At 36.0% G+C, this 72,089-nt stretch overlaps 4 protein-coding genes and 1 pseudogene across 10 annotated transcripts; all 5 read right to left on the bottom strand.

The window, feature by feature from the left end:
• Positions 1-3,481: 3,481 nt before the first annotated feature.
• LOC113102178 (transcription factor Sp7-like) lies at positions 3,482-7,014 on the bottom strand. The gene is made up of 2 exons (XM_026265762.1): positions 6,837-7,014; positions 3,482-5,009 (listed from the first exon to the last, which is right to left on the bottom strand). Exons 1-2 carry the CDS (start codon positions 6,855-6,857, stop codon positions 3,708-3,710), a joined length of 1,323 nt encoding a protein of 440 aa, XP_026121547.1. The 5' UTR covers positions 6,858-7,014; the 3' UTR covers positions 3,482-3,707.
• Positions 7,015-20,523: 13,509 nt separating this feature from the next.
• LOC113102071 (helicase with zinc finger domain 2-like) lies at positions 20,524-34,932 on the bottom strand (annotated as a pseudogene).
• A 2,318-nt stretch (positions 34,933-37,250) lies between these two features.
• Positions 37,251-52,534, bottom strand: LOC113102079 (helicase with zinc finger domain 2-like). Of its 6 annotated transcripts, none has more exons than XM_026265742.1 (22): positions 52,357-52,515; positions 52,106-52,132; positions 50,358-50,767; positions 50,090-50,273; positions 49,743-49,853; positions 48,881-49,001; positions 48,362-48,752; positions 47,630-48,271; positions 45,865-46,654; positions 45,663-45,738; positions 42,085-45,544; positions 41,871-41,959; positions 41,582-41,725; positions 41,347-41,484; positions 41,065-41,209; positions 40,833-40,949; positions 40,514-40,706; positions 40,239-40,373; positions 39,764-39,973; positions 38,874-39,027; positions 38,418-38,585; positions 37,251-38,121 (listed from the first exon to the last, which is right to left on the bottom strand). In XM_026265742.1, exons 3-22 carry the CDS (start codon positions 50,561-50,563, stop codon positions 37,973-37,975), a joined length of 7,623 nt encoding a protein of 2,540 aa, XP_026121527.1. In that variant the 5' UTR covers positions 50,564-50,767; positions 52,106-52,132; positions 52,357-52,515; the 3' UTR covers positions 37,251-37,972. The 6 variants fall into 6 exon arrangements, with proteins under 6 accessions (XP_026121527.1, XP_026121541.1, XP_026121531.1 ...); XM_026265756.1 differs by having other exon boundaries at positions 50,358-50,661; XM_026265746.1 differs by lacking the exon at positions 52,106-52,132 and having other exon boundaries at positions 52,357-52,508.
• A 1,244-nt stretch (positions 52,535-53,778) lies between these two features.
• Positions 53,779-61,240, bottom strand: LOC113102162 (stathmin-3-like). Its single transcript, XM_026265761.1, has 5 exons — positions 60,510-61,240; positions 59,174-59,269; positions 58,892-59,070; positions 57,880-58,071; positions 53,779-55,312 (listed from the first exon to the last, which is right to left on the bottom strand). Exons 1-5 carry the CDS (start codon positions 60,526-60,528, stop codon positions 55,253-55,255), a joined length of 546 nt encoding a protein of 181 aa, XP_026121546.1. The 5' UTR covers positions 60,529-61,240; the 3' UTR covers positions 53,779-55,252.
• A 1,181-nt stretch (positions 61,241-62,421) lies between these two features.
• LOC113102135 (ADP-ribosylation factor-related protein 1-like) lies at positions 62,422-65,248 on the bottom strand. 2 transcript variants are annotated; one of them, XM_026265760.1, is made up of 7 exons: positions 64,910-65,248; positions 64,477-64,564; positions 64,311-64,393; positions 64,138-64,219; positions 63,874-63,944; positions 63,637-63,805; positions 62,422-62,786 (listed from the first exon to the last, which is right to left on the bottom strand). In XM_026265760.1, the coding sequence occupies exons 1-7, from the start codon at positions 65,000-65,002 to the stop codon at positions 62,776-62,778; spliced, it is 597 nt and encodes a 198-aa protein (XP_026121545.1). In that variant the 5' UTR covers positions 65,003-65,248; the 3' UTR covers positions 62,422-62,775. The 2 variants fall into 2 exon arrangements, with proteins under 2 accessions (XP_026121545.1, XP_026121544.1); XM_026265759.1 differs by having other exon boundaries at positions 63,637-63,737.
• Between the last annotated feature and the right edge of the window lie 6,841 nt (positions 65,249-72,089).

Here is a 72,089-nt window from a genome sequence, read left to right as displayed (position 1 = left end):
TGTACTTTCCACTCAGACATTGCTAGATTTCACAAAGAATTACAAAGAAAAGGAAAGTAACACATTGAATTAAACGTGAACTTTTGGGGTAGAAAAACTGAAAGAGAAATTAATGTGCACCAATAATCTGTTTTATTTGCAATGTTAAAATTTTCAATGAATATAAGTGTGACATTTTTAAACTTAACAAAAATGATGCTTAAATTTCATAGCAATATAATGCATAAGGCATGAATTTTTTTTAAATAATAATAATTATAAAAAAAGTTTTTCTAATTCCTCACAAGCGCGTTATAAAATAAAATAAATAAATAAAACCCTCAAAAAAAACAAAAAAAAACTCACTGTATAAGGAGTCTCTTTTTTCATAAAATAGCATAAAAAAGAAATGTAACAGTCACAATATACAGTATATGAGGTACATTTTTAACCTTCAAAGTTAAATAATAAATAATAAAAACCTAAAGGTTTATAAAAAACTAAATTATAAAAAAAAAAAAAAATAATGCACACATAAGCTGAATTAATTGCATAAAGAGTAAAAAGAGAAATGTCAAGTCCTTCCAAATAAAATAAATCAAACATAAAAAAGTTCTGTCATAAAGAGTCTGTTCTCCCATAAATATAAAAACATAATTTCAATGTGAATTCCATATTCAAACATTTTGGCACCTTTTTGTCATTTAATATTATGAATATAGAAGATGTAAGTGTGGGATTTTTAAAACATTATAAAACTAAATTTCTTAAAAAAAAAAATAAAATAAAAAAAAATAACTCTAAATAAAATGTAAAACCCTGACTGTATGAAGACCTGGTGATTTCCTCTCTTTAGTGGTCAGTCGTCTCCTGCCCCGCGCTGGCCGTCCTGAAGCGGTACGGGGGGTAATTGTCCGGCGGTGGGGCGGGTGGGGGGTAATTGGTCCTCACAGACAGCGGGGGAGGCTTTCTGAGAGACTCTTTGTGTGACTGAGAGCTCTGCTTAGTTTGTGCTGCTAAAACTAATTAAAGCATTTGTTGAGCTGTGAGACTGAACCAATATACGGCATGAGGAACACTTACTGTATCTGGCTTTATATTCTTTCCCTTCACGAAACATTCAAAGCAATGACACTTCATTTCTGGAGAAAAAAGGTTTTACTCACACTTTGTGGTCAACTTATTCTGAGCATCAAACGGTTGATTTATGACGTCTCTGGATTCAATACGCCGCTGTGATACTGAAACACAAGCGTTTTCAGACCAAACCTCACATCTGGCTGAACATAAAGATGTTTTCTTAAGATTAGTATTGTTTTAACACAAACTGTGAATATTTCAGTATTTTCTGTATCCGCAGCGTGCAGGTTTTTGGTCATTTTGATGGTTGCAGATATGTTTTTTAATATATTGAAAACAGATGCATCATGAATAAATGTGAAAGAACATCATGAAAACATCTGTAGGTTATTTCAACCCGAAATGACGAGAAACACAAACTTATATATTTGAACACAGAGTATTGAGATAATTTAAACTAATAAGGTTTATTGAGATTTTGCATCTTGATCCCCTTCAGTTCTTCATAACTGTAACGCTTCTGAAAATTGTTATTTTTAATTTTATATTTATTTTTGATTATTCTTAGTAAAAAAAAAAAAAAAAAAAAAAAAAAATATATATATATATATATATATATATATATATATATATATATATATATATATATATATATATATATATATATATAAATAAAACATGTTTAATTTGAAATAAATGATACCATCATGATGTATACATTCTGACTTTATTTTATTATTTTATTTCTATTTTTTCTATAACAGTAATGGCAATTTGAAGGGAAATGTGTTAAAAATTAAAATTATGGTCCTAATACTATTAGGTTAAGTTTTGGTTAGGTGTAATTTTTTTCTTTAGATTTTAGGATGATATAGGACTAAACATACTAAAATAAAAATAAACAAAAATAAAATAAAACTCTACTGCTTTTGCACGAATGGTTGTTTCACTGCTTAACTAAATTACTGTTTATGCTTTAAGTTTGATTTTTACTTTAATCAGTTTATAGAAATCTGCCTTTCCACAATTATTTAGGATTTTACTTCAAAAAAATTATATTTCATACATGTCTTTGTTGAAATTTAAATGCTGTTGTAAAAATCTGCTTACAATATTCAGAGTTGAAATAACTTTACATAAAAACCATCACATGAATGAGAAGACTTAATTTATTCATAAATGACACGCTTCATGGTCTACCTCCATTTCTGAAAAACCAGTGAAACACAACATTGTCTCATAATTTAAAACATAAATTAGGTTTGATGTAAATAGGGAATTAAATTAAACAATGACAAGCGACAGGACCAATAATGAAATAAAAGAAAACAATTCACTGTACACCAGATCAGTTCTATCAAAGTCATGAGTCCTCAAGAAAGTGTTCAGGATGAAACAAAATAAAAGAAATCAATTTGAATTAAATAAAAACAGGACAAAATATGCATCGATCGGAAGCCTGAATATCAGAAGCTCTGCTGACAGAAACATAACGCTGGGCTTCAAAAACACCGTCCCTAAAAGTTGTCAAAAAGAAGAAATCTAACACAAAGAAGAGGAAATAATTCAATAATAATTTGTAGACATAAAAACATTTTAAAATACTCCCCAAAATGTAGGCCTCTCCTGACAAACGTGTCTGAAGTTCTTTGTACACAGTATGATTTTTCATGTTTTTTTTAAATAAGTCTCTTCTGCTCACCAAGCCTGTTTTTATTTGATCTAAAGTACAGTAAAAAGAATAAAATTCTGAAATAGTTTTACTATTTAAAATAAATGTTTTCTGTGTGAATCTGTGTTAAAGTGTAATTTATTTCTGTGATGCTCCGCTGTATTTTCAGCATCATTCCTCCAGTCTTCAGTGAAACATCAGAATAATATGATGATTTACTGCTCAAGAAACATTTATTATTATTATGTTGAAAACAGATGCGTAAAAGTTCAGAAGAACAGCATTTTTCTGAAATAGAGATATTTTGTAACATTTTAAATGTCTTTATCAACTGATCAATTTAAAGCATCCTAAATATATATATATATACTGACTCAAAGCGTTAGAATGGAACAGTGTATAATGTTACAAAAGCTTTTTATTTCAGATAAATACTGATCTTTGGATCTTTCTATTTATTTAAAGATTCATGTTCTCAACTGTTTTAAATAGTGATAATTATAAATGTTTCTTGAACAGCAAATAAGTATATTAGAATGATTTCTGAAGATCATGTGACACTGAAAACTGCAATAAATGATGCTGAAAATACAGCTTTTATCACAGGCATAAATCACATTTTAACAGATTTTTACATAGAAAACCGCTGTTTGAAATACTAAAAATATGTTCAAATTTAATTGTTTTTACTGTACTTTGGATGAAATAAATGCAGGATTGCTGAGCAGAAGAGGCTTCTTTAAAAACATTAAATATCTTACTGTTCAAAAGCCCACTACTTTTGACTAGCAGTGTAATTAATTTCTCCCAGTCTAGAAAATGTTCATGATACGCTGCGCTCCGTGGAACATATTCGACTAGTTCCTAAAAACAGATTGCATAATAAAACACAGGAATCTTTTCATACGCAGCTTAGCACCAATGCAACAGTAGCTCCACTTATCAGAGTCTTCATCTGATTCCTCACACATCCCTTTTATATCTCCAGCAGCCCACTGCTGCCGTCCACACCGTTCCCTGTGCTGCTCTTTTCATCTCCACCAACTGTTGGGTCCTGCATGCCACCCACGGGCCCCTGAGGAGCCACTTTACTGGAATCCGCTGATTCCTCGGTTCCTCTGGGGTCTGTCTCCTCTTCCGGACCCTTCCCTTGAAGACTGGCTTCCGTGTGGGTTTTCTGATGTTTGCTGAGATGGTCGCTCCTCGTGAAACGCTTGTTGCACAGGAGACACGTGAACTTCTTTTCTCGCGTGTGCGTGCGGACGTGGCGCTCCAGCTCGTCGGAGCGAGTGAACCGCTTCCCGCAGAAGAGCCAGTTGCAGACGAACGGTCGTTCGCCCGTGTGCCAACGCAGGTGGGCTTTGAGGTGCGAAGCCTTGCCATAAACCTTCCCGCAGCCGGGAATGTGGCAGCTGTGGACGGGTTTCTTGCGCAGGGATGCGGCCGAGGCACCAAGCCTCTCCAACTCTTGGCAATTTGGACAATCGCAAGAAGACCTTCCGGTGGTAGATCCGCCGGTGTATCCGGGAGATCCCCGAGCCGGTTTGAGCCCCATGGAATTGTCCAGGATTCCAGAAGTTGGGATGGGTTTGGGCTTGTACATGTCCTGAGGGAGCATGTGCTGTGAGGACTGGAGCGAGCTCAAGCCTACGGACGGATATGGTGCAGGATTTAAAGATGTAAAATCAGGAGCGTAACTAGGCATCTGGGAATTGAGGGATGCTTGAGGTGCAACCGGTTGGAGGCTCTCGGATTGAGGTTGTCCTGCGCTTAGCCAGTTTGAGTTGGTGTGGACGTCCCACCAAGAAGATGTTGCGTTCGCAGGAGCAGCCGTGATTCCGGGATGGATGCCCTTGTACCAGGAGCCGTAGGGATGCGTCATGTCCAAGTAGGTGTTGACGCTGGTCAGGCAGTCCGCGGTGGCTTTGGTCCCCAGGAGCGAAGGGTCTTGAGAGGCACTAGAGGTTTGGAAACTGGAGAACGGGTTGTATTCGGAGCCGTACGCTCCCGTGGGAGCTGGAGGAGGGCTGCCGGTAGGGGTGAGCAAACCCCCGGCGGAGCTGAAGGAGCCGCTGTAAGAGTCCGCGATGCCCTCATTGCCTCGCACGTTATTCTTAGGGCTCTGGAGTTCAGAGGTCATGCTGTAGGCTTTCTTAACTGGTACCGTGCTTCCCGTTTTACCAGGTGTGGCGGAATCTCGGACTGGACTGGTGTTTCCAAACTTGTTGCAGGTTGCGGTTAGCATAGCCAAGGGACTGGATCCATAACGTGTTTCCTCCTGGGAAATCAATAAGAGATCAGAACGCAATCCATATTGCTTCAAGTACAGCCAAGCCAAATATTATTCAGACAACAGTGGGTGCGGGACACTACAGTTCATTAATGTAAGTGAGGATAGAGAAATAAAGTGAGTTATAATATACCCGAAAATACTTCATACAGTGGACTACCAGTACAAATTGGGAATAAAAATATTCATATACTTTGAGCTGACTATGTTTTGCTCAAGTGTTTTTCTTTAATTGCTAATGTGACCTTGGTAATTGGTTGAGCTGAATTGGTATTATCTACCAATTGTGTACTTAGATTTAACAGCAAAATCATTTCTGGTTGATTGTAATCCATTGCATACCTTTCTATCAAAGTGATCTGACATTATCAAGATTAATTTGTTCTGACACAGTTTAACTATGAGTTTCTGTTATAATTTATTACCATTTTCTAAACTATAGCCAATAAACTGTGAGAAATGTTGGCTTCTGACTAATGTTTTCGTGCATAAAAGAGGTTGTGCAAAGATCCTTCCTGCACTATTAGTCTAGACAAAAATATGTGCCAGCGTTGACAACACAATAATTAATGTCACCACACATGGAGTTCCTGTTTGACATGTTTGCATCTCTATAGAGACCATCTGTCTGTGAAAAACAGGCAACAATATGATATTGTTTGTAAGAACAAACATTGTTTGGTTTCGAATACTCTAATTGTGCTGTCAGTCTAAGTGTCAACTGAGCATTAGAACAAATGCACAAGAATAAAAAATGTAGAAATCAAAGATGGTCAATTATTTTCCATAAACTCACACTCACATTGACCCAAGTACGAAGTATTTATCATGCTTCATGCCAGTGCATGAACACATCCACAGAAAAACACGTGGTAAACATGTTTACAGTCAACAATGAGAAATTCAAGATTGAAGGACAAAAAGTTCTCAGTTTAGATGTTAAATTAAAAGGCAGATTGGCATTTTAGGATTCCTATAACCCTAACTTAAGATGCTGAGTTCAATCATCACTTTACAGTCACAGACTATGGTTGGATCTCGCTTCATTTGGAATAGCAGTGGTCTACCCTATTTTCCGTTGGGAAGTGATGATGAATGAATGAGTAAGGCGCAGTGTGTGTCATGATATTTCCTGCTGAGTGTGTGCGGTTCATCTTGGCAAAGGTTTTGCCCCCGTTTCCAGGTTAATTGCTCTCTTTTACTGCGTGGAGCTTAAATTTGATGCCTACATCCAAAACCATTGGCGCAAAAGTTTTATGTCTCCTAGTTTGGACTCCTAGTTTTATTTATTTATTACATTTCAGTGTCTAGGCTGAACTATCTGGTCATACATTTGAAAGCGTTTTGATTGTGTTGCAACAAAACCAAAACCCTTAACAATAAGGATTCCTTAGTGGTTTTTAGGTTTAGTCAAAAACTTTTTTTTTGCTCTACAATGTTATTCACATCAGTGTATTGGTGTCTAGATTCTTACACACCATTAAGGTTTCTAAAGAACTACAGAATAAAAAAGCTTTTTCAATGAATGAAAAACCCCTAGCTTCAACTGTGAATTTAAGTGCATGGTCTTTCCTGACAACATTGAATTGCAGTGTTTTTCTTTGGTTTTAATCACATTGTTCATGCAATTACTTCTAAAATGAGTTATTTTCATTCCACTTTAAATTTCATACACAAGCAATCTAATAACTTTTACTGAGTGACAAGAATCAGAAGAAATCCCGTGTAAACCAATAAGGCACAAATTCAAACCACCTCGTTTGATACTGAAAGCTGAAAACATACATCTCTAAGATCAGACTGTGTTCTCCATACCTCCAGAATCGACGCGGCCATCCCGGAGGAAGCAGTCCTGTGAAGATCAGTCCAAAGGCAGCAGGAGAAGCTCTCGGTCCAGAGTCTGACTGAAATAAACTCCGCCGGAGCTCAGCGACTCTTCTTTGAGGAGAACCGGATACCGGGAGACCCGCCTCCTACTGACCGGAGACCGGAGAGAGAGAGAGAGAGAGAGAGAGAGAGAGAGAGAGAGAGAGAGAGAGAGAGAGAGAGAGAGAGAGAGAGAGAGAGCGCCAAATGGATTTCCATGGATTTCTCTCTCAGATTAGATTTATGGGGGGGTTAGACCCACCCAATTAAAGTTTGACCCACAAAAATAAGTTAAATCAAGAGGCTGGGGTCGCAAATGGACGCTGTGTTTTAATATATAAATGTAGCTTATATAGAACTACTTTTCAACAGCGTTTTCAAACACCCGCGAAAGGTTATTTCGAGCGCAAAATATATTCGCGCGCGAACAAAAATAGCTTTATCGCTAGTAGTTGTAACCAGAGCCGTTGAAAAACATATTTAACGGCTCTGCCCTTACGAAAATTAACCATGGTTTTACTACAGATAAAACCAAAAAACCATGGTTACTGTAGTTAAACCATGGTAACCACAAATTAACCATGGTTTTGCTATATTAACCATAGTTTAACCATGGTATTTGTAGTAAATCTGTGGTTTTACAAATGGCAGTCAATACGCCAAATAACCATGGGTTACTACAGTTTTACTATAATAAAACCATGGTTATTTTTCGTAAGGGTGTTTGTAACCATAGAAACAGCTGCGCGATCACGAACTACTAATCACATTATTATAGGCTATATTTACACCTCGAATATGCCATTAAAAAAATCACGTTTTAATTAAAATGTAGAGTATTTACCATATTGATGATTTTAGCAGTCAACGGCGCAATAAAAACAAAAGGTTTACATAATGCGCAAATGCTCGTTTTCTCTTATATTGACTACTAGAATAATTCTTTGGTTGCATAAAATGCATTTATTACACATTGGCTAAAACTATCTATCTATCTATCTATCTATCTATCTATCTATCTATCTATCTATCTATCTATCTATCTATCTATCGCAAAAAAAAAAAATTGCATCCAAAGCCAGTACATTCCTTCGGTTCCTTATTGTCACATTGTAGAAAAAACAGGCTTGACTGGTGCTTATGATCAAATATTTTAATGATTTTCTTACGTGAGTATATGGAAGGGTGAAATGCATTTAAAACTTTAAATTAAAACCAATTGCTTAAATCAGTAAACGAGTTGATTCCCATCTTATATTAGACATGCAAATAAAGATTTTCCCCAAAAGCAGTTTTGAGAAACTAAATGTTTTCACACATTATATAAAACAATTTTGTAAAGTGATGCAAAAATGCCATTCCTGATCATGTTTTATCACAAGAGTGGAAGAATACGTTTCAATGTCAATCAAATCAAGTGAATCATACAGAGTCCTGTTATTAAAGTGGTGTTGGTGGTTTCAGAGACTGTAATGAAGAGTCTATGGCTGCAGAGCAGAAAGAATAAATACTGTTATCCTGCCAATTTAAAGGCTAAAACAAAATCGCAGCTAATCAGACTAAGAGAAACAACACAATGTGACTTTATGCAGTTTCTTATGAGAAATAACGGCAAAATGATTGTAAACTAAAAAGCATGCACATCCCTGGGAAAACTCCCCAACAGGATGCTCGACAAAAAATTGATCATGAAAATAGAAAAAAGTTTCTTATGTGATAGTCTGTTCTGTTATACATTTTTTTTTTCTTTTTGAGCCCAGGTGTGCCAAATTTTTTGATGTTCATAATCAATCCTTAAAAACAAATGCAAAATGATGTCTTCTGTGTTACGAAACTTCCAAACAACATTTTTTACCCAAGTGCATGAAAGATACCTTTATCTTGCCTATAAACTTCATTAGCAATTTGTTTATTTTCTTGACTTTGACTATTTCACTCAGACATACCCCTTTCTTTCCTAGTTTTTTCATATTTCAGTTCAGTGTTCATGCACCGCACAGAAGTTGTCAGCTGTTAAGAGCCTCGTTCTGTCTTACAGACATCCATCAAGTGAATAAACAGTTGGAACGGCCTTCCGACAGCCCATCTTGGTTTTGAGTGTCCTTGTGGGTGTTGCTTTTTTTTTCCAAAATGAGGGGAGAGAAGATTAAAATTGTTTTCAAAAATAAACATGTAATTTCATTCTTTATTTTCTCCCTCAATTACAAGGCATGGTCAGAGCAAGCTTGTAGTTTGTGAGAGTTTGGCCCTTACAGTAACACACAGACTATATTTAGCAGTCTGCTCTTCAACTGACCCTGCGTCTCTACCTTGCAGAGCACAAAATGAAACACACACATACACAATCATGCAACACATTAATTTCTGCAATCATAGTATTGAACTGCACTGGCTAATTAGATCGGTGCCACAGGGGGCACTGTTATTTCTAACGACATGAATCAAATTGCTGTCAGAAACATTGCTGTAAAGACCACACAGTGATTTATTGGCAGATTTTAATGTTAGATTAGGTCATCTTTACAGCTCTTAGCAGTCGTAATCCAGAATCCTTCTTTGGTGGGAGTAAATAAGGCAGTAAACTCTCACATGCTGGTACAGGAATACCATTTAAAGGCCCTATGAAATCAGTTTTGTGGCTTTTATACAAGACAGCTAAGTAAACAATAACATAATAAACATTTAGCAGGAATACACATTCAAAATGCACAGTTTCTCCCAGTAAATCATTTAAAAACACAGACAAACTTGATGAAATACTTCAACATAGCAAAGAAAATATACTCATCATGCGATTTTGGAGTCATTTTATCAATATACCACACATTATAGTTGGAGGAGGTCAAGTGAGTGTTGAAAGGTGAACAATCACTTTCCAAATATTAATGCACATGCAATTGCAAATTGCTGCGATGGCCTAATACATTTTCGCTCATGCATTTATCTCGAGTCTCGTCTGCTCATCTGATCTCTTGACTTTCCTTCTCAAATGAATGGAAACATATGCAAAGACATGAGTTACTAAAACTGTGATGCAACTGAAGGATAGAATGATTCATCAAAGAAGAAATGTTGAATTGTAATGCATCTGCATGGCTGGTCAAATTATTATAATTTTTTGCTTGATTTGTGTTTTATCATATTGCATTATAAATAAAGATATAATGAAAAGCTACAAGGAGAATGACAATATTACAAACTTTGATTTGAAGGGAAAAGTATATGAAAATTGCATAAAAAGACATTGCAAAAGACATAATCAGATTAAAAATGATGGAGAAATATTTATTCAAAGTTGTTTATTGTATCTCTTTAAATAATATAAAGTATAAGCACACATGCACACAAATTTGAACTATTTTGAAAGTGTAAGGAGACTTACGCATTTATGGTGGGCGGAGCTTTGCTCGCTGCAACTCTGTGATTGGTGGAATCCTCTCTACAGCATCATGGGTAATGTAGTTTTTCACTCACTTATTTTAAAAATAAGCTGAATTAAAGTGAACAGATGGGTAAAAAAATGGTTTCAATGGGTGTGCCTTTACAAAATTTACTGAACACGCAAAGATATAAACTGAGGAGCGCAGTGCCACATGTGGAGGCTTCAGCACAGTTTGAGGGAACTGCCTTCCCAATGATTTGCATGTGGTTTCCCCATTTGGCCTAATAGCTTTCCTATTTCTCTTTGAGGATCAGAAATCCCACACCCTGAACAGCCTGAAATTAAAAGGAGAGGTGCAGCAGTGGCGTATAAAGAGTAGTTTTTATTGGGATATCCTTTATCACTCCGAGGAGCTGTAAATGCTTGATCCCCACTAACAGCTTCTTTCAAAGTGGAGCGAAAGCAATCTATAATTAGAGATTTAGAGAGAAACTGAAGGAAAACGTTTAGCATTTTTCAAATCTTTTCTATTTTTGCATTTTTACATTGAAATGTCTTCCTCTGGCCGAGGTAGCGGCTTGTTTAAAGCACTGTTGATTCTTGTGTTAATGAAGAGCTATAAAGTGTTTTTTCCCAAATATTGACATCATACATTGATGTAAATCAGTGGTTCTCTGCCAGTTTAGATTCAAGATCTATATTTTACTTTGGGCATCACATAGTTGGTTGGTTAGTTGGTGTTTTAACACCATGCCAGCTTTCATAACAAGTTATAAATTGAAATAATATAAAAGAGCATCAGTACAGTTTGCTTTGGATAAAAACTCTAAATCTAAAAAAAAATTAATTAATTCAGAGGTGATTGTTAAAAAAGTGTGGACACCAAATGACAAGCAAACACAGTTGTTTTATGGCCTTAAATGTATTATATTTTTGCATTTAATATTTTGTTTCTTTTCACCTGTTGACCATGATTCAATAGTTAAATGGCTTCAAATTTATTAGTATTTTTTTGCATTTAACATTTTGTTTAATTTTACCTGTTAACCCATGATCCAATAGTAATATGGCCCCAAATGTATAAGTATTTGTGGCTTTTACCCTTGTTTCTTTTTACCTACTGACTGTGAACAAACTGTAAAATGGTCTTAAATGTATTAATATTTTTTAATTCAACATTTTCAATTTTTAATTGTTTCTGTTCACCATTTGACCATGATCCAATATATTTAAACTATTTTTTGCATTTAATATTTTTTCTTTTTACCTGTTGATGGTGATCCAATCATAACAAACTTGTCATCAAATTTTGGGTCATAAAGCAGCATTTGAGAATCCCTTACAAATGTTTCAGCGTATGTACCATTCACCAAGCAGTAATTCACAAATTCCAAGGATTTGAATGCTTTCCAAATAATTACCCTTATAAATCAAATTTACGTTCCTTTTTTCATCCATTAAGAGTCATTGCAACCCAAGACGGCACCATTAGCTGAAAGAAATATCAGCATTTTTGGCCAGTTTATAGATATTAAATATACAAACTATAAGGGTCTTTTAGCATAACTCACTTTGGACCAGTTTTACAGTTTGGGGTTTTTAAGGGCTATATGCTTCCATCATTAGTCTCCATATCAGAGTACCGAGGATTTCGCTGTGGTTAGATGGGAATCAATGGAATAATTCTCTCTGAATTCCTCCCGGAGCCCGGACCCTCAGCGAATTAAACTTCTTAATAACGCTGCCGCGCAAGGAAAAAGTGAAATGATTAGACGTGTGTGAGTGGCTTTGGAGATGGAAATGTGGTAAGAGGGAGATACAGGGTCAGGGACAAACTGGCCTCACAGCGAGATGGCTTTTTCCAGACCGTGTGGTCACAAAAACAGGAATCTCTCTGGAAAAATAAGTGAGAAAAACCATCAGATGGGACTTAAAGCTTAAGATCATCTACGATAGACTTTTCTGCAATAAAAAAACAGCTTTGGTTGTGCTTTACGCAGGTCATTAACTGAAGACAGTCAAATACTCATGAATTGGATGTCGAACTGTGTGGGGCCTGAAGGAGCCAGCATGATCATAACAGAGAGGCCAATTTTATGAATTACTGGTTACTCAGCACTCCAGACTATACTAAACATGGCACCGAGTTACCACGAGTGCTGCGTCCGCCCCCGTGAGCTCCACCACAAGTGTCCTCCACAAATCATCAGTTTAACAGAGTTTAACATCACTCATGAACACAGGAGCAATGGAGACACTTTAAAACAAGAATCCAGAAAGTATACATCGCATGGAAGGAGAGAGGAAGGGAGATAAAGACGAGAACACATGTTATGTTTCACCTCAAAATCAAAAATAATATTAGACATTATATTTTGCATGAAGAAACGAACATGCATTATGACTTTTCTTTACAATCAAGCACATTTTACCCCCAAGATTATTCAAATTAAGCACATTTTACCTCAAAATTTAAATGAAATAAATGCTGTATTATTTATATTGTAAAATATTTATAAACCAGTTTAATGTATAAAAAGTCACACAGTTATTTGAAGTAGTTAGAATTAAAAGACCTGGATGCACTGAAGAAATTGGAATTTGGAAGGAAATAGTTAAAAATGCTTAACCCATCATGTTAAGAAATGGAAAATAAAATATTTAATGAAATTCAGTCATATAGAAATGGTGTGAGCAAGAAGTCCAGGTAAAAGCAAGCACATTATTCCCTAAATTCATCACACTTTTTATCACTATTAAGCACATTTTAACCGTAACATGTATGGATGCATTTTCCTGCCATGGAATAAAAGAATTAAAAAGGTAACTGTGACTTTTTGTTTCAATATTCTGACTTTGTTCCATGCAATTCTGAGAAAGAAAAAAACATACTTGAAATAAACTTTCAGTTCTGAGAAGAAAAGCATGAGATATAAGAAAAATATACTCACAATTGCAATACAAAAAAAAAAAAAAAAAAGTCAGAATGTTGAGATATGAAGTTAAAGAGCATTTTTATAGAAAAAAATAAAATAAAAACTCAGAATTTTTTAATAAAAAATTGCTTTATGAATAACTTTTTTATTCCATTTTGGAAACTAAAAATATTTATATCCACAATACAAAAATATATCCTTCTTAGTACTGTGATATGAAAGAAATGCTGCGTTATTTATATTATAAATTAATTTCAAACCATTTTATAGTATTTACTGAATCAACATAATGAGAATTTAAACGTCTGGATGCATTTCATCAACGAGAATTTGGAAGGAAATCATTAAACGTGTTTAACTTTCATGAAAGAAATATCATGAAAATCTCACTAGCCCCTCATTTTATGGAAAATAAAATTTCTGCATGTTTTCATGAGTTTCAGCCATATAGAAAAAGCGTGAGCGAGCGGCCCGTGTTTAAATAAGCACATTTTACCTAAAGAGAGCCCTTCCTTTAAAAACCAAAACAAAACACGGCAGGTCAGAAACCCACAGGAGACGCTGAAGGAGAGCTTGGACCACCCAAAGCTGCACCCACACCCTGCAGACGACGGTGGTGAAATAACAAAACACTGAACTCTGGGTCTGAAGCTCTTTCCACCTCCTCACCGTATGGCCTCTCCATCTCACTCATGTGCTATAAATGTCAAGACCACCATCAGAAACTGACACTGGATGTTATGGTCAAGGACGGTTTGGGTTTGTCGTCCCAGACTCTAGCGGAGGAAGTGATTGTGAACAGACTTTCCCAGATGTGCATGTGAACTGCATGCATGCGGATGCTCAGAGCGAGCGAATGCCACGCAGTCTGGGCTCCAAAATAAAGCCGAATGCTTTGACTTCCACCGGCTGGGGCGAGCGGTCTCAGGGCTTCTCTAAATCCGGAGGCCTGGCTTGAAGGAACGCTCCATCCCCCCACAGAGAGCGAGCGCGGTGGGTGTGGCCCCTGAGGACATGGTTTTTGAGGGGGCCCCTCCCGAACACTGAGCTGCATGCCAGCGCCCAAGGGCTCCAGTCTGCCTGACCAAAACCACCGCGAGCTACCCACGCCACGTTACACGGGCCAGCTGGTGAACGACGCCCCCTACTGGAGCTGCAGGACGGACAGATGCACCTCTTCACATCCCTTCACCCGCAAGGTGCAAAACACACGCATGCAGGCTGAATTTTCACTGTGCTGTCTGATTCTCAAATGTTTTATGCATATTTCCAACCAAAATAATCGTAACTACAAAGCCACATGTTAATAAAAAAAAGTGATACAGAATCAATTACAGGTAAAATGTGTGGATGCATTACAGCAGTTTGGGAATAAAGGGTTAAATGTGTCACCACCAGTTGTCTGTGTTGTAAACAAACACCATGCAGTGAGCCTCAAGTAAACACTTGCGACTTTACAGTCGAATTAAGTGCATTTGACCTCAAAATCATCTACATTTTTATTACAATTAAGAAAAATGTACAAAATTACTAACATTTTTATTGCACATTTTACTTCATTTTTCATAACCGCAATGCAAAAACATGTATTTTTGTTAATGTAATATGATTATTTATATTGTGAAGCATTTACAAAAAAGTTGCATTTACATTTTAACTGAAATAAAGAGTGATACAGTACTTTGATGTTTATTTTCTGCACGTTTTCATTAGATTCAGCCATATAGGAGCGTGAGCTGTTTGTGTAAAAACATGCACATTTTATGCCAATATCATTAAACAAATGTGCTTTTTCCATGGAAAAGAGAAAGAACAATGTATTATTTGCTCTACATGTAGAAAGAGCATGAGTAACGTCCGCGTAAAACTATCATTACCACAAAGTCACCTCATCATTACTGCACTATAAAATAAATACTGTATTATTTTATTTAAATTGTTAAGTATTTACAGGCAGTTCCACATAAATGTGCTCCAGTGATTTTAAGAATAATGAGAATTACGTGTACAATGTCTGGATGCATTTGGAAGGAAATTGTTCAGTGTACCACCAGCTGTCTGCATCCCAACACAACACAACTTCTAAATCTGAACAGACTTGGTGTCATACATTTGGACTTTGTAAAATGGTTGCAGAGAAACACTACGACCGATGATCACACACACTACCAGACTTTTAAGTTGTTATGAACACAACAATATAACAAAGAAATGTGTTGTATTGCTACAGCAGAAGATGCATAAAACATGAAAACGATATTTGTTCTAAAATCGTTCCAGAATAATATCCTCAATCTGGACGGAATCATAGTATGAAGCGAAGAGATCAGAGTTTGTGACCATTATAAACCACACTTCACAAAAGTGGGTGCTGTAGAAAAAGCATTCTGGGTCCCCAAACAACCTTTATGTGCAAAGAAACAATTATCTTATTGATAACAACATTTCAATAATCAGAAGAACCTTTTGTGCACTAAAAAGATTTCATGGATGAACTTTCTTTTTAAAAGTGTACGTGATTTTCTGTGAATCAGACCACCTTTAATTGGCAGACAGGCTCTGATTTTTATCAGCTAGCATTGATTTGTTCAGAGAGCTCGAAATGGGACAAAAGCAATGTAGTGTATCCCAGTTTGTTCACAGTGAAAATTACATGATACAGCCAATCAGAATGTGCCTGATATTTAAATACGCCATTAAATGCATCAAACCCATCGATTGCAAAAAGTATAGAAAACGTGTAGTCTTTCTTTTCCAGCAAAACATATCAAAATACTGATGACGTGATCTTGCATACAGGGCTTAACACAGTACACGACTCTTGTCTAAATCTAAAATTTAACCAGAGATTGGTTATCATGTGCTTTATTGCATGTAGTTACTGTAAATGTTTAAACTCGATCAGACTGTGTTTAACCAATAGTTTTTAAACTCCCAAGGCCACAAGGCCTTCAAAATGGTTTTGTCATGAACTTTCTGTATTTTCTTTATAAAAAAAAAGTGGACTACACACAGTATTTTACACACAAGCAGGGGAACCCTTGCAGTATTTTTCTAGTCTCCTCTAACGTCTGCGTGGAGTTTAACGTCTCTAGCGATACCACGCTAACCACTCAAGCCAAACTCAGGGCTGGATTTCTGTTATAGGGTTTCCATCAGGGATCTCAGCATTGCTTTAGCCTTCAGAAGAACTACACAACAAACTCTCACTTACTGGCTTACAACCACACAGCATGAGACAGACGACCACATTTCTGACTTAAAATTGGGGAGCATTTTCTTGTCCAGCAGTCAATACATCATTATTATTTACGAAATTAAAATATACCATGAGTTCAGGTTTATTACAATCAGCTACGGTATATCATGCTCCACCATACTTTAAACCATGTTGTGCTCCTAAGATACAACTTTAAAGACTCAGAACAAAGTTTCTATACAACAGATAAACGAGCAATTATTTTTCTGATAAACTTCATATAAGCTCTTATAAGCCATAAACAGAAATTGTTTAGCACAGTTTAGCAATGCTTTTATGTTTATGAACATTAAAATATGGCTATGAAATATTAGTTACATTCATAACCCTCTTAACTAATATTCTTATATAAATTATAGCCTATAAATGTTCGTAATTGTTAAGTGTTATTAAAATTACTAAATGAGTAGCTACTTCACATTCATAACTGAGGTCTTCAAGGGCTTTGCTCATGAATATTAAATATGGTACGTGGAATACGTCCAGCCTTGTGGTATTATGACACATTTCATAAATGTTATTCACAAATATGGTGCTGTACCACGCATGCATGACTCAATTAATTGTCACACATTTTATATAGTTTCGCCAAAAACGGTCCACGGCGCAAGACGCTAAATACAGCGATATCGCCGAACGTGCAAGAATTGCGCGCGCTTTTTAATGAACGATCGCAAAGAATACCGATGTAAAATGCCATCAGCGTACACAGTTTATTGTGATGCATTTGTGAGTTTTCATGTCTGTGACTTGAGGACGATAATAATACGATGTTGTTGATACTCTTGCGCTCGATCATTTTAGTCAAATGTTCAATGACAAACTAGCGTGAGCTACACCATTGAAGTCACAAAACAAACAACTGAGGGGCGGGATGTTTGAAATTAACGTAAAAACTGGGTTATTTGCGGGAACGGCCATCAAAAACTTTTGTCCTAGTCACATTAGCCGCCATATTGAATTTAATGCGGGTGAAAACAATGACACTGTATAAAAGTTCTAGATCAAAACTATAAAAATTGCTTTATATTGATTGATGATTTTTTGCTAGCCTACATATTTTTTTGTAATGACTTGATGAGCTGAGCAATCCCCTTCTGAAAAGAAACCATGTATTATTAATAAAGTGAACTGTGATTTATTATTATTATTATTATTATTATTATTATTATTATTATTATTATTACTATTTTTGCATATTGATTACATTTGTATAAGCACAGGTTTACTACAAACAATGTAGTCAAACTATAGTTAGTGTAGCAAAATTATGTTAATTTGTGCCATTGTTTAACCGTTTTTTTGTTTGTTTAGTTTTTGTCTTATTTGTAGTAAAACCATGGTTAATGTAATCAAACCAGACCTTAGTCTACAGTACCTTGACATACCAATCCCATACCAATTACCCGAAACACACGAGTAAATGCATAGTATGGTGCTAAAAACACAGAAATGCCCTTAGTGGACTGTACTATTAAATATACTGAAATACTGTATAAGTGGCATTCTTTTTATTTTTTCTTTAGATGTATTTAAATGAATGCATCATGGAAGCAACATTTGAATAAACTGGATTCTAAAAAAAGAAAGAAATCCAGCCCCGATTATTAAAGTCACACACATTATATTTATTCATCCGTGTAAACACCTTCGTTTCCCTCTCTTAGAGAGCCGTTCACTCATAGCAGGCCGAAACAGTACGCTTCCAGTGACCTGTAATTATTTGATAGATTTTTAGAGCTAACTGCCATTTAGTAAGTTTGTAAGTGCTTCCTAAACAATCAGACATAATATGGGACTAATTTAAAGAGTAAGGCAGGCAGTTTTGGCAGCAGTGGAGGGGCTGGTTTGAATCAGCGGAGGCCCCTCGCTCCAGCTCTGGTTTTAAACTGTTCTTCGTGTTTGTGGAAGTGCGGCTGGCGGTCGACTGCGAGGCCTGCGAGGCCTGCGAAGCTGCGCTGTTTAATTGGGCTTTGTTGTGGAAAGAAATGGGGGAGCACGGTTCACTGTGGTCACATCTGTACAACGGTGGCGACCGGAGACTCACACATGTATGTATGCACGCAAAAACACGCACGACACAGGACGTGCAGTCATAAATTGTCACTAATGAAGCTACGCAGTCAGGTGAATTTATTTCATATTTATTGAATACACACACAGAGCGTGACTCAGTGTTATAACGGGATGATGCGTTTGCTTTGTGTGAACGGATTTAGAAGCATATAATTATCACATTTACAAAACAGAGCTTCTGAGTAATAATAACATGTGACTGTTTGGCCTGAAACTCTTGTGATCGCTCGCTGTACTCTATCTGAAACAGGCATTTTATTATATTATTGTAAAATCATTATGCAGGCATTTTTTGGCGCTCATTCTAATTGAGCTTACATGGACCTTTTGATACTATACATCTTGTTACTGTTGCCTTTGGTTTGCTTTGGGTTTAAAAAAGACACTTGTTTTGGCACTGAAACCTTTGGATGAGATTAAAACTTGAGCTTAATTAAAATTTAGTTTGAGCTTAGAATTGGTCTAATATCGGATGAAGTTTGCATTGTTGATTCTGTTATTTTTTTTGTAAAATACTGTGAAGCTGCTTTGAAAGAATCTGTATTAAAGCACTATATATAAATGTGAGTTGACTTTACTATAGACCTATGTGATTCTAACAAAGACACAAAGAAAACTGGTGGGAAACAACCAATACATGGCACAAAAAAAAAAAAATTAAATTTACTTGTCTGCCAAGTAAGAAAAAACCCAAAGGGAATTATTATATTTTCCCTGTACCATCGTCAAATATTTATTTCTTGTTTAAAAAAAATTAATTAAAATCAATAATTTTTGATAAAAACTAAATATAATAAGTCATGCTTATTAAGTATGCTTCTCAAGAAAAATTATCTTGGAAAACAAGACAAAGCACAAGACAAATGCTATTAAAATAATTTTTGTGGTGTATCAATAATATCATGAACTATTCTATTAACTTTGCTAAGAAAACATCTGCCAAAACCTAAACATAAATTATATAATAACTCTACTTATCAAGAAATGGACCATAAAAAGTGTGAACAGACCAAGCAAGAGACCATAACGTCCTGAATTTCATCATCATGGATTAGAGAGAGAGATCCGCCCCTTCCCAATATATATCGCTCCTACTTTTCATCCCACATCTTTTCCTTCCATTCTTCACTTCTTCTCTCTCCGTCTCATCTGGCGCTGATTGAACCCCATCAAAGGGTGCGGTGAGAGTAGACGGCCTGCTGCAGCCTAATGAGAGACACACACACACACACACACACACACACACACACATGCATGCAATTCCAGAGAAGACATGCATCACACTCATGCAGCACACAAGCACACACTCACAGCTTCTTGATGCATATCTTTTATACAATCCACTACAAGAAAAATCTTTCTCATAAACACTTTGGTCTTGTTTTATAGTAAATTATCATTAAAACAAGATGTATTTACATTTGAATCAATAATTCCAATATATTAAAACTTGTTTTTAGAGAATGCTTGTTCTTTTAAATGTATTTTTCTCACATATATGCAATGCACATGCAATACTGAGATGTTCTCTCAAAACTAATTTTCATATTTTATAAAATTGTAGTCTTTTCTTCATCTATTCACTCTCATCAGTGGTTTCTCTCTCTCTTCTTGCCATGTCTCGTCACACTCCCGCAAAACCACAGCTCTCTTCAGAGTCTTTTCCAAACCAGCCTGGCGTCTGTCTCCCCTTACTAACACCCCTCTTGTGTGTGTGTTCTTACATATCAAAAAATAGCCCCAAAAAGCATTTAGAAACTAATTTCATACACAAAAAAAGTTTTCATGTCTTTACATGAGATACAAAGTATCAAAGCAAAAAGAAGCTCAAACACAAGCGAAACATTCAATGGAAGTGTGTTGGGTTTGAAATGGAAGGCCTAGATGTAGTGTTGAAGATGAAGACAGTCAGTATTTTGTTAGTTTATATGATTCTTTAAGCCTTTATTACTTCAAAACCAACTGATTCACACACATTGAGAGTCGAACAACGGCATTAGTTTTTATTTGTGACTTCGAAGTCCAAATACATTCTGCAGCTCCTGTATCAACTGTTGTGAAAAATATGTAATGTGCTGCACAGTAAACAAAAATTATGAAATATATTACATTAACAGACACATCTTTATACATGCAAACAAACAAATATAGAACATTCAGGTTCTTGCAAAACAATTATATACACAACAGAATACAACCGAATACAGATAATTCAACAACATCTAAAAATATGTCTTATACACAGTTACTAATTGCAATTTGTTTTAGGATTTGCATTGTGTGCTATCACAGCACCTCTAAGTGGTCAAACATTTACATTGCAAGAGTCACAGTCTAGTGGGGCTGTTGTGGTAAAACTGATTTGAAGATTGAGGATACAAAATTAAAATTTGTTTTAATAAATGTAATGCAAAAATGTTTTTCTTGAAACTTGCGAACTTGAAATTTCACAAAATGCTGAAATTAAAGCAGATAAATACAATCTAATTTCCAAGACTAAAACAGACTCAAAAATGAAAATGGTAAAAGTTAATGTACACTAAATTGCCATTCAAGAGTAATTATTTTATGATTATATTAATGTATAAAACGATGCAATGATGCAATATTCCCTGGTGTCAATTTAAAAAATATATAAAAATATATAAGTGCACATTTAACACAGCTACAAAAATAGAACTGCATGAAGCACATCATCTTCTAGCAGTTCTCTTCATTCCCAGACTTCTGTTGGGTTTTTGAACCTGGATGTGCCGGGCCGGATTCACTACACATCCTTTCTCCTTATAATGATCCAGAAGTCTTCTCCACAACACACTGCACCGCAGCAAGTTCTCATTTCCTGTCAAAATAGTAGAATTACAGCACTGCAATCCAAGCATCACATATAAAACGGTTGATAATGATAAAATGCATATAAAAAGGAGGTTTATTGTTATTAAAATAATAATAAACCTGTTAATTTACAGTTAATTTGTAAAAAACAGATTAACTGTTAAAAATTGTTTAAATAACATAAACTGTACACACACAGAAAAGGTGAAGATAAATGATATCCATATCATTTAAAATGTTTATACCCTTATAAAACTAAATAATATTCATGCTTAAGAGACAAAAATTATTTTGCATTTTAAATATATATATATATATTATTAAAAAAAAAGTCACAGATGATAACTAACCAATGATGCACAGGCCTTCTTGTGCCCTGGTAATGCCCACGTTCACTTGGTGTGGGTCCGTTATGAATCCAAGTTGTTTCATAATCCAGGACTTGGTTGGTCGTTTTTGTATTTCAGATTCGGGACAAGAGCGCACAGTTGACATGATGACATATTTCCATTCACTTCCTGTGGTCAACAAATTAGAAAAGATCATAAATAATAAGTTTTATTGATGTCAATGCAGTCGAAACAATCAACTAAGTACAAATCCCTTGAATGTCTTTAGTTGCGTCTCATAAAAACATTGAACCATGGAATTCCTTTATATGTTAATAGATTCATTTTTCTCATTTCTAAAAGAGAGCAAAATAATGTTTAGTTTTAATGTACTGTCATGTGTTCTGATAAACAGGTTAATGCTTGGGTTAACTCTGCCATTAGTAGACTCATTGATGTGAAAGGGCATTTGTGACAATGTTTTTACCTTGACTCCTCATGATGGTGTTGACTGTGATATCACGTATACGCTTAACAAACAGGAACTCATTAATATTTGCCACTTGAGCATTATATGGTGTGAGAATGGCAATGTCCTTTGTGTTTATCCCAGCCTCAGTCAAAAGAATGGCGATCCGCACCTGTTGAAAGTTTATTATAATGATCACATATGATAATAATAATATAATAATAACAATCATAATAGGCTATACAAATTATTTTTTTGTGACGGCGCGTTCACGTGATACCTCTTTTTTTTTTATAATGCATTCAAACATTAATTTAATATACATTTCCTAGATTAAACGGTACTTCATATTATATAAATATCTCCAATAATTTCCATTCGTGACAAAAACGTATTGAAATTTGAATGTTACGAGCGAGAACGCGCCGCTGGGAGGAGTCTTCGGCGTTACGTCTCCTAGGAAACTATTAACCGCCAAACATTTGCCGCCCAGCGCCATTGACCAATGAAAAGCTGGGAGAAGAACGTAAATCTAACACTATGTGCATCAGATGGGGTTATTTGGTAAGTAAGTTTATTAATATCAATGTTTTGTGAAAATAACAGAATTTACTCGGTATTTGTTCCATTATTTGGCGTATATGTTAAAGATGAATAACCCGTGGTGTCAGGTTAAAATGACTGTAGACCGTTTTGTAGTCATTGAGCGTTCTGAAACGCAAGATGGCGCCAACTAGCTTTTTTAGCTCGTTTTGTTATGAAAATTGTTAAGAAACCGTGGAGTGAGAGACAAAGGTAATAGCAGCATGTGAAATATCTACATAAGTGATCATCAGGAGCGCATATTGTGCATATTTGGGGCATAGTAGACCTCTGTGGATGTATATGGATAATAGAGGCATCCTTCAATTAATTATCAGAATAATATGCTAAGAGTGTGTGTGCAACATAAGAGGCTATACATTTTAATTTTAACTATAGCACCAAAATCCACTTTAATTAATCTACTAAAGTGCTCTTACCACTTCTTCTGCCTCTTCCACATTTGCCTTTGAGTTTTCATTCCCCCGTTCAGTCGATACCACCAGACCTTTCTCCTTTCCTTCAACATGACCAAAGACAATGCACGTTTGCCTTGATTTACTAAGGAACAGACTTGGTTTGGGTGATATTCCAGTTTTTAACTTTCCTTCATAGAACTCCTCAGATGGAAATGCACAAATGTCTTCTTGCTGTAAGAGACAATATATTTAACTGAAACATTTGCATTTTAATTAATGTGAAATGTAAAAATATAGTTAATATAGTTATAATTATATAGTTATAATAAATACTACTGCTGATTATACAATTACATAAAAAACAGAGCAGTCATCTAAAGAACAGTAACTGACATAAATGTTTAGAAACAAATACAGTAAAGCTATAATGTGATAATTTATTACCATTCTGTACTGAGTGTCAAGCAAGAATGCTTTCTCCATGTAACGTTCAAAAAGAGATTTGCTCATTCCCAATCGCTCCACCACGTCACAGTGGACTACAGGTTGCAGCTGCATATGATCTCCCAGAAGAACAATCTACAACATCAAATTAGTTGGATAAGAAACTACAAGTAGATTCAGAAGTAATGCAAGTTGTGGTCAATGCAATTATAATTTAAACAGAACACTTTTTGTTTTACCTATAATGATGTGAATGGTAAGCTAAAGCCTCCAGTAACCTTTATTATGCGTTAAACAACCAATCCATGCTGCTACTGTCCAGGTTTAAGTATTTGTCTGATAAAAAAATTGTTTTGGAATCGTACCTGCTCAGGCTTATGTGCCACTAGTGGAATAAAGGCTTCGGGTTCAGTTGCCATGGCACATTCATCAATGATGATCTGTTTGAAGTCGAGGGCATCAGCTAAGGCAGGGTGCGAGGCTGCTGTGCAAGTGCACAAGATGACATCATGCCGCAGTAATTCATGTTTTCGAGCCTTTTTGAGGGTTTCACTGAAGCTTTAAAACAACAGTTTTTTTTTTGTTGCAACTTTTGTGACCTTTAAATTAATTTTCATTTCTATGAAGTTGTGTCCAAACAAAACTTACAGTTTCTTTTCTTCATTAGTGAGTTCATCTCCTCTTGCAATTTTCATATCAAAAGCTAGTATTTGTGTGGAGAATGGGTTGCCATCTTTTCGAATCAGGTGGTGAAGTGCAATGGAGCTAATAAAATGAAAGCAATACGTGTCATGCATACACAATACATTCTTAGTTATAGCATCTACACTCAAATAAGTGATACATTGACAGTATTTGGGAAATACCTGAGCTCTGTGTTGGGTTTTTCACCTCTTTTTGAATTGCGTGACAGCTTCAGATTGCAGCCTGGGTAAGGAAATTCCAACATCTCCATCTGATTACTGTAGACTCTGAGAGGTCTAAGTTGATTTCGAAGTTTTAGGAGATGACCTTTAACAAATTTTTTAAAGTGTAGTAATGTTGATGATGTGATGTTATTTAAATCTGAATTGTGTTACTGCTGCTTTAATAGTGGCACATACTAGCATAGCATGGCATACTAGATACTATGACATTCTTACTAATTCTGCAATATTTACTATGCATACTAAATGTAAAATTCAAGTATAATAACTGGATAATCTACTACTTTTGCCAAAAAAATGTATGGACTATATAATATAGATAAAACACAAAATTACCTGCTACAACATCCACAGATTTATTTGAAGGCCCACAGTAAAGAACAGCTCTCTTCTTCTGTGAATTGTGGACAGGATGTTTTTGAATATCCTTGAGCATCCAGTACACAATATGGACACCAACAACAGTTTTTCCTGTGCCTGTGAAAATGCATAACAGTAATTTAAAAAGAAAGGACTGAAAATCAAGAACAAGCCTTATGATACCAAAAAAAGTCTGAAAATATCTCTCACCTGGTGGGCCTTGGATAAGAGTGAACTTGTTGGCCAGTGCCTCTTTTATAGCTTTACATTGACTGTTGTTTAGATTGGAAAACCCAGAAGAGAGATAATTATCAATCTCAAACCTGGCTGGCATCTGCTTCAAAATTGTAGGTCCTTTGAGGAGATTTAGTGTAGAATTAGTTAAACTACATTTGAAGAGATCGTTTAAAAATCATGGCTAGAAAATCACTAGATCTGAAAATAGAGTGTGAAATACAGATGTACAAGATGTTATAAGGAGGCAGCCAATCTTTAATACCTCCTTCAGAGTTGATTCTTCCACCAATGGCTATAGTTCTTACAAGCTGGTTAGCTTTGGTGAGACTAATAATTGCATTTTCTTTGCGGCTGCAAAAGAAATTAAACAAAGTTAAAATTAAAAAAGGATACATATTTACACATTTGGTATGCTATAGTATCTATAATCTATAGTCTTACACATCTGGCAGAAGCTTTGGAATCAGCTCCAGAGTAAATTTCGTCTTCTCGCCAAATATTTCTTCTGGAATTTTTGTCATGGGCATTTGGTTAATCCGAAAATCAATTTGCAAATTCTTCAGTTCTTTGGATTCTGTTTCTTCAACTTTTGTAATTATGCCATGAGCCATCCAAGTGATAGAGAAAATATCCATGAGAGCTGTGGACTGAGACGGACTACTCTGACTTTGACGAATCTTAGTTCGAATGCAGAGGAAACTGTTCTTGAGGTCACATTCAATGGACCACTGAGATTTTTTGTCAAGTGGGAGGAGAAAAAAACCGTGAAGCTTCTTTTCATGAGAATTTTTCCATTTCAAAGCTGCATCTTCAATAAGAATGCTCTCATTTTCAGCAACAGCATTGGAGGCCGACTCCATTTCACACATGGGTTTCCATATTCCCTGATAGTCCATGTATGTCTTGTATGAGTTCCGTGATGAGTGGGAAGCATATTTTGAAAAAACACTTGATTGGATCTTTCACATGCTCCAAACAAATCTCAAATTTTGGATGTACAACAAACAGCTGAATTGCTGGTGTCATTAGTCCTCTTGTCGTGGCTGTACCTAGCTGTACCTCGACTGCATCACCTTGCTTTATTCTTAGTGACAGTTCGGCGTAATGCTCAGTGTGCATGGGATCAGATTTTTCTGAACTCGTAGCATCTCTCAGTCTTTCATTGAATTGTCTTGCATGGATTCTTGAGCTAAGGTCAAGCTCCTCGATCAGGGGAAACAATCTTTCCCAATTTTCCTCTCTAAGAGCAGCTAATAGGCCTTTCCAGGTCTTTGTAGAGACATAGGCCATGTTTGAGTTTGGATTTTGCTGTTTCACTTCAGCAATGATGTGAGGATTGGAGAATGAATATATCCTTCGCACCCATTTCAAGATCATGCAGTTGTTGGTTTCATCAAACTGTGGTTGATCTGCCAACTGAAGATCCCTGTACATAATGTCTAAGTTTTCTGATATAGAGGTTCTGTTAAGTGGGAAGGATAATCTGAAGTTTGACCCTGATGCATTGAGTTCCACAATGTATGCCACCTTCCTTTTGCTTTGGGTCGACAGTTGTAATGCAAAATGTAGAGCATTAGATTTCCTCTCATATGCTGACTGTTGGTCATTTTTCCTGGAAAATTCCATACAAGACAGGTCAATGTCACGAGCTGTGTACATAACATTGATTTTGTCATTTACAGAATGAAGAAGACGCTGGACAATGACATCTATATATCGGCGGATTGGAGATGAGGCCCATGTATAGCTGTCAAGATCCAAATCATAGTGGCCAATTCTTGAGACATGTGTTGAGTTTGAGCGCAGAATACATGATTTGTGAAACAGTCTCCTAAATGCAACAGCAAAAGGGAGAAGTTGGGGATGAATCTCATCAGATGCAATAAAGTCAATTACTTTGTAGATATTTTTCTGCTCTGCTGCTGTCTTCAACCATCTCAAAACAGATTTTAATATGGGGAAGGTTTCAGAATCAGAAATGCCAGCCTGAGGGTTTGGCATGGCTCTGCGGTGGATCAAACCTTGGTTATTCAGTTCACGAGACACATGTTCATATTCATTAACTTTACTTGAGAAGTGGACAGAAAGTGGAATCAAGGAGGAATTTTTGTCAAAAAGGTCAGCAAGCTTTTCACTGTTTGGCCTGTCCTGGCATCTCAGTGGAGTTATGCTCCTTGTTGTTTCATCAAACAGAAGACGTTCTGCAACCATGTGGTTAAACATGATCATCATCTCTTCTACCATCAGGTGAGATTGCCTTCTTCCCAAAGTCGTGTCTTCATCTGGCTGTTTGTAGCACCAGTCATCCTGTTTCCTCAATCTCCTGTGGACCTCAGCAAAGGTCCATGCTTTCACAAGGCAGATTTCAAGCGGGTCAAAATTCTGATGATTTTCAATGATGTCCTCAGCTTCATCATAGGAAAAATTTTTCTTGGAGCGAATGACAGACTTCCAAAATGATCTTTCCTTAATGCAGTGTGTCTTAGTATCTACTTGAATTATCAAGGAGATTGCTCGTCTGTCTTGGTTAGGGATTAAACTAAAGAAATTGGTACTTAGTTCTTTAGGGAACATATGTACTGGTTCTTTCCCACTGGGATAGAATGTAGTACACTGCTGTCTTGCATATTTGTCCAGTTTACTGTCTTTAGCCACAAAACTTGCAACATCAGAAATGTGAACTCCTAATTCATAGCACTCACCTAAATCCCGTACACTGATTGCATCATCAAGGTCTTGTGAATCAGCAGGATCAATGGTGAATGTTGGGAGCATGCGGAAATCTCTTCGTCCCTTATCAAATAAATTGAGACTTTGAATGTCTTTCATCTGACTGCTCAAAGATGAAGAAAGTGTTCTCCTCAACTGATACTCTATGTCGAGTATATTCAGTCCATTATCTAAAGTTGTGATTTCAGGAAGCACTTCCACAACTGTCCCCAAGGGGAAACTGCCATTCTTTCTCCACATAAGGACTCTGACAACGAAGAGATATTTTCTACGTACTTCTTCATTTATTTTGATGAAACACTTTACTCTGCGGTTCTCTGGATTTCTTACAGCAACATGGTCTAGTTTGCCCTTTGAAAATGGTGTGAAAATTTTGGTGATGCATTTGTTGATAGGCGTCATCACCTGATTGTCATATCTGTCAATGGTGCAGACAAATTCTTTGACAGTATCTGCACTTTCAAGGATGTTGATCACTCTTCCCATGGGAGGATTTGATCTCTGACTCAGAATCTCCACTGTTACCTTGTCTCCAGGAAATGCCTGTCCGATATTCCTTCTACCCTTGATATCAATTCTCTGAGCGGGCTCGTCAAGTGGTATTGCATAGCCATGGTCATGAAACTTTTTGACCAGCTCACATTGTTTGCGAAGGTTAGAGTTAGTGAACGACTGCTCTTCATCCATTTCTGTAATTTGGTTGTTCATACTACTTACAACTTGTTCATTTTGAAAAACTGGAAACAAGCCTTCCTCTGTCAATGCAACATTGATGTCTTTGCTCTCATCAAGAAGCTCTTGAAGTATTGGATCTTCTGTGTCTGGTATTTCAGATGTAGTTGATTCACTATCACTGATCTCTTCATCCTCACTTCTGCAGAGCTCAGATATCTCAAGGAGATCTTGTTTTAAGGAATCCAAGGTAAAGTTGTGGGCACTTCCCTTTTTGACACAGTCTTCTATGTATGATCTCCATAGTCTCCAGCATGTACCCAATTGTTGGCAAGAAAGTGCAGCTGCATCTCCAACAACAAATATTTGAGACTGGGCTCTTGTCATAACTGTGTTCAGCACTCGTGTGTCATTAAAAAACTCAAGACAGGTCCGGTCTGTCTCCAATAAGCTGTCCTTGGTGTGCACAGTGGAAATCACTATTACTCTGAACTGTTTTCCTGAAATATATGGAAAAAGGAGTATGCTCTGTAAATTACATGCATTAAAAGTGTGTATGAACATAATAATGGCATAGTATTACATTTGAGTAATGCATCATCTTTACCTTGCACATTTTCAGCATTTTCCACAGTGAAACGAGGCAGTTTCAGCTGACGCAGTCTTTGCCTAATTTCCAACACCTGAACCACAAAAGAGGCACAAACATCTGGTATAAACACAATTAGATGAATATTGATACAATAGCAGGATGCCATTAATACAAGTATTATATAAAATAGTAACTAGTAATAGGTATGATACCTGTCTGCCTTGAGAAAGGACACAGACTGATTCTGGATCTTTATCACCCCACTCTTTAGGCCAGTCCTTCATTATTCCTTGCACAATGTCAACAACACTTAGAATTTGTTCCACATTGAACCAGGACATGCTTGTTGGGTCCAAAAAGCATTCTCCTCTCACATGATGGAACTGCAAGGCATGTTGTTGTGGATGCGGAGGCACACTTCCTCTAGCTTTGATCACATCAGTCTTTCCCACATAAAAATGTGTTGATACAAAATCCACAATGTCCTTTGTGGAACGGAAGTTTTCATTGAAAATGATTCGGCTTTGTTTGGCGCCATCACTGTTTTCAGCTTGGTAGTAATAGAAGAGGCGATTGAGCAGAGTATGTTCTGAACATTTGTCTTGTCTCACAGAGAAGAGCTTGGGTCCCATCTGCATGTGATCTCCTGCTAAAACAACACGTGTATTTTTACCTGCTAAGCCCAGGGCCATTAGAGCCTCACACTCCAACATCTGAGAAGCTTCATCAATCAGAATGTGGCTGAAGTAGTTTTCAGGGAGGTTCATGTCATGGAAGAAACGAGCGACGGCAGTTGTTGTTATGATGATTCTTGCAGAATCTAAAACAGCTTTATCAGGAAACTCAAACTGATTGCTATCTCTGGATAAATGGCAGTACTGTAGAGTGATGGTATCAGTAGATCTTGGATTGCTTTCCTTTGCCTTTATTCTCAAAGGTTTGGCCTCACGATGAACGGTTGCATATTCATGAAAATGACCTTTTACATAAAGATCAGCAGAACTGTATCAAGAAAAAAAGAGACATAACTGTAGCTTACAATTGACTGCAATAAACAAATAAATTTGCAGACACTCTTGTTCCAAAATGATGGTGCCTTCAGGGTATTCATTTGATTTGTTAATGCATTCCTTGGGAATCAATTCCATGACCTGGCCATTGCTTGCACCTTGCTCTACTGTTTGAGCTTGAAAAATGCAATTAAAAAAAATTTACATAAAAAGGTTGAAAAGACTGATGTTGGTGTGTCAGTGTTGCCACAATAATTTTAACCTGTGCTAGGCCAGAAACAAACAAGCACGAACCAGCAAAGAAATTTACATTATTCTTAGCTGAAGGATGACCTACTCCTGTGGAGTAATACTCTGAAGTGCCACTGAATTCACTCTTTGTTAGGAGTTTGATTGACAAGCGATTGACAAGCAATCCTAATGCCAAATCCACCATTATGAGTGTTACTAAATGTAAGTAGGTGGACGTTTTTTTTTTTGAAGGGCAAATTGTGATTCCTTACCTGTTTGTGTGTGTGCAAATCAGGATTTTGTTCTGTGGTTGCTGCACAAGAGCTTGGGTCATCTTTGCAAGGGTTCGAGTTTTCCCTGTTCCAAAAGGTCCATAAATCAACAAAGGTGGGATGCTGCAACTGTTGTCTGTTACACCAAGAACAAAGTTCATTGCTGCTTGCTGCTTCTCATTTAACTCTCCTGAATCTGACTGGGAAGAAATACAGAACTTGCTGTTTTTCAGATTAGGCAAAACTTTGTCCAAGTTGGGGAGATCATCAACGGCCTTGTGCATCTCACAGAACCCGAGGCGATTTAGCTGGAACTGGACTTCCATCTCACACTGCTGTCCATTCTGCAGCTTCAAATCAGTGCAGCACTTTCTGGAAAGCTGCAATATTATTTGTGTCTCACTGGCAGCATCCTTCAAAAATTGAGCCTCATAAATAGGCCCAATATAATCATTGTTTTTCACGACACGAACAAGAGATCTGATAGCATGTCTTTTCACTAAGAAACCTTGAGGAGCATCAGGGGTGAGTGTGTGAGACAGAGGCACAGCAGCAAGAAGTGTCCCGGGATAAGCACATTTCAAACCAAACCTTTCATCTGACAGGCAATTTTGCAAAATGCGCAGTCCCTCGTAGATTTAGTCTGGAAGTATATTGGGATAGGGAGAGAACTTTAGAATTGTTATCAATTGTAAAGTATTGGATTTACACCTATGAAATATATTTATGTATATACCTGGTAAGCAGTTCACCGTCGACCTTTTCCTCCTGATATAAAAAATTGTGCATCCTGTGTTTGTAGTTGTCATGGTTAATCACACTGTTCATCTCATCTATCATGATGAGCTTGTATCTGTTTATCAGCTCTCTCTCTGTCTCTTCTCTTTCAACAAAAGGAATGATTTCCATGCTTTCCTCATTCCAGGGCTCAAGATTCCTGGCAGACTCTTGTTTTTCTTTGGGAACGTCAGGTGTTGGACATGTGACTGGTGTTCTCTTGCACTCATCCTCTCCAACTCTGACCTTGATTTTTTGTCGTAGTACAGGTCTCGTGTTGAAGTCAAACACTACCCACTGCTCATACAAGCCTGGATGGTCAGTTTTGAAGGAAACTGTGACTTCATAATCTGCAGAAACAAATCATAATTTAGGTGAAAGTAATTTGTGAGCTTGGGAGTTTAACCGTTAATAAGTACTAGTAAAAGCTTCTTTACGAGTTTTGTAAGAAATAGTCAATCTTTACCTGTTTGGCTCTTTTTAAAACAAGAACCAGTGGAATATGTCCGTTCCTCATGGGGGTCTTTGCCGAGGCTGAATTTTGTTCCCAGAACCCTTCTGAGTAAAGCAATAACTTCTAAAGGTTCCTGGAGGGATTTAAGTGAGTATGAACATGCAGATCAATGTAATTTGCAGAGGCTATCCGACAACACTGACACACACTTTCAGCTGTCTAAAAATGTTACATAGGTGCTTGGCCAATTACAGACCTTAAAAATCTGGATTCTGCATTATACATTTCAGGGTTTCCCATACATTGATTTATTTGAGGCGGCACGCCAAAATATCAACACTGACCACCACAAATTTATTTTTCAAAATGCTTTGACTTCACTGAATAAACATGAGCTCATAAATATCCCTTTTGAAAGGGAACTTATTGTCTTCAGAAAAGTTTTGATGTCATTTTCAATTAAAATTTAAAAGTCCAATACTTTGTGCTAAGATTTTACACCGGACTCGACTGCCTGACAAACTAGGGTCAGTTCAGCACTGGAGTTGTGCAAAGATTGCTTCTGAAAGAGGGATCAATACCAACAATTTGTGCGTATAACACTGGAATGCCACAATCATGAGCTCTAGAAGCTCCACACTCTTCTGAGAATGGAGCAGAGTTGCCAGGTTTTTGCACCAAAACCCGGCCGTGAACACGTAGAAGCAACCCGTGGCAAAAGTGTTAAAGTTACCAAATTTCAACGGGAAACCATTGGACTTGGCAATGCTGGAAGGGAGGCGGGAGCACCAGCTCATTTTCATTTAAAGGGGACATACACATAAACAGTGTTTGGCTCAATTCCCTAAAAGTGGCAAATTTCAAGAAGCTATAAAAAATTATTTGTGGGGTATTTTTAGAAAAAACTTTGGATACACACTCATCAGACATCAGAAAACAATTTAAAATATTGTATCAATGCATTATGTGGCACCTTTAAGACAAACTTTGTAAATGTGTTAAATACAAACCTTAGAAGTTATGGTAAAATTCCATGTACACTCTATTCCCTTTTTCCTTACATACACACTGTCTATATCTTGGTCACAGCTGATAGAAACATCAGGAAGGGTGTCGCTGACCTGCAGGAATATTGATTCAATCAATGTTTATGACATTGTGAAAAGCAATTGTAAAAATCCACAATTATACTCAATATTTGGTTGTAAATATATAATAAAAAAATTGCATGAGTTAATAAAATGTATTTGTTAGCATGTATAAAACGAGGTCCTAATTAACTACAAGTAGCAATGCAAAGCGTCAGAGGTACATCTGTCAACATTTGGGAAACTGTCCAAGAGCGTTACTCGCTAATGACATTATACTGTTTACTACTGAATAGCCCACTTACAATCATTTTCTTGTCATTGCTGTATCTGTATTCCTCCAAAAGCTTGTCCTGATAGGACAGTAGACCCTTCTCGGCTGCATCCCTGACCCTTTTTCGCGTAGCCTTGATTCGTTTTTCCCATTCACGAAGTTCCTCTCGACTATGTGCCATTGTGCAATTATCACCATACTCGCATATCAGGGATCTATAGGAGAACATGCTGCTTTATCTTACTCCGACTCAATCAAACATGTCACACTTAATATAAATACCTTTCACACAATTTCAGGTCTTTGTATGTTGATGGCGGATCACGGTACTTCCAAGACTGAGAGGTATCTTCAAAGATCAGTCTCCTGTGCTTCACAGTGAAACAATGGTTCATCAGTTTCTCAGCTGTGGGGAAGTGAACTTGACATAATGTGCAGGCAAACTGTCCTCCTTTCCTTCCAGACTTTGACTGTGGTGTCCATTGGTTTTGTTTTGTCATATTCACAATCTGAGGAATTGTCAAGTTTTCTTTTTTCATGACGTTCCATAGTGCTGCTTCCTCTGAACATCTAGCAAAGGTGCATCTACTTCCATGCTGCTTGCATCCAGTTTCTTTAGTGTAGTACCGACAAACAACATATTTGTTAGGTCTGGGACGGCCTGGCCGGGGGGCAACAGGCCTCCACACTGAATTTTTACGTTTCCGCTTGATCAGCAAGATGTCTTCGGCGCAGTTATGGATGACCTGGTTAAGTGAGTATGAAATATCATCGTGTTTTTTACAGCATTTATCACATCTGACACACAGACTGAACCTTTGTTTTAACGTTTGAAGAAAATGATGATTTCCTGGAAGAGCCATGCTTTAGAAAACATGAAAGCCCTGTGAAAAGAAATAATTTCCAATAAGAACAAAATTTCATAATTCCCATTTTGTTATTGTAATTATGCATTCTAATTTTGAGCAGTTAACATTTACAGCTTTGAGACTTAATGAACATTAGCTTTAAAAACATCTTTACATACAGTAATTCATGTTTTTAATAAAACGGATGGTAATTAAAAATGATTAGCCTGCCAACACAACTTTTAAATTTAGATGAATATAAATGAAAGACAAATACTTTGCAAGTCGTGTTATGACACAATTAGCAAAATCACACAATTATGTGTATTTGACATAAACTGCTGATTAAAGTAAAAACCTTATAACAATAACTTCATGACACTGTCTCTTTAGGAACTCTTTAGTAAAACTTTAGTCACTCAGTCATGCTGGGTATGGCTTTCTTTCAGCTGTGTAACACAAAAAGTGAATGTTGATTAGAAATAAGACTTTTAGTTTATGGAAAAAAGAATCAATTAGAGTAAACGGTGACTGAAAATAGATAAGAATTAAATACTATACTGTACACAAATTAATCTGGCAACATGAAATAGCAATAGAATCATCTTACCTTTATATTGTCCTTGCCGACCCAATGGTTTTCTCGTATGTCATGATCTTCCTGTAATACTGGATAGTTCAGCCACTCCCAGTGTCATATCCTCGAGGTGTTTAAACAATATATAGAGAAGCTGCTGATGTTTTGTGGCTGGATAAGTCACTCCCTTCCTAATTAAAGATTAATTTTCCTTATCAGCACAGTGCGCTTGAACTGAACAGTGCAAACACAGTTTTAGTTTTCAGTTTCATTACTGATGAAATACACAGGAAGCGAAACAGACAGAGCTTAAGCCCGCCCTTTTATCTACAAACTGACCGAGTTGTTTCCTATTAGACTTTTTACTCAGAGAAACAAAACTTGGACATTACCACATTTTACTATTATACTTATGATTAATCCTTGCAACAACATTTAAAATTAGATTTTGTTTTTCCATTCAAAAAAGTCCCATGCACAGTGCTATTCGTAAGACTTTAGGTTTATTGCACATGATGTTATCTGTGGAAAGACAGGAATGGTACACAAATGATTAAACAAATAAGGTGAATAAAACTGCTTTAATGGTACCTTGAGGACTGACATCATGTGTATTTGAAGTGTAAATATTTATTCATCTACCATCTGTCCACTCCCTTTCAGTGCCATACTGTTTGACATAAACAATTTTTTTTACATCATGTCTGCAACCATTGCATGCCCTATTGTCTCTTATTCTTCTGTTACTGACTTTAGGACCCAGGAATGTCAAAATTGTGTGCTTTAAGATGTTAATTCAGATCTGCCTACCTAAAAGAACCTAGGAGATAAACACACACATGCCTTAGCTTGTCTCGCTTATCTAAACAAACAAAACAGCTTAAGTTTCATTTTTCTGTAATTTCTGTCAAACTTTGGCCAGTGTTTGCCTTAGACACACAATGGCATGAATGCAAATACACCAATTTACTGAGCTTTTATGATTGCTTTAGTAGTAACTGAGAGTATAATCCATAGCAATACTAGTCCTAATGGTTTAGAAACTATATTTAGAAAATACTGGGCCAAGAATTTCTATATTCAACACCTAATTGGACACTTAGTCATAGACAATCAAAAAAACTTGCAAGAGACCGAAACATCATACAGATACTAAACTGCTTTAAACAACAGCAAATAATGTTAATCTAAAAAAGCCTGAAGTGTTGCCAACATGACTAATCTCTTGGATGCGTTCTTTGTTTCCCTCATTTGCAAAAATGATAGACACCTTATTACAAATGCATGCTTTATTCTTATTTTAAATGTTTTTCAGTAATCTGTGAGCAGCATGTTGACATTCCTCTTTCAGGTCACTGAAAAACAAACCCACAAATCTAAGTCAGAACCTAAACTAAACTACCAACGTCAATGAATCATATCCTTTAAAGTTCAGTGTAAATGTTGATACAGACATGGTTTTTGGTTTTGAGATTCAGCTCTGCAAGATAACAACCAAGACAAGACTAAATGACCAGTTCATGCCATTTCTGGTTACATATAAGGTATGTTTTGACATTTCATGCTGGTTTTAGCTCAACCACTGGTCTAGCTGCAACAGCAATCATCTTAACTAGCTCATGTCAGTAATTTACCAGCAAAGCCAATCTAAAACAAGTTCATCTTGGAATTTAAGCTGGTCTAAGACAATTTCATCCTCAAGAATTGTTCAGCAGTTTCAATAAAGGTTTCAGCATGACAGAGTCCTTGTGAACAAAGCTGATTCTGCCAAGTAGGCTATGTTCCTGGAACAAGATCAGCCAATCAGACTTTAGAAATAGGTAAAAGGGTTTGTTTAGGGTTTGGCTCAGGACTGGTGCTAGAACCAACATTCTTATCAACTACCCTCAGATTTTAGCCATAATTTTTGGTAAAGGTTATATTTAGAGATAGTGAGAGGACTTTTTGTTCTAGAATCAACAGATTAAGTTGAACATCACACACAAGTCCATTGAGAAATATGAAAGATCTTCACTGGTCTGCACAAAATCCCAGACCTGAATAGCTTTGGGTGTGCACATACTTTTGTCCATGTAGTGTATGTGGGATGCTGCTGACCCTGGACTACAAAACCAATCTTAAGTGTCAACTTTTCAAAATTGAAATGTATAAATCATCTGAAAGCTGAAAAATAAGCTTTCCATCGATGTATGGCTTATTAGGATCTGACAGTATAGATACAACTATTTGAGAATCTGGAATCTGAGGATGCAAAAAAATCGAAATACTGAGAAAATGGCATCAAAGAGTGTCTTTAGCCCAGAGGTCATTGTGAAGTTCCCTACAAAGAAAACAGAGACAGCGTGGTAAATGTTCAACAAATTAAAACTGTTCTGTAGTAACTAGGAAAGAAAAAAAAGAACTAGGTCTTCTGTTTTACTGACAATAAAGTATAGTTATAAGCCTGTTAAGGAAAACAACATGCAATAGAGACTGTGGTAAGATAAAAGCACAAGTTTCTTCATTATAAAACCAACTGATTCACACACAAAGTCGAACATCAACATTAGTGAAGAGAAAAGCATTTGAGATACGCAGATAAAAATCCAATCAATCAGATTTTTATTTGTGACTTCGGTTTTCCAAATACATTCTGCAGCTCCTGTATCGACTGTTGTGTACATTATCTAATGTGCTGCACAGTAAACATAATTTATGAAATATATTAACAGTACACAAATATATTACTCATACACAAAAGTACTACAAAAATTTAAATTTAAATTATGTAAAATATGTAAAACAATTACAAAGCATATACAGTTAAAAATTTAAATTTGCCTTAGGTTTTGCGTTATATGGTATCAGACCACCTCTAAGTGGTCAAACACTAACATTGCAATAGTTAAAGGGTTGTGGTGCTGTTTTGGTAAAACTGATTTAAGAATTGAGGTGAATAAAAATGTCCTTCGTCCTTTTTTTTGCATCTATATATACAAAAATTAAGATTTGATGTAACAAACTTAATGCAAATTTTTTTTTCTTTATTAATTAATGGTTGAGTAATGCAAACTTCACAAAAAGGCATAAATTAAAAGTTAATAAAAAGTTAATTTATACTAAAGTGCCATTGAAGAGTAGTTATTTTTATGATGATATTTGTGTATAGCAAACTGATCTGACAAAATGCAATGTTCCCTGCTGTGCATATTGTTTTTAAACAATCACAAATTAATGTATAAATGAGTAAATGTAGAGTATATAAGTGCACATTTAACACAGCTATAAAGGAAATGCAGCTACAAAAATAAAACTGCATGAAGCCCATCATCTTCTAGCAGTTCTCTTCATTCCCAGACTTCTGTTGGGTTTTTGAACCTGGATGTGCCGGGCCGGATTCACTACACATCCTTTCTCCTTATAATGATCCAGAAGTCTTCTCCACAACACACTGCACCGCAGCAAGTTCTCATTACCTGACAAAATAGCAGAATTACTTAATGTAGACATATTAAAATGAGGTTTAGTTTTATTTTAATAGCATTTGACATAGTGAGACAAAAAAGATAAAAATGATATAATATAATTTTGAAATTATTATAGGACTTGCTAGTAATACTTAAAATACTTAAGAGACAAAAATGTGATGAGTGGATTTGTTTGCATTATTCAAATAACTTTGAGGTGTTATCTATCAAATCATTCACACATTATTGATTCACACAAGCCTAGACTGTTTTTCATCATATTCAGAATAGATGGCATTACTAACCAATGATGCACAGGCCTTCTTGTGCCCTGGTAATGCCCACGTTAACTTGGTGTGGGTCCATGATGAATCCAAGTCGCTTTATAATCCAGGATTGGGTTGGTTGTGTTTCTATATCAGTTTTGGGACAAGAGCGCACAGTTGATATGATGACATATTTCCATTCACTTCCTGTGTGTGGCCAGAGAAACAAAAGGGAAAAGACCAGAAATAATTAATACAGAAATAAAAAAAATATCTACATGCCATTGTCAAAACATGCAACCAAAAAAATTTTTTTTTTTCATTTAGGTATGTACTCTATATGCATTAAAATTAATACTTAATTTTATTATTTTTAGCAAAATAATTGTAATTGTAATGTTCTTTCATGGGCCAAGGTTCAGTGTTAAAAGTTTTAGTAACATAATATGTTTATTGTGTCACTTGTAAAATGGCTTGTGTTAAAATTGTTATTACCTTGACTTTTCATGATGGTGTTGTACGTGATGTCACTCATTCCCTTATTGAGCAGGGATTTCTCAATATTTGACACTTGAGCATTATATGGTGTAAGAATGGCAATGTCCTTTTTCTGTATCCCAGCCTCAGTCAAAAGAATAGCGATCCGCACCTGTAGGAAGATTATCACAATTAGAAATAAATTGAAATATAATTTTATAAAATATCCTTAGGGGGCGTTTTGAATTTACAACAATAAAGCCTCTGTGGCAAAAAATTGGGTGTGGCTTCGATATTTAAATTATAAGACTTTTAACGCATCTTCATGTACTCTATTCATGTAAAATGTTAGTAATTTATATAACTTTTTAAAATTAAAAAGGTACTTTTATCATGCCTCCAGTAGTTTGAAATTTGAATGTTACGAAAAGGAGCGCGCATCTGGGAGGAGTCATTATAAACTTAACCGCCAATTTTGTCGAATCACGGCCAATGGCATCGACTGAGGAGAAACTGAAGAAAAGCATAAATCTAACGCTCTCTGCATCATTCGGAGTTATTGGGTAAGTAAACAACAAAATGTACACAGCATTTGTCCATTATTTAAAAACAGCTTGTTTTAAGTTTTGACAGATGTGTAAATATGGACGAAGACATGCCAGGTTATTTTTTTATTTCCTTTGAGTTTCCATATTTTAACCGTTTTGTTAGTCATAGTTGCCGTTTAGAGTCTCAAGATGGCGCCAATTAGCCATAGCTCGCGTTGTTGTGAAAGTACAGATGGAGTCAAATGACGTATGAAGTATGTTAAATATCCAAATGACTCATCACCAGGAGCGATCATACAAGCTTAATATAGATAAAGTCTAATTGATATACTCGTAATTTAATCTACTACATTTTCTTACCACTTCTTCTGCCTCCTCCAAATTTCCCTTGGAGTTTTCATTCCCCCGTTCAGTCCGGACCACCAGACTTTTCTCCTTTCCTTCAACATGACCAAAAACTATGCACGTGTGCCTTGAATTAGCAAGGAAAAGACTTGGTTTGGGTGATGTTCCAGTTATTAACTTTCCTTCATAGAACTGCTTTGATGGAAATGCACAAATGTCTTCTTGCTGAAAGAAAAAAGATATGCAATGGAGAAATTTTAATTTGAATTAAGTGAAACTACTGCTTTTTAACTTTTTAGATCATTAAATATCACTAGATAAAAAATACTGTTAATCAATAAAAACAATATATACGTTTAAAATAAAAATTTAACAGCAGTTTAAAGACCACTTCCAAAAACAAATAACAGCACCAGACAGAAATGTTTTAATATAAATTTAGTATTAAAGCTATTTATTTTATTTAAATAGCTATTTATTAATTTATTACCATTCTGTATTGAGTGTCAAGCAAGAATGCTTTCTCCGTGTAACGTTCAAAAAGAGATTTGCTCATTCCCAATCGCTCCACCACGTCACAGTGGACTACAGGTTGCAGCTGCTTATGATCTCCCAGAAGAACAATCTACAACATCAAATTAGTAAGATATTAATAACCTAAAAGTGGATTTAAATATGTTGCATCTTTGTTCAGTGTAAACATAATGAATTGAAAGTGCTAATATATAAGGGTTTGCCTAAAAAGAACATTGCTTTGGAGCTCACCTGCTCAGGCTTATGAGCCACTAGTGGAATAAAGGCTTCGGGTTCAGTTGCCATGGCACATTCATCAATGATGATCTGTTTGAAGTCGAGGGCATCAGCTAAGGCAGGGTGCGAGGCTGCTGTGCAAGTGCACAAGATGACATCATGCCGCAGTAATTCATGTTTTCGAGCCTTTTTGAGGGTTTCACTGAAGCTTTAAAAAAATATATATATAATTTTTTGTTTAAACCTTTCATTTCAATGAAATTGTTTCAAAACTATTTCTAACAAACAATAACAGAATAAAAAAAGAGATTTGTAGTTAATGAGCCATACATACAGTTTTTTTTCTTCATCTGTGAATTTATCTCCTCTTTCAATTTTCTTATCAAAAGCTAATATTTGTGTAGAATATGGGTTGCCATCTTTTCGAATCAGGTGGTGAAGTGCAATGGAACTAATAATACAACAACACACATCTGTTAGTGGAAAGCAAGGTTCAGATTTTATAAACACATTAATATTACATCGTCTGTTAAATAAGTGATAGATGGACAGTATTTGGGAAATACCCGAGCTCTGTGTTGGGTTTTTCGCCACGTTTAGAATTACGTGACAGCTTTAGATTGCAGTCTGGGTAAGGAAATTCCAACATTTCTGTCTGATCGCTGTAGACTCTGAGAGGTCTAAGTTCCTTTTGAAGTTTAAGGAGATGACCTGCAACACATTCATATAAAACATTTTAGGTTGTGATCTTTGGTCAGGTAATCTTCTTTGAAAGTGAATTGCATAATTCTTGCTTCACCAGTGACCAAAATATAAAAACTGATAATTGACTGTACAGAAAAATGTACCTGCAACAACATCAACAGACTTATTTGAGGGGCCACAGTACAGAACAGCTCTCTTCTTCTGTGAATTGGTGGTAGGAAGTTGGATGTTCTTGAGCAACCAATACACAATATGGACACCAACAACAGTTTTTCCAGTCCCTGTGAAAACGCACAACAGTAATATAATAGGGAAGTCATGGAAATTACAATAGCCTAAGGCCAAAGAAACCAAAGACGGTCCAGAAATATCTCTCACCTGGTGGTCCTTGGATAAGAGTGAATGGGTTAGTCAATGCTTCTCTTATAGCTTTGCACTGACTGTTGTTTAGATGGGAAAACCCAGAAGGGAGATAACTATCAATCTCAAATCTGGCTGGAATCTGCTTTGAATTGTTGCATCCTTTGAGGAAATACAGTGTTAAACAAAATGAAACTACATTTGAATGGATAATTGTTTAAAATATGGGTAGTAAACCATTAGTTTTGATAGTAGGGTTTGAAATATAGTTATGCAAAACATTATAATAGCTGTCAAACTGTTGCACCTCCTTCATAGTTGATTTTCCTGCCCATGGCGATATTTTTGACAAGGTTGTTGGCTTTGGTTAGACTGTTAATTGCATCCTCTTTGCGTCTGAATGTTAAATAAATCATAACAATAAAGAAGAATATAAATATTGTTTAAACATAATCTTAAAATACAGTGTACATAAATACAAAATTTTAATAAGCTGTAGTGTCTATAATGTATAGTCTTACACATCTGGCAGAAGCTTTGGAATAAGCTCCAGAGTAAATCTGGTCCTCTCCCAGAATATGGCTTCCGGAATGTTTGTCATAGGCATGTGGTTAATCTGAAAATCAATTTGTAAATTCTTTGGTTCTTTGGATTCAATTACTTCAACTTCCGTAATTATGCCATGAGCCACCCACGTGACAGAAGGAATATTCATAAGAGTTGTGCACTGAGGGTTTTCCTGAAAGGGACTACTCTGGTCAATCCTAGTTCGAATGCAGAGGAAACTGTTCTTGAGGTCACATTCAATGGACCACAGAGATTTTTTGTCAAGTGGGAGGAGAAAAAAACCCTGATGCGTCTTTGGAGGAGAGGTTTTCCATTTCAAAGCTGCATCTTCAATAAGAATGCTCTCATTTTCAGCAACAGCATTGGAGCCTGACTCCATTTCACATAAAGGTTTCCATATTTTCTGATAATCCATGTATGTGTTGTATGAGTTCCGTGATGAGTGGGAAGCATATTTTGAAAAACACTTGATTGGATCTTTCACATGCTCCAAACAAATCTCAAATTTCGGATGTACAACAAACAGCTGAATTGCTGGTGTCATTAGTCCTCTTGTCGTGGCTGAACCTAGTTGTACCTCGACCACCTCACCTGGCTTTATTCTCATTGACAGTTCAGCATAATGCTCAGTGTGCATGGGATCAGATTTTCCTGAACTTGTAGCATTTCTTGGTCTTTCATTGAATTGTTTCATTGAGCTAACGTCAAGCTCCTCGATCAGGGGAAACAATCTTTCCCAATTTTCCTCTCTAAGAGCAGCTACTAGGCCTTTCCAGGTCTTTGTAGAGACATAGGCCATGATTGAGTTTGGAGTTTGCTGTTTCACTTCCGCAATGATGTGAGGATTGGAGAATGAATATATCCTTCGCACCCATTTCAAGATCACGCAGTTGTTGGTTTCATCAAACTGTGGTTGATCTGCCAACTGAAGATCCCTGTACATAATGTCTAAGTTTTCTGATATAGAAGTTCTGTTAAGTGGGAAGGATAATCTGAAATTCGTCCCTGATGCATTGAGTTCCACAATGTATGCCACCTTCCTTTCACTTTGGGTTGACAGTTCTATTGCAAAATGTAGAGCATTTGCTTTCCTCTCATATGTTGACTGTTGGTCATTTTTCCTGGAAAATTCCATACAAGACAGGTCAATGTCACGAGCTGTGTACTTAACATTTGTCTTGTCAATCACAGAATGAAGAAGACGCTGCACAATGACATCTATATATCGGCGGATTGGAGATGAGGCCCATGTATAGCTGTCAAGATCCAAATCATAGTGGCCAATTCTTGAGACATGTGTTGAGTTTGAGCGCAGAATACATGCTTTGTGAAACAGTCCCCTAATTGCGATTACAAAAGGGAGAAGTTGGGGGTGAATCTCATCAGTTGCAATAAAGTCAATTACTTTGTAGATATTTTTCTGCTCTGCTGCTGTCTTCAGGCATCTTAAAACAGATTTTAATATGGGGAAGGTTTCAGAATCAGAAATGCCAGCCTGAGGGTTTGGCATGGCTCTACGGTGGATCAAACCTTGGTTATCCAGTTCATGAGACAGATGATCACACTCATGAACTTTACTTGAGAAGTGAACTGATAGTGGAATCAGGGAGGAATTTTTGTCAAAAAGGTAAGCAAGTTTTTTACTTTGTGGCCTGTCCTGGCATCTCAGTGGAGTTATGGTCCTTGTTGTTTCATCAAACAGAAGACGTTCAGCAACCGTGTGGTTAAACATGATCATCATCTCTTCTACCATTAGGTGAGATCGCCTTCTTCCAAGAGTCACATCCTCGTCTGGCATTTTGTAGCACCAGTCGTCCTGTTTTCTGTATCTCCTGTGAACCTCAGCAAAGTTCCATGCTTTCACAAGGCACATTTGAAGCGAGTCAGATTGCTGAAGATTATTTTCAAGGATATCCTCAACTTCATCATAAGAAAATTTCCTCTTGGATTGAATGACAGACTTGCAAATTAATCTTTTCTTTATGCAGTGTTTTTTGTTATCCACTTGTATTATTAAGGAGATGGCTCGTCTGTTTTGGTTAGGAATCAAACTGAAGAAATCAGTACTCAGTTCTTTGGGGAACATGTGTTTAGGCTCCTTTCCACATGGATAGAATGAAGTACACAGCAGTTTTGCATATTTGTCCAGTTCACTGTCTTTAGCAACAAAACTTGCAACATCAGAAATGTGAACTCCTATTTCATAGCACTCACCTAAATCCCGTACACTGATTGCATCATCAAGGTCTTGTGAATCAGCAGGATCAATGGTGAATGTTGGGAGCATACGAAAATCTTTTCGCCCATCTTCAAATAAATTAAGACTTTGAAAGTCACTCATCTGTCTTTCCAAAGATGAAGAACGTGTTCTCCTCAACTGGAATTCTATGTCAAGAACCTCCAGTCCATCTTCTAAAGTTGTTACTTTTGGAAACTGTCCCACAACAATCCCCAAAGGGTACTTGCAATCATTTCTCCACTTAAGCACTTTGACAATGAAGAGATATTTTCTGTGTGCTTCTTCATTGATTTTGATTAACCTCTCTACTCTATGGTTCTCAGGATTTCTTACAGCAATGTGGTTTGGTTTGTCTATCCAAAATGGTGTGTAGATTTTGGAGATGCATTTGTTGATAGGTATCATCACTTGACTATCGTGTCTTTCAAGGGTGCAGACAAATTCTTTGACAGTATCTGCACGTTCAAGGATGTTGATCACTCTTCCAATGGGAGGATTTGATATCTCACTCAGAATCTCCACTGTTACCTTGTCTCCAGGGAATGCCTGTCCGATATTCTTTCTACCCTTGATATCAATTCTCTGAGTGGGCTCGTCAAGTGGTCTTGCATAGCCACGGTCATAAAACTCTTTGATCAGCTCACAGTGTTTGTGTATTTTAGAGTTAGTCAGCAATTGCTCTTCATCATCTTCTGTAATTTGGTTGTTCATACTACTGACACCCTGCTTATGTTGAAAAACTGGAAACAAGCCTTCCTCTGTCAATGCAACATTGATGTCTTTGCTCTCATCAAGAAGCTCTTGAAGTATTGGATCTTCTGTGTCTAGTATTTCAGATGTAGTTGATTCACTATCACTGATCTCTTCATCCTCACTTCTGCAGAGCTCAGACATCTCAAGAAGATCTTGTTTCAGAGAATCCAAGGTAAAATCATGGGCACTTCCCTTGTTGGTGCAATCCTCTATGTATGATCTCCATAGTCTCCAGCATGTACCGAACTGATGACAGCAAAGTGCAGCTGCATCTCCAACAACAAATATTTGAGACTGGGCTCTTGTCATAACTGTGTTCAGGACTCGTATGTCATTGAAAAACTCAAGACAGGTCCGGTCATTCTCCAATAAGCTGTCCTTAGTGTGCACAGTGGAAATCACTATTACTCTGAACTGTTTTCCTGAAAAATATGGGAAAAGGCACTATCTTTAAAACACATGCATTGATACTAGTGTGTTTAAACGTAATCATGGCATAGTATTACATTTGAGTAATGCAAATTGAATAATCATCTTTACCTTGCACATTTTCAGCATTCTCCACAGTGAAACGGGGCAGTCTAAGCTGACGGAGTCTTTGCCTGATTTCCAACACCTGAAACACAAAAGAAGCAGAAGCATCTGGTATAAACACATTTACTGTTCATGTATCTTACACAAAAAACAGGATGCTATTAATAAAATCATAATATAAATTGGCAGCTAGCGATAGGTTTGATACCTGTCTGCCTTGAGAAAGGACACAGACTGATTCTGGATCTTTATCGCCCCATTCTTGAGGCCAATTCTCCATTATTCCTTGCACAATGTCAATAATGCTTAAAATCTGTTCCATATTGAACCAGGACATACTTGTTGGGTCCAAAAAGCATTCTCCTCTCACATGATGGAACTGCAAGGCATGTTGTTGTGGATGCGGAGGCACACTTCCTCTAGCTTTGATCACATCACTCCTTCCTACATAAAAATGTGTTGATACAAAATCCACAATGTCCTTTGTGGAACGGAAGTTTTCATTGAAAATGATTCGGCTTTGTTTGGCGCCATCACTGTTTTCAGCTTGGTAGTAATAGAAGAGGCGATTGAGCAGAGTATGTTCTGAGCATTTGTCTTGTCTCACAGAGAAGAGCTTGGGTCCCATCTGCATGTGATCTCCTGCTAAAACAACACGTGTATTTTTACCTGCTAAGCCCAGGGCCATAAGAGCCTCACACTCCAACATCTGAGAAGCTTCATCAATCAGAATGTGGCTGAAGTAGTTTTCAGGGAGGTTCATGTCATGGAAGAAACGAGCCACGGCAGTTGTTGTTATGATGATTCTTGCAGAATCTAAAACAGCTTTATCAGGAAACTCAAACTGATTGCTATCTCTGGATAAATGGCAGTACTGTAGAGTGATGGTATCAGTAGATCTTGGATTGCTTTCCTTTGCCTTTATTCTTAGTGGTTTGGCTTCATGATGAAGAGTTGCATATTCATGAAAATGACCTTTTACATAAAGATCAGCAGAACTGTATCAAGAAAAAAAGAGAAATAACTGTAGCTTACAATGACTGCATTTAACGATTATATTTTCTGACAGTTTCAAAATGACACTGGCTTCAAGGTATGCATTTTTATGAGTTTATGTATTCCGCGGAAACCAATTCCAAGACTTTGCCCTTAATTGCACCATGCTTTACTGTTTAAACTAGAGAAACGGAATAAAAACCAATAATGCAATTTCCCTGATGAAATTACCAGTATGTATTTTAGATGTTGGTGTGCCAGTGTCGTCACAACAGTCTACTCTGTTAAGCCAGGACAAACAACCATTAAGCATTAACCATGTGTCTGTTTCGGAGTGTATAAGCTGTACAGTTTCACGCTCACTTCATGACAGAAGAAGGCACTGGTGCAGTCACTTTTTTAAAATCCATTCCATAAAAAAATACTCCATTGTTTTTGGTCATACAGATTAAAGTAATACATCTTCTGAAACTGTACGGATTCTGCATTTATTTGTGTGCACTCAGAATAACAACAAAACATTGCGCTTTTGTATAATAATTAAAACTAACAGGATGTTCTCCCGTTTGGTCTCTGTGAACTTGAGCGCACTACTTTAAATATCTGTGTATACTTGCATTAAACACATGATAAATATATCTATACAGAGTGAAATCTCTTCTTTTAAATGAACGAAATCTATCCAGTTAGTTAATGATTTTCTTGTGTTGTTTGATTAACATTAATGATTAATGTTACGGATTACTACACTATTCTTTGTTCTTGCGCTTCGGATGTGTGCGCTGCATGCAAACAGGGCAATTTTTTTTTCCTTCCTGTGCTTAAATAGATTCAAAATCGCATTAAAATGTGAATGCAGGAATCATTTAGTGGAACCAAAAAGCACGTATCTTATCGAATACCCGGTAATTGGATATTTGGAAAAGGTTCTCAATACCCAACCATAAAAGTGCCACTGCATTGTGATGATGTCTTACCTGTTTGTGTGTGTGCAAATCAGGATTTTGTTCTGTGGTTGCTGCACAAGAGCTTGGGTCATCTTTGCAAGGGTTAGAGTTTTCCCTGTTCCAAAAGGTCCATAAATCAACAAAGGTGGGATGCTGCATCTGTTGTCTGTTACACCAAGAACAAAGTTCATTGCTGCTTGCTGCCTCTCATTTAACTCTCCTGAATCTGACTGGGAAGAAATACAGAACTTGCTGTTTTTCAGATCGGGCAAAACTTTGTCTAAGTTGGGGAGATCATCAACGGCCTTGTGCATCTCACAGAACCCGAGGCGATTTAGCTGGAACTGGACTTCCATCTCACACTGCTGTCCATTCTGCAGGTTCAAATCAGTGCAGCACTTTCTGGAAAGCTGCAATACTATTTGTGTCTCACTGGCAGCATCCTTCAAAAATTGAGCCTCATAAATAGGCCCAATATAATCATTGTTTTTCACGACACGAACAAGAGATCTGATAGCATGTCTTTTCACTAAGAAACCTTGAGGAGCATCAGGGGTGAGTGTGTGAGACAGAGGCACAGCAGCAAGAAGTGTCCCGGGATAAGCACATTTCATTCCAAAGCTGACATCAGACAGTTGATTTTTCAACTGCACAGTGTCTCGTAGATTTAGCCTAAACAGAAAGAGTACAGAATGTATTTGGCATTTGTTATAAATTTAACTGTCAAATCCCAAAACATACTTACACATTATACATACATACTTTTTAAGCAGTGTACTTTCCTTTCTTTCCTCTCGATATAAAAAATTGTGCATGTTGTTTTTGTAGTTGTCACGGTTAATCACACTGTTCATCTCATCTATCTTGATGAGCTTGTATCTGTTTATCAGCTCTCTCTCTGCCTCTTCTCTTTCAAAGAAAGGAATGATTTTCATGCTTTCCTCATTCCAGGGCTCAAGATTCCCGTCAGACTCTTGTTTTTCTTTGGGAACGTCAGATGTTGGACATGTGATTGGTGATCCCTTGCACTCATCCTCTCCAACTCTGACCTTGATTTTTTGTCGTAGTACAGGTCTCGTGTTGAAGTCAAACACTACCCACTGCTCATACTTGCCTGGTTGGTCAGATTTGAAGGACACTGGGATTTCATAATCTAAGACAATAATTCAGGTCGGAAATAATTAGTAAACAAGGGACTTCAATTAATTAATTAATGAATCAATTAGTAATACTAAAAACATGCCATACAGTTTTTAACTTGGTTTTGTAAGAAATATTCACCTGTTTGGTTGTTTTTAAACCAATCGCTACTGGAATATGTCCGTTCCTCATTGGGGTCTTTGCCGAGGCTGAATTTTGCCCCCAGTTCCCGTTTCAATAAAGCAATAATCTCTAGAGGTTCCTGGAGGGATTTAAGTCATTTTGGATCAGTGTCATTGCAGACGCTATCCTACACTACTTTCTCACACTTACAGCAGTCTAAACATGTTTAGAAAAACAACATGGGTACTCGACAGATTACAGACCTCAAAAACTGGATCGCACCATATACACAACATATCCAAGTGGGAATAAAAAGTTGTGGACCCTTTATATTAGGTGGCTTTAACTACTATGTACTTACATCTAAAATAAGTACAATGTACTTATTGTGTACATATTATATTGTAAAACACTTGCTGCTATTAAGGTGGGCTACATGTAAGGTTAGGGACAGGTTTGGTGGTATGGGTAGGTTTAAGGGTGGGTTAAGATGTAAGGGATTGGTCAACAGTGTAATTATAAATGTAATTAAAGATGCAATTACATGTAGGTATTTTTACAAAGTGCATGCAAGTACATAGTAGTTAAGGCCACCTAATAAAAAGTGGGACTGACAATTTTAATGAGAGCTTGTTAAATTCTACAAAGATGCTTTGAGTATCTTACTTGTGGACATAAGGATAAGGAGTTCCTTAAGGTTTGTTATTAAAAGGAGCTGAACCCCATAATTCTTACATTAAGAGCAAATGTAGTGCTATCATTAGTAAGTGGTATTACTCTATTGTAGCAAGCCTGGTCAAATTTTACAATGACTGTCTTTTTTTACCCATTAATTTGGAATGTAAAGACAAACGTTTTACATGTCATGTAATGTACAGACCTTGGATTTAATGGTAAAATTCCATGTGCACTGTATTCCCTTTTTCCTTACATGCACACTGTCTATATCTGGGTCACAGCTGATAGAAACATCAGGAAGGGTGTCGCTGACCTGCAGGAATATGGATTCAATCACTGTTTATGATATTGTAAAAAGCTATGTAATAATGTACAATAAAAAAATAGCATGGATCAAAAAAAAGTTTTTCTTAGCATACATAACACAAGGTTCAAATTTAATGCATGTACATTAACAATGGAAAAGGGTCAAAGAGAGGTCAGAGATACACCGGTCAACATGTCATATCATGACATTATACATTGTTCATTACTGAATGCCCCACTTACAATAATTGTCTTGTCATTGCAGTGTCTGTATTCCTCCAAAAGTTTGTCCTGATAGGACAGTAGACCCATCTCGGCAGCATCTCTGGCTCTTTTTCTTGAAGTCTTGATTCTCTTTTGCCATTCACAAAGTTCTTCTTGACTGTGTGCCTCTGGGCAGTCATCACCATACTCGCATATCAGGGACCTATGAGAGAATGTTTTACAGGAAGCTTAAACTTACTTGGATACAAGCAAACATCTAATGGCACGTCACACTTCATATAAATACCTTTGACAAAGTTTCAGGTCCTTGTATGTTGGTGGTGGATCTCTGTACTTCCAAGACTGAGAGGTACCTGTATCTTCAAAGATCAGTCTCCTGTGATTCACAGTGAAACAGTGGTTCTTCAGTTCCTCATCTGTTGGGAAGTGGATGTGGCAGAATGTGCAGTCGAACTGTCCTCCTTGTAGTGTCCTTTGGTTTTGTTTTATCATTTTCACAGGCCTGGCAAGGGGGCAACAGCCCTCCACAATGAACTATCACCTTTCCTCTTGATCAGTAAGATGTCTTCTGAGCAGTTATGGATGATCTCCTAATAGCAATATGAAATCTCATTGTGGTTTTACAGTTCTTTTTATAACTGACACACAGCTTGTGTGAATTTAGTAATGCTTTGAGATTTTATGCGAGAGCCTTGACTGTGAAAAGAAAACGTTTGCAATTAGAATGAGATTTCACAACTGCCATTTACAACTTATTTTTGTTCCCTTGATATTTTGCTATGGGTATTTATCATGTGGTTGTTCAAAATGGTTTGTGTGATAAATATAAATGTACAATAGTGCAACGCGAGGAACAGTATTGAGAACTGCTTCGTTAGAACATTGGTTTTGAAACTTCTGAATTCATAAGAATCGTTAGAAGACAGAATCGCGATTCATGCATGAACAGATTTTTACGTGCACCACTAGTTTCCTCTTCCTCTTCTCTAAAGCAGCAGGAAATGGCCTCGCCTCTTTGGTGCGTGTTTCCAGGGGGCGGGGTTTATCTGGGTTTGTGATGTAATGGACCCGGGAAGAAGCTTGTTTGAGTCCCTTACAAGCTGTTTTTGTAGGCATTACACTGCCAGAATTTTAAAAAGATGATATTTCCATTTACATTGTATTTTCAGCGCTGTAACTTTTGCAGAAATTGTTTATGCTCAAACAGCAACAATAACGTTAAAAAAGTGACATCGCAATCAACCATCCCTTTAATTTGATTACATTTGGATACATGTTTAGATATGATCAATGGCTACTTTTTATATTTATCTGTTTTTTTTGTTCAATTGTTTTGTTGATTGTTGCTTGAAACATTGATTTAAAGTGTCAGTTATTGCATTATTATTTCAGTCAACCCTATATTACCCCAAACTACATATAAAAGCTTGATCAGATCTACTTAATCTTTTGTTACTCATAAATGCGTGAACTCATGATCTCTATCAGATATTTCTGTGAGTTTGCCTCTCTTCAATCCCTCCTCTCTTCCTACTCGCTCCCTTCAATAGATGTTTCCTATTATTGTTTGGGTGTGAGTGATCTCATCTTCTCTCTTACTCCTGCCCTCCCTTTCTTTCCCCTTGTGTTTCTCCCTCCTCCCAACACTTCCCTTTCAAATAAAGTGACACTCTGCCCTCTATGTGTATGACACTGTCCCCTTTAAGTGCTGTTAGAAGTGAATTAATTAATTCAGAATTTCGACACTTCTCGACAAAGCGGTTTAATAAAGGATGTTTTGATCTCGTGAATTTGAAAATTGTACTATACCAATATTTTTTCATTGGCTGTTAAGGTTTATATGGAATTACTTCATGACACACTGGTCATGTAATACACATGTAATACTACAAATACTGTATAAGTGCAGTTATGACACAATAAGCACAATGCACATAACTATTTTAGTTAAGAATTAGTTATAAATAATTATAATTTAGTAATTTCAATTCAGCATCTCTTAAATGAACACTTCACTCAAAAGAGATGATTTACCTTCATGCTCAGTATGACTGCTTTCATCTGTGTAACACAAAATGCAATGCTTATCAGAATGAGAGACCTTTTACTATATGGAAAACTGCATAAGCAGTGACTGAAGCTGTCAGCTTTGAAGTCCACGGATGATTACAAAATGTAATGACCTTTTTTTAAAATAAAGATTCATTAACTACTTTCTATTAAATAATAAACTATTCAAAAAAGTGTCAAGTAACATGAATTAGTAATGCACAGCGTTATCGTACCTTCATATTTTCCTTCCCATCCTAACGGTTTTCTGATGTGTCATGATCTTCCTGTAACACTGAATGATTCGGCCGCTCTCAGAGTCATGTGCATCAAGAGCTGTTTTTGTAGAGATGTTGCTGCGTGGATAAGTCACTCCCTTCCTAGAATTAAAGGATAACTTTCCTTTTCCAGCACAGTGTGCTTGTACAGCTTTCAGTTTCAATACTGATGAAAACCACAGAAGGCAAACATAAGGGGGTTTAAGCCCACCCTTTTACTAAATCAGAAAAAAAAACATCCCTTAAAGGGTTAATTCACCCAAAAATTAAAATTAGTCTGCGTTTTACTCTCCCCAGAGGCATCCTAGGGTGAGTAAAATGCAGCCTAATTTACATTTTTGGGTGAAATAGCCCTTTAATTTTCCTATTAGACTTTCTATATCTACACCAATTTAAGCATACATCAGTTATGTATTTGCTATATGTTTTCACTATCATAAGGCAACACTATGTTTGCATACAACATGCATTTTCTTTTAAACCAATAATGAACAAATTAGTAATGTTTTCCCCATTGCACAAGCCTCAATTTTTTCCTGAAATAATTAAGAATGGAACTTATACTGAACATTCTTTATCCTGTATTATAATGTTTCTTTTAACAAGAAAGTTACAATCTTATAAGGAAAATAAAACGGATGCACACTCTTATTAAATAAGACATTGTTATGAGGAGATTACCTGTTTAATTTTTAACGTGGAATCGCTGATCAATGATAGCATTTAAATGAAAAAAATATTGTTTCCGATGTTGGGGTCCTTTAAAAGGATACTGAGTAACACTGGCATAAGATGTGATGGATGTGCCAACATATACTTGCTATTAATCCTAACAACCAAATTTGAAATTAATTTCAATTCAACAAATGCACAATATCATTATATTGAAACTAACTTGGATTTTATATTGGTTGGTAAATAAAACTATAACACTAGAAGATAAATTTAGATCAATGCTGGGCATTGTTTAAGAAAACAAAAAAGGCTTATTACACATGAAACCCAAACATGCCTGAGGTGACCACAGACTGGAATGGTACACAAACCATCAAACAAATCAGGTGGATGAAACTACTTTAATTGTACCTTGAGGACGGACATCACGAGTATATGGAGGGTAAATATTTATTCTACCACCTGACCACTCCCTTTCCGTGCCATTTTATGTAAAGTTATGAAAAACAAAACTGGTTTAGATCATGGCTATATGTGCCATTGTCCTGCCTCTGACTTTAGGAACCAGAAAAGTCATAATTGTGAGTACTTTTAAATGTTTTTTAAATCTATAAGTACCCTGGTGATACACACACATAATAGCAGCAATATTTGAGCAAACAAAACAGCTTCAGTTCAGTTTATCTCAGATGGCCAGAGTTAGTGAAAAAAAAACATGAACACAAAAACACCCTTATTTTACGCCGCTTCAATGACTGATTAAGCAGTACTTGATAGTATGAGTCTTATCAGCAGCAATACAGGCATAGTATTTTAGAAACTATACTCAGAAACTACTGCATCAGTCATTTCCATATTCAATACCTAATCAGAAACTTAGACATGAAACGAAAAAAATAGCAAGAGACAGAATCTTCAGGAGACACTAAATTGCTATAAACGGTGATAAACAAATTAGAAATTCTGATGTGCTGCCAACATAAATAATCTCTTGAATGCGTTCTTAGTTTCCCTCCATTGCAAAAATGACAGAGACCCTTTCTTACGAACTTGTTATGCTTTAATCTTATTTTAAATGGTTTTCAGTAATCAGTTAGCAGCATATAGCTTAGACATTTCTCTTTCAGGTCACTGAAAAACAAACCCACAAATCTGAGTCAGTGGCCCTTGAAATGAATCTAAACTCTCATGTGAATGAATCTTATCCTATAAAGTGCAGCGTGAATGTGGATACAACTATGGTTTTTGTTAGATTTGACAAGTTTGTGAGATTAAGACCTGCTAAATAAAAGCCTAGACCAGACTAAATGACCACATTTTACCATTGCTGGTTACAAATAAGGTATGTTTTGACAGTTTCATGCTGGTTTTAGCTTAACCACTCAACTAGCTGGTCTATTGGCAACAATAACCCTTTTAATCAGCTTGTGTTGAGTAACATACCACTAATACCAATCTATAAACAAGTCTTTAAGCTGGTCCAAGTTGTTGTTTTTTTTCAGCAGGCAGATACATTTCATGATTTTACAATAAATGCGTTTGGCTAGTCAGATAACTCCAAATCTTAATGCTACTCCATAAAGTGGCAGTCAAGAGATTGTTCAACAGCTTTGGACGAATTTTTTTCAGTTTCAGAAATTCTAAGTACTTGTTATAGGGTTTGGCTCAGGACTGGAGCCTAAGCAACATTCCAACTTCTCTCAGGTTTTAGCCATACATTTTAATAAAAAATTGGTTTTAGGGATAGGGAAAAGACTTCTTGTTCTAGGATCAACAGAAGATGTTGATCCAGGAACACCACACAAGTCAAAGTCCATCAAGAAATGTGAAAGATTTTGACTGGCCTTCACAAAGTCCAGACCGGAATACCTTTGGGATGAACTGGAATAATGACTCCCGAAAGAACTAGACATTTTATGAAGAACAAACTGCCTGTTAATGCCCATGCATTGGAAATTAAACAATCAACAAGCATGTGTGGGTGTGGTGTTTGGGTGCTCACATACTTTTGTCCACACAAGTGTATGTGGGATGCTGTTATATGCTCAGACATTTATTGGAAAGGAAAACCGATAAGGTGAGTATGATATGACCTCTTAAGACTGTGGCCAGAGAATGAGATATTATCCAAATGCAGCCGTGATTGGACGTCTCACAGCTCTGGCGTCAAAGAGTGTCCTTAGCCAGAGAGCTCAGTGTGAAGTTCCTTATTCTTACGGACTTCTGCAGCATGAAGCTCCTAACAAAGAAAAGAGACACAGCATAATAAACCAGGTGTTATAAGCCAGTTACTTCAGAAAAACAGCATGCAATAGGAACTGTGGAAAGTTAAAAGCTTGTGAAGCTGCTACCACCGATCTGGACGAACTCACAGAGACCGTAACCTCATATATCAGTTTCTGTGAGGATATGTGTATTCCTACAAAGACTCAACTAATTTACAATAATGACAAACCGTGGTTCACTGCAAAACTCAGACAGCTCCGTCAGGCCAAAGAAGATGCTTACGTGAAGGGGGACAATGTCTTGTATAAACAGGCTAAATACACACTGGAAAAAGAGATCAAAGTGGCAAAGAGGAATTATTCTGAAAAAATAAGGACTCAGTCCCCCATCTTCACACAGATCTTCAACAGATCGCTGGAGCTGTGCGAAGTCCCTTCATGCCTCAAACGTTCCATCATCATCCCCATCCCTAAGAAACCCCAAATTACAGGACTAAATGACTACAGGCCTGTGGCTCTAACGTCTGTAGTCATGAAGTCATTTGAGAAACTGGTGCTGGCCCACCTGAAGGACATCACTGGGCCCTTGCTGGATCCTCTTCAGTTTGCCTACAGAGCAAACAGGTCTGTGGACGATGCAGTAAACATTGGACTGCATTATGTTCTGCAACACCTAGACAGACCGGGGACTTATGTGAGGATCCTGTTTGTGGACTTCAGCTCGGCCTTCAACACGATCATCCCAAACCTCCTCCTGCCCAAACTAACTCAGCTCTCCGTGCCCACCTCCATCTGTCAGTGGATCAACAGCTTCCTGACAGACAGGCAGCAGCTAGTGAGGCTGGGAAAATACACATCCAGCACCCGTACAATCAGCACCGGAGCTCCCCAGGGCTGCGTTCTCTCCCCACTGCTCTTCTCCCTGTACACCAACGATTGCACATCTAAGGACCCCTCTGTCAAGCTCCTGAAGTTTGCAGACGACACCACACTCATCGGCATCATTCAGGACGGTGACGAGTCTGCTTACAGACAGGAGGTAAAAGAGATGGCTGTCTGGTGCAGTCTCAACAACCTGGAGCTTAACACCCTCAAAACAGTGGAGATGATCGTGGACTTCAGGAGAAACCCCCCTGCACTCCCCCCACTCACCATCATGAACAGCACTGTGACTGCAGTGGAGTCATTCAGGTTCCTGGGAACCACCATCTCTCAGGACCTGAAGTGGGACATTCACATTGACTCCATTGTGAAAAAGGCCCAGCAGAGGTTGTACTTTCTCCGCCAGCTGAGGAAGTTTAACCTGCCACAGGAGCTGCTGAAACAGTTCTACTCCACCATCATTGAATCCATCCTCTGCACTTCAGTAACTCTCTGGTTCAGCTCAGCTTCTAAATCTGACCTCAGAAGACTACAGAGAGTAGTCCGGACTGCTGAGCGAATCATCGGTTCAACTCTCCCATCTATTCAAGAACTGTACTTATCCAGAGTGAGAAAAAGGGCTGTCAAAATCACTCTGCACCCCTCACATCCAGCACACTCCCTCTTTGAACTGTGTCCATCTGGTCGACGCTACAGAGCACTGAGCACTAGACCGACCAGACACAGGACCAGTTTCTTCCCTCAGGCAATCCATCTTATGAACAGCTGATAATAACGGCGAACACACTACACTTTATATTTATATACACACACACTTTATTTATCTAACACACATACTTAGTATACACTTACATTTTGCACATAATATATATGTACATACATAACTGCATTTTGTAATATACCTGCCTACAATTGTCATTTGTATATTGTCATTCACTATCTACTTATTTGTATTTTTTATTCTTTTATTATGTGTTTTATGTTCTGTCGCTGTCATTCTGTTGTACTGTGGAGCTTCTGTCATGAAAACAAATTCCTCGTATGTGTAAACATACCTGGCAATAAAGCTCATTCTGATGCTGATTCTGATTATTCAAACATGTAAAACATGCTATGGTAATTTGTTTGATTCCTAGGTAATGCATGAACTGATAAGATATACACTTTATATGCAATGTCAAACATAAACACATTTGGTCTACGACACACTGTACTATTATTTTAGACACCAGTTATTACCTATTTAGGACAGTGTACAGTTTGGAGAGTCAAAGAATGTTTAAATATTTTATATTATTTGTTTATGATGTAAATGCATCTTGACTTAAGAATCTTTTAGACATTTGCACGGCCAAACAAACACAAGAAACTGAGGAGGAATGTCACTTTTTTTAGTGTGTTCATTTTATTTTTGACAAATGATTTAAAAAGTCAAACAGTGAGAGGCACCATGGTGCTATGGTAATTGGTTTGATTCCTAGGTAATGCATGAACTGATAAGATATACACTTTATATGCAATGTCAGTTGCTTGGGATTAAAGCATCAGCCAAATGCAAAAAATGTAAAATGGATTTAGATCTAAATGAGAACTTCAAAAATTTTGAGGAGGCACTTTAAATGGAATGTTGGAGGCTGAGAGTCATATTCTTTATAAAATAGCATCCACTGATTCATTAATAACAACCGGACAGACTCACCTTCTCTCTCAGACGCTGTTTGAGAGCATTAAGACGGGCCATGCGGTTTTCTTGAATCAGCTCCATTTTGTGGTGGAGTTTCTCCTCGGTCATCTTGCTGTAGTTGTTGTTGACCTCCTGGGCCTTGGTGAGCACCTCCTTCTCACGCTCCCGTTTATCCGCCAACTGCTTCAGCACCTGCTTCTCCTGAGACTACAGAAAGAGATGCAGAAAGGTGTGACGGTGAACTCCTCTGACAATTAAAAAGTGCAGAGGAGAGAAGCCAGAAACTGAGAAGTCATAAAAACAGCAATGGACATATAAAAAGAGGACAGTGTTGCTATCAAACGGAGTACCGCCATGAGTACTGAGTAACTGATTACCATATTCATATCCAATGGTATCCACATGCTTCATGGTAAAATCTTTTAAAAATAAAGGTTCCATAGAAACATAATTTTGGGTTCCTCAAACAACCTTTCAGTGAATTTCTTAAAAAAAAAAACCTTTTCTCTTAGTTTGAAGGACACTATCTAATACTCCAGAGAACCTTCTTCCACTCCCAAGAACCTTTAGTGCAGTGAAATGGTTCTACACTCTTAAAAATAACGGTTCTAAAAGAACGTTTTCATAAAGATGCCATCTTTGCTTCCTCAAAGAACCATTTTAATGACAGTTATTGAAAGAACCATTTATTTATCAGTCAGCACAACATTTGAACAATTATAAATAATGTTTTGTGCAATGGAAACCATTGATGCCAGTAAATAACCTTTATGTTTAGAGTGTTAAGATTCTCAATTACTCATGTGCTTGTGGGAATTTTCATGAATGCATCTCAACAGATAAATGCATCCGAAAAACAAGTACGCTGGCTGTGTTGCTCAAGAAACATCCTGTTGACAAATTCTACTAGAAATAGAAGGAAGCGTCCAAAAAACAAGGTAAAACTGGATGCTTATGTGCAGTGCTCCACAGAAAGAACTCAACATATGAAATAATAAAGCAATATTTAATGTTGTCATCATCTTACCTTCCGTCTCTCCTCGGCGGCCTCCAGCCTCTTCTGAAGTTCCCCCAGGGAAGGCTCCTTCTTCTGGGGAGGCAGTGCCAGAGTCTGGGGTCTCTCTGGGGACAGGTCAGTTGGACTCTTCAAGATGACCTCAAATGCTTGGCCAGAAGCTCGCTTATCCAGCGACTTCACCTCCATATCTGTGGAGGAAAGATGATGAGGACAAAGACTTTGAGATGCATAAACTTTAACCTAAATATTCTGGCAATAGGGCCTTCAATCATTGGCTGTTGAAGCTCCTACCTTCAAACTGACCGAAGATGTTGGGATGCGGCTGGGAATACAAACAGGAGCAGAGGAGAGACAACATTGACATCTCTCTCAGCTTCTCAGAGTAGGCTGTCAGAGACAGAGAGAAATATTGTTTGAATACAGTAAAAATGGCAATAAATCAGTGATGCATATGCATGCGGTGAACTAACCAGAACTTTACATGCAATGGGTAAAGTGCAGACACCTTTTCATAAAATCTGCAGAAACCCTGTAACAGTTCAGTAGATGTTTCAAAATGTCTACCGAAAACAACAACAAAATACGTTAATTATTGGAAATGTGCTGTTACTGGGTTTGTAATACAGCAATATCTTACAGAATCAGATGTAGAGGCGTTTCCCTGAACTGACCAGTATTGCTTCATGAAATATTTTATAAGGGATGCATGAATGCAAGCATGTTACTGGGCTGCATTTGGCATCAAACCCCACCCAAAATCTGATTCATGCATTATTAATTCAGTTATCACAGCACAAGACATGACGTGTGATCTTGTGTGAATCTGAGTGAAGTGTCATGATGATCACTTAGTAAAGCAACATCATACCACTCCACAATAAGATGCATGATTATATTGAGGAATCACAAATCACCAACACAAAGCAAATGCATGCATGCAAAAGGGAATGTGTTCATGACAGGAACTATTGGTGTTTGTGAGCATTGGAGCCTGTTTATTTATTACCCATGAGCTCAACAAAAAGGTGACTTTGCAAGAAAGCTGTGTTAGCAATGATAACTCAAATCTTGCTTTGTCTGCTGGACATTAAAGCAGAGCACACAATATAATGTGCACAACTTACGGTTGTTATTTTTTTTAGAAGATTTACAGCTATTTCAGATGCAAAACAATGCAAACTAATTTCACTAATGATTTCCAATGTCTTTTCTATACTAGACTATAGTGGATGACTGATTCCTGACTGTATGTGTTTGAATGGGATCCAGACAATCACATCTACAATATTGCGTCACATTTTGCAGCACTGCTACCCTCCAAATGAACCGTGTTTTTTTTTTATAGCCCAACATCTGCAGTGTTGAGCATCAGCACACTCCAATGCACAATAACAGTCCTGTTCAGACAGAAACCCCCTGTACTGAAAGGATCTATTCATTAATGACATTAATATCCCTTAGATAGCATAGAGCATGCATGCTTGACAAAGGACATGTTCACCAGTGCCAATGTCACGCTAAAAGACGTGATTCTGCAGCAGGTCATTCAATCTCATGCAATAACTCGTGCTAAAATCTCCCTAGTGTCTCAGCTTCATTTCTAAACATAGATTATTCTGGGTTTTACCTGAAACTGTGCTGTCCATGGTGCTGCTGGAGGAGGACGGATGGATGGATGGATGCTGAGTGGAGAGATGAACGGAGTGAAGCACTGAAGGAGTGACGCACAGTCAGTGGTCTGTATTATCAGGGGAGGAATGATGGAAGGGAGGCGGAGGAGAGATGAAGAAAAATGGCATCGCTGACAAAACCAGCAATTTTGTCGAATCAAAAAAAAAAAAAATACAATAAAGTGATACAGTGCTGTTGTCTTGGAAACTAGAGCTATTTTTATTGTTCAAACAACCTTCAAAAATGTATGCGTATATCTGAGCATAATACTAAAAATAACCAAAACACCAGTTTATAAATCATTTGGGCTGAGAAAGTTCTTGCAGCTTGCATTTGTTTGCTCGCTTTGATAGTTTGTTATGTAATATATTCTAATCTAATGCTTGTACATTTCGGGCTGCTGTATCTGGTAAATATTTCTAGATATTGTTGTGTATTTAAAAAAGAAAAAGTATTGTACATCTTTGGGCCGGTCGATGAGGTTTTGAAGAAATCAATAAACATTGATAAGACCAAAGATGTATTAGGTTCAGTTGTATGACTTTTGATTGCTTTTTTAATCAGCTATTGATCAGAAACTGACATTTAAATACAACAGACTGCTGGGAGGAATGGAAGGGATCGAGATTAATTTAAGATGAAATATAGAAAATCGTCACATGCAACAAATAATGATCAAATCTTGAGATTTTTTTGTTATTGGAGTGCAGTAACTAGGGTGTTCAGAGTGCATTTTGCATGTTTCTATGCAGTTGCTTACTAGTCCAAATTAGGCACTCATCAGTGTAACAAAAAATTACATAAAAAAAGAATTAAGAATAAGAAAAGAATAAGAAAATGAACCAAAAACTTCAAAGTCTAGGACATATATCTGACAAAAAAAAAAAAAATACATTATATAAATAAGTCTGATATTTTTCATCAGGCAAAGATAAACTTCAAATAAAAAAATAAATAATCATAATAAATTCAAAGTGGGATTTTTTCATCTTGCAAAAATGAATCAAGAAAAAAAAAAAAAAAAAAAAAAAAAAAAAAAACGTAAGTAGTGGGTTACATCTGACAAAGATAAATAAACAAAACGTAAAAAAAAAAAAAGTTTAAAAGAGAAGAAAAAAATTTCATCAGGCAAAAAAATTATAAAATATTTCCATAGAAAGAAAAAAATTTATTGGGGTGAAAAGCAATAACAAATTAGTTCAAGATAAATACTCTAAAATTAAATTTTAAATGTATCTTGATTTTTTCAGTAAAAATATATAACATTCAAAACGACAAAAAGTAATCCCTAAAGTGCCAGAGCCATTATTCCGGTTCCTTTCCAGATTCACTGATGTACTATTACGCAAGTCTTACATTATTCATTCTTCTGCTGAAGGCTTGCGTGTGAAGAGAAGCTGGATTGAGTCTGCTGTCCTAAAACAACTGCACAGGGGAACAGCTGCTTGTTTAGATCCTCTCTCAAACACTCGTATATCACGCACTGAACACTGTTAGAGATCTGGACAAATACATATGCCCAATAATAATAGTGACTTCAGCCTTAAACACCACAGAACAGTTGATTAAACACACAACATTGTGTCTCTAAACTAGGAATGTTTGGTCCCCGCATTCAGAGGAGAGAGAGATTATATTGATTATCTTTGACACACACATACACGTATAATATTCTGCAGGTTGAAAGTGTCTGAAGTCAATAACATTCATTACATGAGCAGCGCTTATCGATTCACTGCTGCCTTCATGCAAAATACATTCAGCTTAGGCAAAAGTAAATCAATAAATCCCCATCCTGACAAGATAGGACTGGATTAGTAAGAATTGAGAAAACATATGTTGTGCAAATTAAACGGAGACACAAGGGCTTTCTTTTCCATCTCTGCTCTTTATTATAGAATTGGTGAGTTATTAAGAAACAGGGTTTTGATTGGTTGGGTCTTAAAAACAACGTTTCTCGGTTTCATTCGGTTTAGAAATGATTGATTTAATCTGAAGCTGATTTTAGCAGAGGACATCAAAACTAATCAGGAAACAAAACTAGTGTCAGTTTAGCATAGTAATGTATATTTACAATGTCTGCAGCATCACCCAAATATTATATCATAACTTACAGAAAGCACACACACACAAAACGGAGCCGCTTTATGTTATGTCTTTCTGTCTGGGAGGCCGGTGAATGTTTCGGATCACACATTTGACCATCCATTCAATGCCGTCGTTCACTCCCTGCCTGTAAAACACAACCGCGCAGAAAACACTCAGCATATTTAGTCTTAAACACCAGCAATATTTACCAAAATATACACTAATGGCCAAAAGCTTAAAACTCTCTTCTGCGCACCAATGCTGCATTTGTTAGATTGAAAACTACAGTAAAATTAGTGAAATATTATTGTAATGTAAAACAGCAGTTTTCTGTGTGAATATCTGTTAAAGTGTAATGTATTTCTGTGATGCTCCGCTGTATTTTCAGCATCATTCCTCCAGTCTTCAGTGTCACATGATCTTCAGAAATCATGAAAATATGATGATTTACTGCTCAAGAAACATTTCTGATTATTATCAGTGTTGAAAACTGTTAATATTTTCATGGAAATACTTAATCCAACTAAATATCACATAAACAAGTTTAAATACATATATATAAATAAACAATTGTAAACACTGTACTTCAAACCTTTATATATAATGCATTATAAAAGCAGCTTTAATGCATTAGTTATGTCTTGCAATGCTTATTAGCTCATGCACATGAATGATTGTAACCACAGTTAAAATGCATTATAATACACTCTTACATCTTTAGAAAGTATATAATGCATTAAAAACATGACACGTCTTTTATTTAAATGCTATTTTCATGCATTTCATCTTTGGTTACATCTATTAATGAAATGATATGATGCATTACAATGTTTATTATGAATAGCTTTATAATGCATTATACATAAAGTGCCACCAAACACTCGTCAGCGAGAGTTGTTGTTTTTTTTCTGTGCATTTCTCAACTTCCCCGTCATGTTTTTTTGGGAGTGCTCGAGCGCACTGAATAATGCATGAGTGAAACGAGGCAGACGTACCCTGATAAAGCACTGCAGGGCTGCACCAGACAGTCTCTTTTACCGATTTTTGGAGCACAGTCGCTGAAAACCGTCTTGATGTCAGGCACAGACAGACAGTTCTGACGAACACAAGACCAGCAGCGCAGTCTTTACGACTCAATGTGGAAATGAAGGAGCACAGCGCCACCTACAGACCACCGGGAGATCACAGAGGATGGATTGAGCTTCTGAGATCGCTAAGTTTTAGGTTCTTACCTCGACGTCCTGTTTGTTGGCCAGCACGAGAAGAGGAACTCCTTCCAAAACTTCACTGCTGATCATCTTCTCTGTATGATGGGAGCATAAACTTATTTCACATTAGCCACTGATTCAAGCCTGATCAATGCTACAATCCAATTTATTTTAAATGACTGTGTCCTAAAACAAGACAATAATAAGGAATGTATTTGATATATTTTCCAGTGTTCTAGAGCACCACTTATCAAAATTGCATTGATCCCTCGTTGCAGAAACACTCACCGAAAGCGCTCTTTGACTCGTTCAGTCGCTCCTCATCGGTGGAGTCGATGACATAGATGACACCATGAGATTCTGCATAGTACTGAAACCAATATAAGTTCACAAACAAGATGCAATGACCATTCAATGTGTCAAACGCAAACCAAACCCAGATCCCAATTACAGCAGGTCACCTTATCCCATAAAGACTGGAGTTCTTCTTGTCCTCCAAGATCCCAAAACATCAGACGAGCTTTTCCCAAATCAATGGTGCCAACTGAAACAGATACGAGACACATGGATTAAACCACTCTCACACTTCTATTAATGTAATTCGGGTTTACAGCATGCATCACTCACTGTTCAGACCGACTGTAGTCGTGATCTTCGAAAGGTTCATGCCCTTGTAGTTTCTGCTGAATTTGGTTTTTGTTTGTTCCAGAAATGTCTGCAATATTCAATATAAATAATAAAACACACACACACAAACGAGTCAAAAGGAAAGTAGTGAGATATCAAAATAAAAACCTCACTTTATGCATCATATTTAGTGTAGAATATAAATGAGTTGCATTCACACACAGAAACAGAAACAGAAGTCAAACCGAGTATGATAACCTTATTTAACTAGTGAGCATTTTTAGTGTGCAGCCTAGCTAGACAAGATTTTTGAGCATCGTGAAAAAAAGATACTAATTCAGAAAGCCTTTTATTAAAATTTTTTATCAACAGTTTAACTAAAGTAAATGCGAAGGAGGCGTTAACTATTTATTTTTTTATTATGGTAACTTACGGTTTTTCCCGCATTGTCCAGACCCAGGATCAGGATGCAGTACTCTTCCTTTTGAAATACATATTTGTAGAGACCCGATAATAAAGTGTACATCCTCAAAATCAGACTATTGAGCAGTTCATATCACAAACACAACACTGTGTTCAGTTAGCTTAGCTTAGCTTAGCTTCAGAGTTCTGAACAAACGTAAACAGTCGTGAGCTCTTCAGGAAATTACGATAATAACACAACACGTTGGTTTATAAAACAACACCTAAATCAGTAATCAGATGTGATTCTCGAGAATACTAAATCCAGTGTTGGCAGCGTGAAAAAAAAAAAAAAAAATAGTAATAATAACCCCGCCCCCCCGTTTTGGTGCATTGTGGGAAATGTAGTTCATTTTTTGTTCGGCGGCAAAGTAAAACATGATTTTTATTCATTATTGTGAATTTTACACTGTTCAGGTTTTCTTCTTTAATACAAGAAAAAATATTTTTAAAATGTTATATGCATTTTGTTTTCTGAGTTTAACTCTAATATTAATATGTGACCTGTGTTTATTAAAAAAATAATTAAAAGACCTGAAAAATTGTATTTATTAAAAAAATAAATACCAGACACGTTGCGATGATTATTATAACTACATTTAATGCACATTTAATTTCCCCCAATAGATAATGAAATATTAACAACATTTACACTATATTAACAAAATATTAACAACGCAAGAAAAAACTATTTAAAATTTTACATTTTAGAGAACATTATCTTTAATGTAATTTTTAAATTTTTCCATATTATAAGTATCATGATATTCGAGATCTCTAGATCTATTATAATTTATATATATATAAGGTCACTCTTTCAATACACAATTTTGTCATGCAATAAAAAATAAGAGAAATAAATAAAAATAAAAATAAGAAAACAACAAAACAAGCTTTCTTATTGTAGATAAACAATATGTTAAAAGTTATACTAATGAATAGTGTATGTGTTTGTGTATCACTATTTAATTTTAATTGATATTCGTCCTGCAATAATTAAAATGGATTATTAAAAACATTGTTAAAACATGGATATATGTATTATTATAGATCAACATTTTTTTCTAAATACTTTCAAATACATAATGTAAACACACACACACACATAGATGTACATGTAAAAAGCCTATATAAAGTCATCATTTCATTAAAAATATTTTTGTCTTTGAAAAATAATACAGCACCATGTACCTTGGTATTATGAAGGAATTTTCCGTATTGATGTTTCATAGGAATTTTATCTGCATTTTCAATCACGTTTCTCATTGTTTTATGTTTAATGGTTGATGGAAATGTCTCACACTTAATGGAAAAGTCTCTGGTAATTTTCTACAAAAATTGTATCAGTTTTCTACTGATTTGTCCTTCACAGTGAATATATTAATACATAATTTCATTTTGTTTCTTCTTCTAGATTCTGGAAAGGAATATGACTCAGATTTTTCATGAAATGCATTCAAATAGTTTTCAACATGAATGCATTCCTATCTCTGAATATGCAGTGCTTTACCTTGAGGAGGATAAACAGCAGAAAGACCAAAAGATGAAGACAGTGAGACATGATCAAGCGTCTTCAGAGGATCTTCAGTGTCCTTGATCTGTTTTTTTTTTTTTGTACTGAAAACTTCCAAAAGCCCTTTCTTTTCAGCTCGTTCTATCCCTCTACACACAGAACAATCAGAAATCCAATAAAAACAGCATCACAAAGAATGGAAATGTCTCCACACTTTTAGTGCAGAGCTCAGATGCATCTACTTTAACTTTGCATGCATTTCAGGAAAAACACATTTCTGCCCCTTCCACATCTGATCCTGACATTGTAGGTCATGCTATAAGTGTGATGTTTTATTTCACACTCATGTTCTTCATGCATATATTCATGTGTAAGTGCATGTGTGTGTGCAAGATTTATGTGCATATTTACGCTTCAAGAGGCTGTTAATGGACCGATTCCTTTATATACATGACAAGCTTACACTTTGACTTATATTATATTAATTCAATAACAACCCCACAAAAACAATCAGGTCAAAAAAAAAAAAAAATCTCCAAATCCATCTGAGGAGTCAATTTAGAATTTGACGATCAGCAATTCAAAAAGACATTGTATAACCAGGTTTTATAAAAAAAAAAAAAAAAATTAGAGAAAAAAAATTAGACCAATCAAGAGAACAATGTGTCAAAATAACTGTCTTTGCATTAATATGAAAAGCTAAACCTGGATTGTTTTGCATTCAGAATGAATTGAACTGCATTGCAATAATTGCACTCAGAGATTGCTTTAAAAGGGTTTGATTGAGTTCATTTGGAGCATTCATATGTAGACTAACAAACCACTCTCTGATCAAATACGTGGTTAGTTAGTTTGATAAATGTTTTTCTAGAAGAGATCTGAGGCCAGTTTTAAAGGGAGAAGAGATGCAAATGAACAAGAAAAGATTTACTGTAGGCATTCAAAGATTGCAGACATGGGCAAAATCTGGGATCTTTTTAACTTTTTGTGCTGTTAGTTTGGTTCAGGCAAATCAATGTGTTTTCATGCACAAATCAGTGTCGAGATTTTGCTTCCATAACTTTGTATTTGTTCAGACAAGTATAAAGAAAACATAAAAAAATACATTTGTTTTACTGCACTCGTTTTTCAATTTACAATACATGTTTTTTTCTTCACTTCAGCAGCACTCATTACTATCTATATTCTAGTTTTTTTTTTGGTACATATATCATTTGTCGGATTTATATAAAATATTATACCAAAAAAACCTGAAAATGTATTTTCTTTCTGGCTGTTGACAGTATTTTCTGATTTATGCAGTGATAAAAAGAGCAAATGTTTTCACTTTTAGATTACTTTTGACCTACAGTAACTCATTTATCACAAATAATTTAGAGAAATTATTGTGTAAAAGAAAAGAAACATTTTTTATGATCAGCATCACGAAATGCATTAAACATTTGCGCAGGGTCACCCAGACTTTATATTAGTGGTAGGTTCATTAAATAGAATTGGAGTGAATCAATAAGTTATTAATAATTTACTGCCATTGTGTAAATAATGTTATCATGTAATCCATAAAAAAGTAATTATGAGACTTTAAAAATCGAATTATAAGTAGTTTATTTTTGGAAAATGATTATGTAATCTATGTTATGTTACTAGCCAGCATCTCTATATTACATAATCATCAGATAATATAACAACTAATTAACTATAAAGCCTCTATTCCATTAGTAAGCCACTATTCCTTATATATTTTTTTAAGTCTGTCAAATCTATATGATCTGTATTGTGAAAAGCACCATATAAACTCATTTGAACTGTTTGAAGCCCTTGGTTAGTTATATAATACATCATCACATGAACATGAACGACAGCAGCATTTGAAGTGTCTGATATACAAAGTTTATTGTACATTTTCCCATGAGCTCATGGATCTGAGTGACTATATGATGGATATGCTACGTAACAATCAAAAGCTATATAGATATGGCATTCAGCGGTTCAAGCATGCCGGCAAGCATTTACTTTTCTTGAGAAGAAAAATAAAAGACAACAGTGCTCATCGTTTGTGAAAAACAATCATGGATTTGATCCGAGACAGTCGCGTAAACATAGGTACAGTATGATGATAAAATGACATTAGCTAAAGCCTTTATATGTGTGTGTTTGCTGTAAAACAACATTTCTGTCAATGTGAGTCAAATACATTAAGTGTCACTTACCACACATAGACAAGAAACTTAAGGCTTGCAGGGTGTGTGACGTGTGTGGGCCGTGTAGTATCACAAACCTTCCTTCTGTTGGATTCATGCAATCTTCTAGAGAAGGTCATTTCCACCACGGAAATAACGAACAAAAAGGTAAATGTGACTTTTTTACATAACAGTTCTGAGAGGAACAGACCAATTTGTGAGATATAAACTCACAATTCTGAGAAGAAACGAAATCATGATATAAACTCACAATTCTGAGAAAAAAAACGAAATCATGATATAAACTCACAATTCTGAGAAAAAAAACGAAATCATGATTTAAACTCACAATTCTGAGAAAAAACTAAATCATGATATTAACTCAGAATTCTGAGAAAAACGAAGTCATGATATAAACTCAGAATTCTGAGAAAAACGAAATCATGATATAAACTCACAATTCTGAGAAAAAACGAAATCATGATATAAACTCACAATTCTGAGAAAAAACAAAATCATGATATTAACTCACAATTCTGAGAAAAAACGAAATCATGATATAAACTCACAATTCTGAGAAAAAACAAAATCATGATATTAACTCACAATTCTGAGAAAAAACGAAATCATGATATAAACTCACAATTCTGAGAAAAAACGAAATCATGATATAAACTCACAATTCTGAGAAAAAACGAAATCATGATATAAACTCACAATTCTGAGAAAAAACGAAATCATGATATAAACTCACAATTCTGAGAAAAAACTAAATCATAAACTCAGAATTACAAGATAAACTCGGAATTATGAGATATAAACTCATAATTATGATATGAACTCGAATTACAGGATATAAACTCAATCTGATTGCGAGACAAACTTAGAATTATGAAAAACTGTAAATTCAGAATTATGAGATATAAACTCATCTCAGAAGATATAAATTCATACAGTAATTATGATATAAACTTGAATTACAAGATATAAACTCAGAATGGCAAGACAAAATCAGAATTATGATATCAACTCAGAATTATGAGATATGAACTTAACTCAGAATTACGATATAAACTCTGAATTATGATATAAACTTATGATTATGAGATATGAAATCAACTCAGAATTACGATATAAACTCAGAATTATGATATGAACTCAGAATTATGATATTAACTCAGAATTATGAGATATAAACTCATCTCAGAAGATATAAATTCATACAGTAATTATGATATAAACTTGAATTACAAGATATAAACTCAGAATGGCAAGACAAAATCAGAATTATGATATCAACTCAGAATTATGAGATATGAACTCAACTCAGAATTATGATATAAACTCAGAATGGCAAGACAAAATCAGAATTATGATATCAACTCAGAATTATGAGATATGAACTCAACTCAGAATTATGATATAAACTCAGAATTATGAAGAACTCATCTCAGAAGTTATAAATTCATAATTATGATATAAACTTGAATTACAAGATATAAACTCGATCAGAATTTCGATAAAAACTATATACAACATATACTATACACAAATTATAATATAAACTTAGAATTATGAGATATGAACTTAACTCAGAATTACGATATAAACTCTGAATTATGATATAAACTTATGATTATGAGATATGAAATCAACTCAGAATTACGATATAAACTCTGAATTGATATAAACTTATGATTATGAGATATGAAATCAACTCAGAATTACGATATAAACTCAGAATTATGATATGAACTCAGAATTATGATATTAACTCAGAATTATGAGATATAAACTCATCTCAGAAGATATAAATTCATAATTATGATATAAACTTGTATTACAAGATATAAACTCGATCAGAATTTCGATACAAACTCAGAATTTTAATATAAACTTAGAATTATGAAATATAAAATCACTCAGAATGGTGAGATATAAATTCAGGATTATGAGATATAAACTAATAATTGTTATAAACTCTAATTAAAAGATATAAACTTGATCAGAATTGTGAGATGAACATAGAATTATGATTTACAGTCAGAATTATGAGATATGTACTCAACTCAGAATTTTTAGATACAACCTCAGAATTATGAGATATAAACTAATCTCAGAAGATATAAATTCATAATTATGATGTAACTTTGAATTACAATATAGAAACTAGATCAGAATTGCATGAAAAACTCAGAATTATGAGATATAAACTTAGAATAATGAGACAAACTAATAATTATGAGATACAAACTAATAATTGATATAAACTCAGAATTACAAGATAAATCGTAATTATGAGATATAAATTCAACTCAGAATTGAGAGACATAAACTCATAATTATGATATAAACTCGAATTTCAAGATATAAACGTAATCAGAATTGCTGATAAATTTAGAATTATGATATAAAGTCAGAATTATGATATAAAATCAGAATTACAAGATAAACTCAGTATTACGAGATATAAACTTAGAATTACAAGATATAAAATCGATTAGAATTGCAAGACAAACTCAGAATTCTGAGATATAAACTAATAATTGATATAAACTCAGAACAGAATTACGAGATATACACTCACTCAACTCAGAATTGAGAGATATACTCATAATTATGATATAAATTTGGATTAGAAGATACAAACTCAATCAGAATTGCAAGACAAATTTAGAATTATGATATAAAGTCAGGATTATGAGATATAAACTCAGAATTACAAGATTAACTCAGAATTATGAGTCCAACTCAGAATTATAAGATATAAAACTCAGAATTATGAGATATGAACTGAGAATTACGAGATATAAACTCATAATAAACAACAAATTATGAGATATAAAATCCTAATTGCGAGTAACAAAAAGGTCAGAATTATGCAATAAAAAGTCACAATTACCTTTCTTCTTTTTTTTTCATGGCAAACATTCTCGGGCTTCCATAGATGACTAATAATGTGGTCAACCTCGTTTCTGAGGAGTGCCAAGCTAAGATTTCTTCCTTTTGGACGTCTTGATAAAGACCAGCAACTTTTTTGTTAAAAGATCATGACTTTTTCCAGCCAAGTGTTTGCGGTTTAGTGCTAATCATTCTGTTGATGCTAACTGACCGCATGAGTCCTGCTGGTTAAACTAATTAAAAATCCTAGTGGTACAGAATCATATATACCACATATGCAGTTAACAAGTGCATCTAAAGCAAAGATTAACTACTCGTCCTTTCAGATATCTCAAACCTGCCTGACAGATTCTCGCGCCACAGAAGATGGTTGTGTAGATTTACAAAGTACGTGAAAGTTGTGAATCTGTACAGTGAAAACAAAATGACAGCATTTAGAAATACATTCACAAGCATTTCAGGACCAAACTGACCTCAAGTAAACATTTACACACAACAGGAACAAAACAGGACAGCGTTATAAAAGATAACAAAGGCAATTTAGCAAAATACAGTAG

This window comes from Carassius auratus, chromosome 6, assembly GCF_003368295.1.
Source record: "Carassius auratus strain Wakin chromosome 6, ASM336829v1, whole genome shotgun sequence".
Classification (NCBI taxonomy): domain Eukaryota; kingdom Metazoa; phylum Chordata; class Actinopteri; order Cypriniformes; family Cyprinidae; genus Carassius; species Carassius auratus.
The sequence above is the reverse complement of the archived record's forward strand: the minus strand, read 5'-3'. Positions and strand labels throughout refer to the sequence as shown.

Coding starts and splice junctions, on each gene's coding strand:
- LOC113102178 (XM_026265762.1), bottom strand. CDS start 6,857: ATGGCCGCGTCGATTCTGGAG. Junction 5,010..6,836: donor TGGCCGCGTCGATTCTGGAG/GTATGGAGAACA, acceptor TTGATTTCCCAG/GAGGAAACACGTTATGGATC.
- LOC113102079 (XM_026265742.1), bottom strand. CDS start 50,563: ATGATAAAACAAAACCAAAGGACACTACAAGGAGGACAGTTCGACTGC. Junction 45,739..45,864: donor TCCTTTCTCAAGGCAGACAG/GTATCAAACCTA, acceptor TTTGTGTTTCAG/GTGTTGGAAATCAGGCAAAG. Junction 41,960..42,084: donor CCAAAGCTTCTGCCAGATGT/GTAAGACTATAC, acceptor TTTAACATTCAG/ACGCAAAGAGGATGCAATTA.
- LOC113102162 (XM_026265761.1), bottom strand. Junction 59,071..59,173: donor CATCTTCGGTCAGTTTGAAG/GTAGGAGCTTCA, acceptor TTTCCTCCACAG/ATATGGAGGTGAAGTCGCTG. Junction 58,072..58,891: donor CCGCCGAGGAGAGACGGAAG/GTAAGATGATGA, acceptor CTCTTTCTGTAG/TCTCAGGAGAAGCAGGTGCT.
- LOC113102135 (XM_026265759.1), bottom strand. CDS start 65,002: ATGTACACTTTATTATCGGGTCTCTACAAATATGTATTTCAAAAGGAA. Junction 64,565..64,909: donor TGGACAATGCGGGAAAAACC/GTAAGTTACCAT, acceptor TGAATATTGCAG/ACATTTCTGGAACAAACAAA. Junction 63,945..64,137: donor CGAGTCAAAGAGCGCTTTCG/GTGAGTGTTTCT, acceptor CCCATCATACAG/AGAAGATGATCAGCAGTGAA.